Source organism: Semicossyphus pulcher, unplaced genomic scaffold (assembly GCF_022749685.1).
Source record: "Semicossyphus pulcher isolate SPU_LCO1_2020_fin unplaced genomic scaffold, fSemPul1.0.p SCAF_2, whole genome shotgun sequence".
Lineage (NCBI taxonomy): Eukaryota > Metazoa > Chordata > Actinopteri > Labriformes > Labridae > Semicossyphus > Semicossyphus pulcher.
This window is the reverse complement of record NW_027211693.1, coordinates 9,808,141-9,880,229: the sequence shown is the minus strand read 5'-3', so window position 1 is coordinate 9,880,229 and position 72,089 is coordinate 9,808,141. Positions and strand designations below refer to the sequence as shown.

Sequence of the window (72,089 nt, the reverse complement as noted above, 5' to 3'; positions counted from 1 at the left end):
TGTCATTAAAGTTGATTTACGTCCAAGTGTTCATTTTTCGGACGAGTTTACTTTTAATACGTTATCTGATGCTGTAAAAAGGATGACTGACAGCTCTGTTGACAAATACGGCTCCTGCAGCCGATCTGTTGCAGGTTAGCAGGGACAAACGGCGAGAGGAGACGTAACTAAAACTTACACTACAGTTTCTCTGTGAACGTCTGCTTCAAACCAACATAAAGATCTGTATCCTTGGGGTCTGTGCTGTGTTTTGTTCGGTAAGTTAAGTGTGTGTTTTGGTTAGTGGAAGTGGCTACGATGACTCTACTGCGCAGCATAGCTCCAAATAACGTCACCAGCGTAAGATGGCACCGCCCACCTCAGGGGTATTTTGGCTTCACTTTTGTACAATAAGAACAAATGGAGACACGTCATCCATCTTTATATACAGTATGACAGTGGTGAAACTTTTTAAACTTTAAACACAGTTCATTCATCTAGTTTAACCTACAGCCAACAGGCTCAGTTATTTCCCCTAGTAAAGCTATGTCTTCATAATAATCATCCATTAGCAAAATATGGTGTTTAACATTCTTGTTAGCAAGGCCAACATAAATTACATGTTTTAAACAGGTTGTTTTATAGAGATGTCCAATGAGAGCTCCATGAACCTATGCAGCCTACACAATGGCAAGTTCAGGGTCAGTTTTGAAACTATTCATAGACTGCATTTATCCCATCTGTTGAGCGGCCAGCCAAGGTTGACTGTGCAACACTCCATTTTAAATTCTCGGCTGAACCGGCCCTGCACGTGTGTGTAGTTCTCTGCGAAGAAAAATCTCCTCCTGTAACCTTTGAGCTGGCACTAATCATCGTCTAACCAAGGACAGTTTAAACGAAGGCTCTTCCAGTCTTGTGCAGCAAGTTGCTTCGTCTGAATCCGACCTGGAGAGGGTGGAGATAGATATTAAAAATAACGAAAAAGAAACTGGGTGATGTTCTTGCTGATTCCGTTTTGCTTGTGTAGCTCATATAGAGGCATCAGCATTGAATTGAGAGTTACAATTCCTCACAGTAGGTTTAAATAAGAATAGAATACTGCACAACCATAACACAACCATACAGTCTGTACTAAATTAAAGGAGAAGTTCGGTATTTTTTTTGTCCGCATGGCTGCAACATAATCCCCAGGGGCAACTGCGCCTGATGAAACTGCGTCCACTAAAAGTGCTTGTTTTTGCCACAGACAGGCTCACATTGTTACTCCAGGTGTCCAACAACATTACAGAAATGATCCCTACAAAGATCGTCCTTTTTTTAAAGAGTAAGATCCTTTTTGTGTAACCAGAAACAGAAGTTTCGCTCAAGGAGAAGTCTCGCTCTGATATCTCGTGGCTGGTGAACGTGAGTTAGAGTTGGAGAGAGGATTTGTTTATGTAGAGGACTGCCAGCAAGAATATATTTCAAAAGCCGTGGCTGAATATTTACCTGACTTCGACGATAAAGATGAGGTGTTTGAATTCGATGGCCGTCCCTATTTATTTGAGCCTGAGTATATGGACAAAGAGCTCAGAGAACTTGAAGAGAGAACGAGGACAGAGAGAGAGGCAACAGGCAGAGGAGGATAAAACAAACACACTAACCTACGCTTTCTGGACACCCACACAACAATCTCTACCAAAATCTCACCAGCCGCGGGATTTCAGAGCGAGACTTCTCCTTGAGCGAGACTTCTGTTTTTGGTTACACAAAAAGGATCTTACGCTTTTAAAAAAAAGGACGGTCTTTGTAGGGATCATTTCCGTAATGTTGTCGGACACCTGGAGTAACAGTCTGAGCCTGTCAGTGGCAAAAACAAGCACTTTTAATGGACGTACTTTGATCGGGCGCAGGGGATTATGTTGTCACGGCGGAGGCGGAGGCCATCTCCTGGACTGATTCCAAACGTTTTTGTTCCTATGAGTCATTTCAACACCCAAATTTGTAAAAATAGGTCCCAGGTTTAAAAATACAGATCTTCTCGAAGTGAAAACAGACTAGAATTATTCCTATTAACATATTTCTTTTTACAATAGATGGACTGAAAATGTAAAATATGTGTTTAGGCTTGGTTTTCCACTTTCCATCACTGCACATCCTGTTGGATACGTTTCATTTTCTCTGGCTGTTGATCCTCATAGAGACCGTCTCTGTCTCTCAGTGTATTAGAGAAGCAGATCATGACTCAGGTCACTGATGTCAAGATGTAATCACCAGGCCAACTCTTACATGTAAATGTAGTCTTTAGCTCGCCGTTTGATGGAAAGGTTAGCCAGTATAATATGTGTATTAACCCCTGTCCCGGTGGTGTCAAAGGCGCCTTCAAGCTGCTCCAAGGCGATTTTTTTCGCTTTAAATAACTGGTTTTCACACTGTTTTTGATTTTTTAAACTTGTGAAACCGCACTCTTAAAAAAGAAAAGGTGTGATTTTGTCATAATAATCGGATAAATGTGTTTAATTCTATCTTAGCAGGAATCCTGCAAAATAAAGTTTGAATACAATTAACAGTGAATTATTTTTCATTTATTTAGTAGCAGTTCATGGCGTGAAAGCCTTTAAATTCATCACACTTCATTAGAAATTTTAAGTACAGCAATTTATGACCTCATTGACATCCATTAAAATATACATGTTGCCCCTCAAACAATACAAATCTAACAAAAGACAAAACCACAGCAGACTGGCTGCCGGGCTAAACGCCAACCCCAGGAAACCTGAAGGCGGCTTTTTTTATTCTCATTTAATCCAAACATACTCTCAAGCCGTCCAAACAGAGCAGGAATGGGCCGAAGGGAATTCACATTTTAAAACAGGTTCTGGGGTGTTTTTAGTTTAACTGAGGCGCTGATTTTATGTCAGGGTACAATTGTGCAGGGAGGAACTTTCTGCTCTTGTAGAAGTAAGAAAGGCTTAATGAAGTTTACTTAACTCCTCGGGCTCATGGAGATAAAAACAGTCACCAGCTGCTCCCCGCGAGGCTACATTTGGAATTTCACAGATCATAAGCTTTGCTCGCAGTTATACAGCTATTCAATATGTTTCCCTGCTTTGCAAAGCATGGGTATAATTGTAAGTGATGCCATCAGCAGCCTTTAGGTCCATCTAGAGGATGAATCTTTGTATGTAACATCTCAAGTTCATGTAATTACCATGTGAATTAATGGTTCTCACTCCTGCCGTCAGCTCTAGCCGTTATTAATAACCGTCATTGGGCTCCCCGGGGTGTCAAAATGAAACATTTTGCACTCTAGCAGCGAGGGCAGATGTATGGCCCGACATGATGTCTCGCTCCCACGCAACTACTGCTGATCTCGTCCCTGATCGTTCAGCGAGGCAAGTGTTTACATGCGTTAGCCAAACTTTCATTCTCAGAGACGTTGCGAGATCTCATTAGCGTCGACATCAGTAAAAGTAGCTCAGCGTCATATGCATCTATATCAATTTACTTTACCTTTATGAGGAGTTCAGTCACATACGCTTTGCTTCGCACATCAGTTGCTTTGCTTTAATATTAGAAATTCTTTGAAGTACATATTGTTTACAAGTCGACTGAAAGCGGACATGATTTTTCTTTTTTTTCTTTATGAGATCTACCTATGGCGGTGGGATTGGTTCTCTTGAATCTTAGTCGCTCTCTAATTAGCGGCTGTGAGCATCTGACAAGAACAACAACATCTTTGTTGCTCTGCGGGGGGTAGCTGGGGGTCGGACAGCGCCGAGCGGGAAGCAGCACAACAGAAACACATTCCAGATTAACACCAGCATCCGTTTTTTTTTTCTGCAAAATTCATGCAAATCTGGAGGACTCCGGTTGTAAAGTGACATATGTTTGTAATAATCTAGAAGTGAGCATGTTTCTCCTTGTTAGGAACCCCATAAGGAGCCTCCTGTTGCCGTGTCAGACATGCACCTTTGCTAGCGCGGACGTGTTTTGAATAATGAACAGTTGGAGACAATTTTGGATATGGAACACTGCGGTGCGTACGGCGCATTAGCCTTTGCTTTTGATTCCCTGTCCTGCTTTAGGGAGAGATGTTCAAAGCTCTTCCACGGCAAAATGCCGCCCGCTTTCAAAGACCCCCTGCTGCTCGTGTCAGAGTAGCAGCTCTCTCTGTACTCCATAAATTAAAGTTATCCCAAATGTCTTGTGGCACAAATGGAAGCCTCAATCCTCCGCACGCATTAATTAGGTCTGTAACACAAGCTGGCTGTATACTCCTAAACAGCAAGGGGGTTTTCTAACAACTCCAATGTCCTTTAACAAAAAATGCGTTGACCTCAGTTGATCTATTTTACAGTGTGTGGAGCAGCAGAACGTCTGCTGGTTATGAGCCTGTTGTTAACACCAGTATAATAAGTTTAGTTTGATAAGTGAGTTTTGATCTGAGAAGTGTGCTGCCGCAATTACCGTTTATCGCCATAGGTGCCGCCAAAGAGAGTGAAAATGAGATCTTCCAGATTACAAGTTTAAATTCAACATAAAACATAAAACCATGTGAATAAATACTCTATGGCTTGTATGCAAACCACAGTCATTAGACATAAAAGGAAACCAAAACACAGAAAAACCTTCTCCACCTAATGTCAGCGTTCAAAAACTTGAGAAACTGGAGGAAGCAGGAGTTGTGGATGATCTCATGGGACGACAAAGAAACGTCGTTCTGTCTAAAACATTTAATTAAAACTATAAAAACAATTCTCTTTTTTGTACTTGACAACGACACAGAGGAATCAGCATCTTTATTACACAAAGTGATGATATTTAGTTCCAATGTTATCATTTCTCCTCAGTAATTGGGTGTAATCTAAGTTAGCTTTGAAGAGATTTTTCACAAAACTAAGAATAAAATTTCAGTTTTCTTCATCCGTAAATTTGTTAAGAGCGACGATTACTAAAAAGGCTTAAATAGAATATTGATGAAAACGCCGTCCCGCGGGGATATACATTATTGCATATTCCCACTACACCAACCCCAGCGGTGAGAGGATTGATTACATTTTCCTGTCTTCTCTTGCCCTAATTAAAGATCTAAGGGATAGCCCCTCCTGGGAGGACTAACTCAACCGTTTCATCCGTGCGCCACACCGTCCTGGCTCGTTCAACAATGGCACACCTCCTCTTTTACCTCCACACTTAAGCTTCATTTGTGGAGCCGAGTTCACTGTGATTTGACCACGGAGAGATTCTGGCACTCCCCCAGTGTGTGTGTGTGCGGGAGAATAAAGCACAGAGGGAGAATCAAACGTCCACGTGGTTTTCTCTCCACAACGTGACATTATGAATCATCTCAAACTGGGAATGACACCGCCCTGCAAAGCAAAGTATGCTCATTTATACTCCTGAAACTGTCAGGAAAAAATGACAGGAAGTGGAATTATCATATCTGCTTCCCACTCATTCATACCGCTCCACAATGAATGAACAGATGGCGAGGCACAAATGTAAGTCGACTCCATTGATTTGACGACAGGTGCCAATCAAAGTGCTGCGGCGGACGACTTTGATGATGACGGAAAGAAGAGTTAACATGCTTCATTATGCGTCCTCATTATTCGGAGTGACGCACGCCAGCGAGTTTCGACAAATGGACCTCTCGCTTCGACAACAGCTTCATTTGAATCCCGAATCGATAATTCTCTCTCCAACCTGAAAGAAAACAATGATCAAAACAAGGACTCTCAGCACTCCAGAGGACCTTTTCTTTCGCTCGGAAAGAAATTGGCCCTAAATTAGATTTGGAAAACGGCGTGGCTGAAAAAAAGGGAAAAATCTTTACTAAGCAAATGGGCGAACATTGTCTTCTGGTATCTGAAGTCAGCAGGGAGAGGAGAGGTGTCCAACCCTGATTGGAAGCTCTATTGCCAACAAAACAATTCAATTGCGGCGCACAGATTGGTTATTTGTCTCAATCGTCCAAATAATTCCTCCTTCATTCATTCTAATTAACTTCAATTGAACTGGTTGTGTTGCAGGAAGCAGTGGGAACAGTGGGAACAGCGGTCAGCGCTCAGAGGATACCGACGCTGATTTGATTACTTTGCCACAAATTCTAATTCAATTTTCCGTCCCGAGTGTTTTTAAAAACATCCTGAGGGGTGAAAAATGACTTTAAGATACGACATTTAAGCCAATGTGTTATCTGTGAAGATAAGACGGGACGAAATGTCCCATAAAAGCTGCATTCAAGATGTTTCTGCTCAGCACAACAGATGACATTTTTCCGTCTCTTACAACTCAGGAGGGTGTCATGGTCAAACGGCATTTCACCGACACCGACAAGATCAAGCGTGAAACATTCCCGTCTCTGACTTTCTAAAGGAAACTAACTGTGGTGGATGATGAACAATTGAATGAAAAGCCATTAAAGCAGTTTTCTGAGAAGAGGAGAATGCCGTGCGGTAATACTGACCTTGAGGTGCAACCTGCACATGAATGCACACATTGTGTACATACTGTACATACTGCTGATCACTGTTTTTTTCACTGTCTATTTAATGAATTGTTTGTTTGTAATGTCAAAAAATGTCAAGTTTGCAGATAATTGGACTTTTCTACATTTCAGTATTTGTTTGGATTAATAAGATGAGATACAACCTGTTAATTAGAGCGGTATCCCAGTGGAGGGATATGAGCAGCGGAGTGACGTGCGCTGCTTTGGGTTGGTTTAAGACCAGTCGAGCTGCTGCATCCTGGATCATCTGCAGAGGTTTGAATGTGCATGCAGGGAGGCCTGCCAGTAGGGAGTAGCGGTAGTCAATGCGTGAGAGCCTGTACCAGATACCACGCAAGAGCAAATTGGTGACTAATTTCAATTGAAGATTGGATTCTTAATGAAATAAAACAATGATCTGGAACAATAATATAGAAACAGGAAAGTCATCTTATTTATGAAGCGAGACCAACGAAGGGTTTGGCATTTTTTTACCAACTAGAGATGTAGAAATACAATTTTTCCCCTTCCCAGTACTGATTCCAATACCTACACTTGAGTACTGGCTGACACCAACTAGGACTGTGATGTAATTTTCTAACTAATAACCAATACTAAGTTTGTTTCCTTATTTGTTGAAATTAAATCCTTGGTGACCGACTAGTTGTTGTTGTAGCAGCTAAAGCATGTCACGAGACTGCACACGGGTTCGTCTGCGCTGATTAGACGGCAGAGGGTTGAAACAGCGGTGCTCTGATTGAAGGTTTCTTTTGTGGATTACTGTGACTTTGTTTTTCTCAATGGCCTAATCTCAATCTCCTCACTCACCGACTTTGAGGCGCGTTCCCGGTGAGTGTGTGAGTGCTTAGTGCTGTCCAACTGTCAGATCACCTGTAGGACTTACCCATAGTTCATTACAAATTTGGTGACTTATAAGAACGTGATTCCAGCCCCCCACTAAATGTAAACATGTTTGTATATTGAAGTAGTATTCAAAATAGTTTGAACAAATGTCAACGATGTGAGCGTGGACGGTGATGGGAACCGCAAATATGTTTATGCAAAAATCTGTAAGTGACAATTACATATTTGCAAATGATTAACATTAAGGCCTTTCTGACTTTTGATTTTGATTGAGTTTGTTAAATTAAGCTCATCTTATCTTATCTCAAAAGATGTAAACACTGTGAGACACACAAATACATGCTGGAGCTCGGCTTTTTTTCTTATTAGATTTAATGTTTAATCTGGTTTCCAGGCAACGTGTGATGCCGTGATAGTGAGTCCCATTCCTCATTTTTATGCAGTTCTCAAACCCTCACACACTCACGCACTGCACGCCTGACGCCATTAAAGTCTGTGAGCGTTCAGTGCTTAGGCTTTAGGGTGGAGATTGGGAGTGGGCCAATGTATTGTTCTGTATGGGAAAGATGAGGTGCCTCCCTGGGACGCATGGATAGTGAGTTTACTGCGTCCCTTTAGATTTGAATGCATCAGAGACAGAGAAAAAAAATAGTGGTGATGATAGTGACTGGGTCCACCCTGCATGTGGTTACTGTCAAAGCCCTACCACATACCCCTACAATACCAGGGGGATAAAATAATATATTATGAGTGAAAAAGCACTGGTTGCTGACGCTTAAACTGACATGACAATCTCTGCGGGCACTGCACTGTTGTAGTTTATCATACTCACACTGTAATTTACCTGAACCAGTCTAATTTCCTGCATTAAAACAATAGTTTTATAAGCAGCCATAATGTGAATTATTGCTGGGAAGTTTTTTTTTATTGAGCAGAAAAAAGAAGTCAATTTTTAGGGGGCTTATAAATGATGGTTTTTTTAGTGCATTGATTAATGTACTCACCGAAACCCATTATCCCATTTTGAGTGGTATCGGATGAACAACTCTACTTAAAACAACTTCAATGATTAATTGAATATCAAAACAGTTGATTTTTTATTAACCAAATATTTGATTAAGAGACTGTTTCAGTTGTAGTAGATACTTAAACTGTATCTGCCATCGAAGCGATTCCTCTTCCTAAAAAGAAATCTCCCCTCTTGTCCATCACTCGAGCTTTCACTTAGACCAAAACAATTTCTCATCCTCAGGACCGGTCCTTCAGGACGGGTCAGGAGCTCAGTCAGTCTTTAGCAGCGCATCTTGACTCATCGCTGCCTGTCGACTCCAGCGTGGACTGACACTTACATTCCTCTGCTGCAGGATTTTCCAGTCGGAGTTGTCAGGAGTCCTGACAAATTGCTTCATAAGCAGCCAGTCAAAAAGCAGCTGTTGTCATGGCTGGTAGGCATCAGCATGAATAGCAGCAAAAGCGCATTTTCTAGAGTTCAGAACTGTCCAACAGAAACACTGCAGCCTTCCTGTTGCATTATGATCACCACATGTACACTGTCATATGTTGACAGGGTTCAGACTACGCAACTCCTCGAGAAGCCCTCTGTCAGGGCTCATACACATTCTACATTTGTTATTCTTCCTGATTTAAATCACTGGGATGAATGTGTAATGTGTGGTCACAGTTCAATATGATACCAGGGCCTGTCAGGGAAAATACATCCTATTAGTGTAAAGCTGAAAATGACTTGTCAGGAAAGCAAATCATGCAGGAACGTCAATAAAGTTTTAAAATACAGAGCGGTAATCTTCCTTCTCAGTTTTTGTTAGCCATTTTGTTCATTCATCAAACCTCCAAAATATTCAAATGAATGTTTCATACATTTCAAAAGATTCCTGCACTGCGAGGCGGCATGTTTTCCCTTTTCTCATAATTTAAACATTACATTCAGAGCGAACAAAGGTGAGCAGATGCACTTGCTGTAACACTTTCCGCTGATGCGTGCCGTGAACTACAATCAGTTTTTTGTTTGCTTTGTATATTTAATATTGGACACTTCTGGGCCGTGCAGCGTGAACATATAGAGTTTTGGTATCGGTAGTCAGGCACAAACTGAGCTACAGAAATGATTCCCTAACCCTCGCTGTGTAACAGAACGGACCTCGAAGTGTTACAGATGAGCATTAAGCTTTAAAGGACAGGGATTAGATGGTTTTACACTGGCAGCACATGCATTGTTCTTGCTAATTAGCACATTTTCTTGCGTAATTTCCTCTAAGTAGGTTATTTACAAACCCATTGACATTCATTACTTTACCAGCTAAATGAAGTGCAGACTTTATAAGGCGAGAAGGGGATGGAAAAAGATGCACTTCCAATACTTTCAGGTCGTTTACGCTTTTTCTATTTAGAGAAAGGAGGTCATATTGCCTGATCAGTAGAGTAGAAACTTGGTAACAAAATGCCAGTTTATAAACAAATAGAAATAAATGTTTCAAGTTTACCGATTTCCCTGAAAGCATCTATTATTAAATTGTATTTCCACCAAAATATTACTAATTTGACCAACGGCTATCAAGTCTTATTATATTCCAAAAAAACTAAACCTCCCTAATCTCTATTTACAGATTCTGGATCTTTGTGGATTTTGGTAGCGGAAGTGGGCTGCAGGGTGGTGCAGTGGTTAGTGCTGAAGCCTCACAGCTAGAAGGTTTCTGGTTCAAACGCCCATTTTGCATGTCTTCCCCGTGCATGCGTGGGTTCCCTCCGGCTTCCTCCCACAGTTTCAACACATGACAGCTGGGGTCGGCTCAAGCCCCCTGCAACCCTGAACAGGATAAGCAGTATAGATAATGGATGGATGGATGGTATAACTGGGCTGCACGGTGTTGCAGTAGTTAGTGCTGTTGCCTCACAGCTAGAAGGTTCACGGTTAGAATCCTGGTTTGGACGAAGAGGGCCTTTCTGTGTGGCGTTTGCATGTTCTCCCCGTGCATGCGTGGGTTCCCTCCAGGTACTCCGGCTTCCTCCCACAGTCCAAAGACATGCTCTGTAGGTTCATTGGTGACTCTAAATTGTCCATATGTGTGAGTGTGAGCGTGAAAGGTTGTCAGCCCTGTGATTGACTGGCCACCAGTACAGGGTGGACCCGCCTCTCGCCCAATGACAACTGGGACAGGCTCCGGCCACCCCTGAACAGGATAAGCGGTATAGATATAGATATGGACGGATGGTATCGGAAGTGTTCTGGTTTCAATTTGAAGTCTGCTCGTAGTCCAAGTATATTGACCAATCACGTATCAGCATGCTTTGATATTATGCAGGATAAACAGTCCATTTGGAGAGCAAAAGGACCAGAATGCAATCCCTCGTAATGCCATCCTGCCTCCTATCTGAAGTTGTTAATCTCTATGAACAGATATATGAAAGTTCAACTAACAATCGTCGTATCTCAACTCCATTCTTGCTTCTCTCGTCGGACTCTAAACGATGCAGTGCATGGAAAGGGAAATCTTGGCCTCAAGTTCTTTATCTCTAACTGCTGGCTACATGGGTCGCCCCAAAAAGTAAGACTTCAATCCCAGAGACTAGATCATCTTCAGAATGATGGGTTATGGGAGTAAAACTTACCACACCCTCCCTGCCTTGAATATTTCTCACCACAGCCCCTTATACCCGATCTTCTTCCAGAGGAACTACACAATAAATCTACTTTAAAGACAAACACTGCACATCAGTTTCATGACATGACAAACACAGGACCATAACTCAAAACTGACAATCAGAGCAGAGCATCAAAGATATCACTTCCATAAGAAACACCTTATTGATTTGTAATTCATCAATCACAAGTCGGCTATAGACCAAGAAAGACAAGGTATTGATGAGGCTTTCACTCGGTTTGCAAAGAGCCACTCAGGCCTCAGAGAGTTGTTGTAAGATAAGTGAACATGTAAAATAATACGAGTTATAGAATTACCTGCTTCTCTCTGCTGCTGCTGATAGTTTAACCCTGGGGACTGATAAAGGATCTACTTATCCTTGGGCATGTTGCTTTTTGTCAGCATGGTAAGTATAATTTATGTGAAAAGAAATATTAAATTAAAGTTTTCAGTTAAATTAATGAACGATTAGGCGCAGCGGTGTGGAGGTGTGACTGTGAAAATAAGGTAAAAGGAATTACAGTGAACGAGTGACAAGCAGCAAAACGCTTCATTTATCTGTTTGTACAACTTCTAGAAAGATATTTAAATTGGATGTACTTTTCCAATTATTTGATAACAATCCCTTGTCAAAAAGTCTTTCGACAATTCCTAAAATCCTTAAGGAATCAAACCGCCATTTATCTTATTTTGGAACCAATCCTCAAAGATTTATGGCCTGAAGACGGATCTCGGGGCCAAATTCTCCCCTGCTCCAAATTCGTTTTGGCACTCGGAGGGTTCAAGAGTAATTTTGAGATAACTTTCCATATTAATAAAAGACATGATGACATAAGACCTAAGAAGCAATTATTTACTCATTAAATGGGTTAGCAGGTTGGCCTAAAGCTGCAGAGGCTAATTAATAAGGTGGTTGGCTCAATCCCTGCTGGGAGGCTGTATTCCCTCTGTGCGCCGGCGACTGAGGGCTTCACCGCGTTACCTCGGAGAAAAACACAGATACAAAGTCTTTGACAAAGGCCCTTGACCCCAAACTCATCAAGACTGTGTCTTTAAATGCAAATAATGGAAACGGTGCGCTGATTGTTTCCCTGCTACAAAAAGATGACATGGAAGACAAGGAAAAGGTAAAAGTTTGATACCTGAAAAAGGGATGGGAAGGAAAACGATCAACGGATTTTCCTTCAACTTTTCAGCATTCGATTAGGAAAGAATTCTTAGATGTTGTCGTCCGTGGAAAAGCTTTACAATTCCGGCCTCCTGTCCTTTTCAGGATTGATTTTAAATGGTATGGCGGCACCTTCTTATCTCGTTGATCTCCTGCAATACTATATTCCAATTAGAGCTCTTGGGTCGACCAACTACTTGCTCCTTGAAGTCCCAAGATCTAGATCTAAACAGGGATCGAGCCTTTGTGGTGGCTGCTCCTGAGTTATGGAACAGCCTACCTGTCCATGCAAGAACCACTCAGTCGCAGTTGCTGCTAAAGACCCATCGCTTTTCGACGGCTTTGAATGTAAGTTAAGCTTGATTCTTCCTGTTCATATATTTATATATAACATATATAGATATATGTATAGAATAACATATTTTTCATTTATACTGTCCAGCAATTCTTTTATCAATAGTCTGGTCATGGTATATTATGATATTTATATTTTGTACTTATTATTATAATAATAATAAAGTGTATTTGTATAGCACTTATCATAACTAAGGTTACAAAGTGCTTGACAAAAAATAAGTACACAACAGTGAAGGGATAAAACAGGAAGTCACACCGAATAAAAGAGGATCAACTTAAAACAATGGTTGAATAAAAGAAGCAGTAAATTAATAAATAAAACTCCAAGAATAAAACCTTCAAAAAACAAAAAAACAAGAAGGCCATTCGATAAAAATATGTCTTGTGATTTAAAAGAAGATTCTGATGTAGTGATTCAGAGTTAATCAGGCAGGTCATTCCACAGCCGAGGAGCCCGAACGGCAAATGCTCGGTCTCCTTTAGTTTTGAAGTGTGAGGTGGGAAAGTTACGGAGGTTCCTGCCTCAGGATCTCAGGCTGCACACTGGTTGGTAAGGGGCCAGCTGGTCAGATATATATTGTGGGACCAGGCCATGCACAGCTTTAAAAGTAATAAGTAAAACCTTAAAATCAGTCCTAAAAGAAATGGCCAACCAGTGTAAGGTCATTAATTTTGAAAGGTGGAATGTGATCCTTTTTCTTAGTGTTTGTCTGCTGAAGTCTTGCCATTTATATTTTAGTATTTGTGCATTATTGTGTGTGTGGGTGCTCTTGGCTGTACAGCACTTTGGTCAACACGAGTTGTTTTTAAATGTGCTTATAATAAATTTGACTCGACTTAAGACTTAAATTACGTTCCAATATTGAGAAAGCATGAAAAACAAAGTGCAGAGTGGTGCAGGGCTCAGTGATTTAATTAAAGTCCATCAGAATTAAACAAGTTACACCCCCAGTACGGCATGTATTATTCAACCGCCTTCTTCAGGATGACTATTAAAAGGTAGTGGGATAAACCAGGGTATTTCGGAGAGCTGTATGAGTGTATGCGTTTTTACAGAGTGATGATATTCTGTATTATCCTTATTGTCAAAAAAATCTATTATAAGAAGACCAAAACCAATAACGGATTGAGTAGTAGAATCAGTAAAATCCTATGAAACTTATCTCTCTTTGCCTCAAACTGCTACAACTTCTTAGAAACGAGCAAGCTCCCCCTGACGAGCCAGGAGATAGGACACATGTTCCTGAACAATGTCAGTCAATGTCAGTGTATGCAGAGTTGACTAAAAATAAACTATAAGGTCTCGAGGCCTTGAATACTCACCAAATGTCCCCAATAAATTAACTCACAGAGCTGTAAGGTTCGCTTAAATTACATGCCAGTGTTTTAGGAACTATTGAGCCTAAAATCGTATTCATTTAGAGCATCTCATATGACGGGTGTAGTATCTCTGCACAATGTTTATTTTACTGTGAATACTGAAAAAAACATCTACCTCATGTTAAATCCATCTGTTACATAATTACATTTTATATTATTTCAGCATCTGTTACATTCCTCACCATTGCATTATTGTCTCACGTAAGCTTGTACATATTAGGTTAATATTTAATGCTTAATGCTTGTACATACAGAGCAAGTTAAACCAGAGTCAAATCCCTTGAATGTGTGTACCAGGCCAATAAAGCCGATTTAATACGCTTCAAATCAAAAAGGAGACAAAGATCATACATGACAGAAAAATACAACATTATAACAGACAATATACTGTAAGTTAAGGAGGTATAAGTAAAAAGAAAGCAAGATAAGAAGGTATAGGTAAGATTGACTTATTATCCACACAAATAAATAAATGCTTGCAAAGACATTGTTAAAGAAGACCTTAGTTCATGTTGCAGAGAATACCAGAGACAGGACTATTATGACTAAAGGCTGCATGAGCTGATTTAGAATTAATTCTAGGTAAAGAGAGGAGACCTTTACTTCATGACCTACGGGCATGTCAACAAGGAAGCAGCCAAGACAATCATAGATTTAAAAAGAATAAGAAGTATTTTCCATATCAATTCCGTGTTTTACTCAGAATCGATTCTCTGTTTTGCTGGGAGTCGGTGAAGAGAAGTTAGATGTGTTTTACTGCCTGCAGCACTCCGAATAAGCTGTTTTTTATTCAACACCTGCTTTGTCAGTCCATCAAAAAGTGCATTACAGTAATCTAGTCTAGTGGAAATAAATGCCACCAGAAACAGCTCTTTCAGAGTGTGACTGTGACAGGAAGCATCTAACTTTAGATGTATGCCTAAGATGATAAAAGGCAGTCTTAGAGATATAAGATGTGTGCTTCTGGAAGTAAAGAGAAGACTTAAAGACTTACATCTTCACCAGGAACCAATGGGCTTCAGGCTGAGTGCCACTGACAGGGAGAAGTCAGAAAGCATTAAGAGGCGGATATAAATATTTCTAGTTTTTGAAGAAAATAAGGAAAAATAAAGAATATCAACAGCCTTTATTTTCATTCAGACCACAAATGTCCTGCTTTACCACGGCTTAAACCTTCAGCTAGAACAAAGCTTGAATAATCATGCTATGTATGTATGTTCAATAGCGAAAGAATGCAGCTTTTATGTCATTCAATAGCACATTATATACTATTATTACACGGCTTTGTTAAATTCTTGATTCTGATTGGTTATTTACAGCATTCAGAGGTCTGTTATATCTCTATACTAGGCCGTTGCTATGAAAAGCATACCGTTGCTAGGGATACGGCTCTAATCACAGAATCTGTAGGACAAACTGTAATCATATCAATCCACCAAAAGTCTGTTAAATTTGACGTTGGTCTGTTTACAAAGTGAAAAAAGAAAAGACACAAAAACAGCGGAGAGAAAGCAATAAAGGTTAAATGATGCAGCAACTGAAGGCTACGACAGAGAGATCTACAAAACTGAAGACTGCACATGAAGTAAACATTAAATGGAACACAGTACGGGAGACGGCGGTGTTTAAAGACGGTGAATGGAAAAGAAAATGTCAACAGACTGACAGTGACGAGACAGGAAACCTCCATCAGGTGCTGAGCTGATTTACACAGTCCCGTTCAACTTGTATTACTTCACCATCAGAAGAAATGTTTCCATTTAATGTGAGTAAAAACAGGTCGGTTAGCTCATTTTAAGAAGGCTACAGAGTTAGCCGTTGCTATGGACGCAGCTCTAACTGTGGTTGTACCAGACCATTTTTAAATGGAAAACGGAAGTATAATCATTTTTAAATTTAAAAAATAATTTGTAAATTAATATTTGTTGTCACATATTTGATTTCGTAAGAAACAAGCTGTGTAATATGTGGGATAATCTATAGTGAGCAGGTTGTTATTGCGGATGAACCCCTTCACGGTGAGACAAAACTGGGGGTTTCCATTCTGCAATAACAACCTGCTCACTATACATTATCCCTTATTTATTGCACCGCTGTGTTAAATACTTAATTCTGAGTGGTTAATTAAGGCATTGAGAGGTTTGCTATTTCTCTATAGCAGACTGTTGCCAGGGATGTGGCGCTAATCACAGAATCTGGAGGACTAACTGTAATCATATCAATCCACCGAAAGAAGTCCGGTAAATTTGACGTTGCTCTGTTTGCAGAGGGGAAAAGGAAAGAGACAAAAAAGTGGAGAGAAAGCAAGAGAGGTTAAAAGACATACAATCCTTAGGCTACGACAGAGAGATCCACAGAGCTGAAGACGGATCATGAAGTAAACATTAAAAGAACAGGAGTCAAGCGCCCTGTGCACCCTGTCAGGGTTCTATTCCACTATAACAACCCGCTCACTATACATTACACCTTACTTAAAAAGATTTAAAGAAATAGTTTAGTTTAGTCAGTGGCACACCGTCCACCACTAAAGTGTGATTTTGTGAAGTTATGAGTTTTTTTTGTCAGTATTTTAACTCCTGTCTGACATGAAAAAGTTCCAACAATGCACAGTGTCATTTTGACCGTATCATTTTCTAATAAAAACATTCCCATTTCCTACATTTTTTCGAGTCTTTATTATCTGTATAATAGGTTTGTTGTACTTTGAAAAAGGTTGAATCCAGTTCATATATGGAGTTCTTTGCATATAGAAATCAAATAGCTCCCTTGAGTACATTAGCAAAAGGAAAAAAGAGCCTATTGTAGTCTTCAGTGCTGTTTGACTGTTTTCTGCATTGTATTCCAGATGGCAGTTTTCACATAGATTTAAAAAGAACAAATGCTCAGATTTTCTGCAACTAAAATCATTTCTCAGTGCAGCTCTGCCACCACAGCCTCGAGAACAGCCCTCCAGTCTCTGTGTGCTTACGAGCAAAATTACGCGTCTGCCAGTAATACAATGGCAAAAATAATTTAATCCCTACCGTCATACACGGTTGCTTGGCAGAATAACTGGAATGGCACCGTCACAACTTCAAAGGCAAACGTCCCCTGGCAACACTGGAGTAAAATAAAAAATATATATAATAAACAGGTAATCAGCCACTCCATCTAACAATTTGAATCCCACCTCGGCACGCTGGGGTTACTCCTCCCCAGATTCTTGGGTGTCTTATCAGGACTTCTCAGGCAGCGGGGAATAGAGTGAGAAAAAGAAAAGACAGACGTGCCCCTGCCAATGCTGGGAAAAAGTGCCTCTTCTTGCTCTCTTATGCGTGAAGAGGAATTTAAATCTCCAGAGTAATACCTGTGGTTTTGTGATACACTTACCAAGAAATTTCCCCTTCCAAAAGACATCTCAAGCCCCCCTTAAAACATCTTTGAGGACGTTCAGGGATCAGGTTCTGGCAGGATTTGGATCCAGTGCAGTGGAAGAATTCTCCATGTGGCAAGGCTGTATTTTCAGGACAATAGTCCAACAGTTACCTTATTTTAGTTTTATATTAGGCTTTTATGGTCGCCTCAATATTACTCAGACACATCAGTAGGCCGACAACTAGACCTTAGCCACTTTGAAACCTGATATAAAGCATCTCCTGGTCCTGATGCGAGCTGCAATTCAATTTACAATCAGCCTTGTCATGCGAGCACAAGTCTGCAGCTCTATCATTACACACACAGTCATAAACAGCAGAAGAGCTCTGTGTGGTTAATGCTTCAGCCCCATCCTCTGGATCACAGGCACAATTACATTGTGATTGACTTAGCTGGATCACTAAAGCTACTGATGAGCACCGCTCTGTCGCTTCCCTCCGTCTAAACAGCAGTTTCCCCTCCCAGCAGAGCGACTTTAATAGACCCGCAGGATGTGGAGTGCATCTAAAATCCTTTACCGGGATGTTTAAGTTTATCGGTTGTGACAACAGGAAGAGCAGGGAGGAGTGATTCGGATAAATGGGGGGAGCAGCACAGAAAAGTATGTAATAGAATAAAGGAGGCTTGTCGCAGGTCGAACTTTGCAGCCGACTTTTAATGTTTTTTCTTCTAAGTTAATCCCGAAGTTCAATTTTTTTCATTGATGTGCTCGAGGGCCTTCTTTGTTCGACTGTATTCAAATTGATTCCAGAGAGATGAATCTACTTTACAGTAAGAGGAAGAAGAATAAATAAGAGTAATTTCCTTTTGCCATTTTTCATAGACTCAGCAAAGTGGCTACAACGTACTGCATCATTTTTTCAGACTGCAGCATATAAAAGAGAATATATTATCCCTTATATAAGAGTACGGTTCAAAAAGGCACATACATGAGGAGGTGAAGATACTGCATTTCCTTAAGACAGATGTTGCGGTAATTACTGAAAATAAATTGTCAGCTGACACTTTTTGTACACAAACGCATGTCAGAGAAATGTGTCCTTCCTGCACGCCATTGAGGGAGTGTTACTGAAATAGAACCAATTATCGAGGACATGATGCTAACAAGAACAGATCTTGTGAAAGATGTGCTGTACAATATTAAAAAAAGAAAAGGCCGAAGGTTTGCAGCTAGTGTTGGAATGAAGCCAAAGAAAGTTCAACGATTCTATGTTAGAATTACCTTGAATCAAACTTTAAAGCAGAGTACACTTTGCCCGCTGTACGCAAGAAACAGGTTCTTTATTCTCCGAGTATTGAATTTTTCTAAAAGAAGAAAGATTGTGCGGTGGGTTCTAAGTTTCTCCCGAGCATTCATCCTCCCACAGACAGGACCGGATCATGACAACAAACCAGCATATGTTCCGCACTATTCTTTGCTATGAAACCTTGCCTGTTATCCCCCTGGAGCCGCAGCAGCACGGTGCACATGACATCTAGCTGGGCACTGCCTCCCTGCTTGTTAGAAGTCTGACTGTTAGTTCCAAAGTGCATGCATGGATTTGCTTTTAATCCGGCATGTCTGACAGTCTGTTCGGCAAGCTTCAGCTAAATGAAAAAGCAAACACTGAATGGCCTCAAATCCTAGTTTGCAGGAGCCTCAAACATTCAATCACAAATAATACAGCTGGATCTAAGCTCCTGAAGCCTCCTCGATGGCTGACTGACTATGCAGATTTGCTAACATGATCTCAAGAGCCGACATGACAGGATGTTTAAAAAAACTAAAATGGTTTATACAATGGTTCGGTTTAAATGAGGTCTTGTTATTGAATTGGAGACATTTTTAACATATGTGCATGGTAGGTGAAACTCTATATAGGACAGTTTCACATTCAGTAAAACGTAATGTAGGCGTTTGTGGGATTTCAAAGCTGCCTGCAAACAGAAGCATAATAAAAGGCAGCCCCTGCTTTATAGAAAAAGATCCAGGGGTGCTTTATTGTTACCATCAACACAAATAGCAAATAAACTGTTCACTTCCTTTTGAGACTTTTTTTACTTATAGTTTCTTACTTCATTACTGTACCATGTCCAGTATCAAATACTTTGCTTATGTACGAAGTCCAGGTTAAGTCTCTGTTTACCTCCAACATTGAACTCAAGTATCTGCACTTTATATTTCTAACATTTGCAAAGCAGGCTGGATACTTTACCTCTAATGCATTTGAAACAAATTACATTATTTCAGGTGGACCAAGAGGATCAGAAACTTCAGGCTAGAGACAAGAAATTGGAGACTGACTGGCTTTTATGTGTTTTTATGTATTTTACAGTGTTTTTATTTCTGCTTTTTTGTTCACCGTGCAGCACTTTGGTAAACTTTGTTGTTTTCTAAAATGTGCTTTATAAGTAAAGTGGATTGGATTGGATATTTTTATGTTGCATTATTGCGTTATTGTGTGCGGGCTGCACGGTGGTGCAGTGGTTAGTGCTGTAGCCTCACAGCTAGAAGGTTCAGCTGTAGGGGGCTGATCTTTTTGCCGATGTTAATGTGAGCGTGAATTGTTGTCTGTCTCTATGTGTCAGCCCTGTGATTGCCCAGTGACAGCTGAGATTGGCTCCAGCCCCGGCGACCCTAAACAGCATAAGCGGTAGAGATAATGGATGGATTATTGTGTGCTGTTTCAGCAGAGACAGATTTGAAATGGATTGGACAGTAGCACACGGAAAGACGACTCGGTGATACTGGTGTATCAGTCAGTTCATGTCATGCTAAACATGACTTAACATGAAGGAAACATACATAAAAGAAATATCAATACAAAACAGACAGCTGAAACTTGACTGCAAAGAAGAGGCACTGAGTGAGTCATGATGTTCATTACTTTCAGTATGAGGTTTTTCAGTTTCATTTGAGGTTGGAATGATTCTGTTAGCTGTGCAAAGAAACAGTCGGTACAAATGTCCTTCAGGGCTACTTTTTACTTTTACACCGAGTACATTTCATAGCATACAATTGCACTTTTGAAAGAAGTTTACTCAGTACTTCTACTTAAGTATCTGTACATCCACTCAACTAAAGAATTTGTGAACTTTTGCTACTTCCGATTACCGCTGCAATGCTGCATATAAGTCCCTACAATGTTTCCACTATATAAACAAGGTTTTCTCAATGACAGAAACGTGAAAGCTTATTAAACAGTCATCCCAACAGCTGTTTTTGCAGGAGTACACAACAGAACAGTTGGTCTTTAAACATGACAGAGAAGGTGTGTATAAATTAGCAATTAGCTAGGTAACAGGGATTCCTTGGCTATGCTTTAAAGAGAAAAAATTGGATAATTCCTCCAGTTTTTGTGACTTAATGAAAAAAAAACTTTTCTGCAGGGAGCACTTTATAAACTGATGTTTGATAGACATAGGTTATTTTCTCTCTGAAGACAGATCTGATCGGCTGCTTTATTCTTTCTATGCCAGCCGTTAAATGAGTTGTTCTTGTTCTCGTGGATGACAGCTGGTATCGCAGCTTACCTAGCTGGCGTTTTACCCTTTTTATTGCCTTTGAAAGTCAACTCGTCTTACAACCATCTGAACTTTCACGTTTGCAACTGTGTTACAAAGTCAAGTCGTTGGACAGACCTTCGTGCCATCTGTTTTGGACACCATAAGAAGGTGCAAAAAGAACTAATTGACATTGCTGGCATTCAAGATAATAAAAGAAGTGTTTACCTCTGTGTTCAAAGGATGGACTGAAAACTGCTGACTTGTAAAAAAAATCTGAGAAAAAATAGTTTAACAGATTGTTTTCCCACAAGTCAACGCTGTCACGAACTGTTTGTTCTGAGCGTGTGCAACAGGCCCATAAAGAAGTTTAAGTTTGCTATCAAAGTGAATCACAAATTACTGCATTTCGCTGTTTGAAGTGAAATCATGCCCAGATTCTTTTCACACACTGTGTCCAATTTGTTCCTAATGAAACAGCAAGAATTGGAATCTCAATTTAAAGAGGCGAGGAATGCTTTAATTCTACTCGTACTCAAAGCCGATTTCCATCATTAACATTCAGAGAAAACAAACACCTCGAGCAGCTTTTTATTTTGAGAAATTGAACAGATCATACATCTCTTGGGCTAAAAGGGTCCCTTTCGTTTCTTCTGCCACAACATTGCTCACTATCAGGTCCGCTTTACTGCATCTCCCTCGGCTACAGAAGATGCAAATGAATGCTGGAACCCATCATCTGACATATAGTGCTTTTTAAAATCTCTGTAAGCAGATATCTGCATATGACGGCAGTTTTCAATCTGCTCATAGATGTTGTCTCGCAACACCTGCTCCATTCGCAGATTACAAGTTGATAAATACTTAAACAGTGACCAGCGCACAGAAAAAGAAGTCTTGGCTCTGATATGTTATCAGTCATCTTCATATAAGCTGGTTACACAGGAGACAAATAAAAGACTGGCCTTCGCCCAGATGTCAGACGATTGCTGATTGTTAGGAGATTGCAAAACCATTACCAACATGATCCTAAATCCTAAGTTTTACAGTGGGGTTGTATGAGGAACTGAAAGATATAATCTTGAAGATCTCAGTTTTGTTCTCTTTGGCGGCACCTTCTGGTGATAAACGGTAATTACGGGAGTATGCTTCCAACATATCCAGACGTCCATGGTTAGCTCCCTTTGTAACGGCTGCAAATCTCGATTTCCCTTGCTGACCATTGCTTTCCCTTTTAGACTGTTTGCCTTCATCTGAGCGTCGAATTTGTTTCTTTTTCTTTGGATTTTCATCGATCTTTTCTTTGTTTGTTCAGCCATAGTAGATTACTGTTTACTCGCAACTTTTGCAGAGACCGGAATAGCAGCTGCTTAGCACCGCCTACCCTCTCTGGCAGACCAACCACTGCTGGGTGATGGAAAACGCGTCACTAACTGGGCGCCGCTTGTGATTTTTTCCGAGCAAGAAACCCGGTCTGTAATACTGCAAATGCAAAGGCTTTCATCAGTGGGCCGTAGGCTCAATCACCATTGTAACTTAACATTTATTTAAATGAAAATCTTGAGATTATCACTTTAAAGTCTTTTATTGATTTAGTTGGAACTCCTTAAGTGGCCAATTATCTTTGCTCCAAGACACTTCCCAACTTAGTTTCCAAACAGCTTCTCCAAACAGAAGCCGTGCTGACTGCCATCAGCTGCAGGTAATATAGTCACTATTTATGAGTACATACAAGACGACTTCAAACAATCTGAACTATCTCTTTAATCTGCATCATCACTTGGCAATATGTCTGTGTCAGAAGATATAGTTGGCTGCAGAATTGGTGATCTAAAAAGTGTGTCCTTTACGTAATTTTCCAGTATAAAGCATTGAGTATTCAAATCACCTGCTCAGTACATCTTGCGGTTACAACTCTGTTTATATTATGTATATGCGGAGTAAAAAAAACATTAAAACTTGATAAATCATTGTGTTTTTAATCTACATGTATTGATATTGCCCTGGCTCTGGCTATGATTTAAATCACCTATTGTAAATATAGTTTTTCTGCAGCTGTCAATCTGTAAGCAGACATTGTAAATGCAAGATTGTACTGTCTATATCCATGCATGCATTTTCTAAGATGCCATTGCATTCATCCATACTGACATCGTGCAGGACCTCTGTGACTGTCATAAAGGACATTATGATACAACCTGAGAGCATCAGTGATTGATGAAGTTATTATTAGAGCTTTTCTTTTAGCTGCTGTTCTTTAACTTTGATCAATAACACAGGTGAAAGTAATAATACTCCATTTCTTTGTCATCCATTTTCCCTCCGTCAGACACCCATGTCAAAATCACACTAGGACTTCCCATTGTTTAAGGAAAAAGCAATGAATAAAATATAAGTGAAAATTGTATTTTTCATATGAATAATGTAAAAGAGGGCACGCTGTTGGCGTCCACGTCTCAAGGTTAGACTATATTGTTAGTTTCCCTGCCCGGCCCCTGCTTTGTTCTTGTTTGGTATGAAATGAGAGGATCCAACTCTATTAAGTTGTCTGTTCTGAGGGACACTTTGCCTCCTCTGCAGGGATGTGTTATTCCAGGAAGTTGAAAGACAAATTCCAGACCCAGCAGGAGGTGTGTCGTGTCAAGGCAGCGCCATATGGTACGACTTGGAGAAGATGCCAGAACTTTTTACCCCGGCCTGTTTTCTTCACTCTGTCACAATCAGCCGCTTCCTACCGGGAGGTAAATCGAAGGAGACGAGGAAAGGATTGATGGAACATTTGGATCGATTTATGTTGCTGACATGATCGAGGATGAAAACTAACTAATTACTTCATGCCAAAAGTGTTCGAAGGGAATTGAACTTGTAATAAAAATATAAACAACTTTCTCTAAAAGGTTTAAATTCATCATACGTTCATTTTTAGAAAGACTAATAATTCCTCCATTGTGTATCCATGAGGGTAAACATGGAGTGGAGCACAGTTCTCTACATGACGAAAACTGATCTGCCACAGGATGATTCAAAGACAGCAAAAAAAAGGTAATGCCGCTTGACTTATCTGGGCCTCCGTATTGATTGTCTGCCCCTTATTTATAGAATACAGACAAATAAGATAATCAATCATGAAACATTTGGGCTACAGTGTATTTCAATACAAATGGGCCATCCTCTATGTCCTGCATTCCTTTAAAGAAAAAAAAAAAAAACCCGTCAGCATGTGTTGCTTTTAGAAGTGACATTTATTTGCTCTTAGTGAGGTCAAGAATCTCTATTCCGTGACCATTCTCTGGCTAAGATGTTTTGATGATTGATTTGACCTCTATGGACCGGATACTTTGATACTTACTTTCACCTCAGGATCATAAGAGTGTGATGAATAACAGCTTTCCTGAGGGGACAGTAACCACGACAACAGCCCTCTAAATAGTCCATCCCATTTGTTTAAACCTTGGAGTATTGTATCATTTTAAAGTAAAGATCATGATCTACCAGAATAAATGATCAAATTTAAACAGTGTAATATACTTTAGAACCATAGTTCTCAACTGGTGGGTCGGGACCCAAAAGTGGGTCGCGGAGCTCTTTTCGGTGGGTGTGCTTGTGCTTGCTTGTGCGCTTGGGCAAAAAGTCTATGCTGCGCTTTTATTTTGAAGGACATAGTTTCCTATGACTTGCGAATAGTAGGGCAGTTTATTCACACTCCATGTATCTACCAGCTACAGTTACGTTTACGTTCTTGAAACTGGAGGTGGTGGTGGTGGGTCCTGAGGCTGGACCAGTTGAGAACCACTGCTTTAGAAGGTGTCTTGATGAAAAATAAGTTGCCCTGTTCAAGAATAGCTACAGTTTTCACTCAACTGGGTGGCAGCCAACTTGGATTTATGTGTTAAAATGGTGTCATAATGTCAAACTGATGTCAGAATTGAAATCCTCTTGGTCAACTTATATGAAAAAGTGTCTTCATACCTGATTCCAAAAGTACATTTTTCCAGATATCGCCGGCAGCCGTCTTGGATTTGGCCCTCAGGCAAAAAATCTCGGGATTTTTGTGAGGCACCTGGGGGCAACATCTTTTAATAAAAAAGGTTCATAGAAGACAAATCAATCATCAAAACATCTTAGCCAGGGAATGGTCACAGAATTGAGATTCTTGATCTCACTATCCGGTCACTATTCGGAGACGACATCATAAACTTTGAATTGTTGTAAAAGATGTGTTTTGGAATAACATTTAGATATTCCCTGCTCCTGCAAGTATTTTTATCTCATCCACCTAATCTGTTTTGTGTTATTTCTATCATTTGCATCAGCTTGTTGCAGTATTTGCTGTTTGTCCTTTATGTTTTATTTTGAAATGTCAACATTTGTACTGATAAATGATGTGTCTGTCTGAGAGAAACTGCCTGATAATGGGCTTGATTTCTTTTTAATCTTTATGAGTTGGCGAGGGCGGCTTTCTGAACGTACAATTACTTTTGGTCTCTGGCTACACCATCTCATTTTGGGAAGAGGTGCCTGCTCAGCTTCAGATCCTCTGAGGGAACAACCTTTGTGAAGCTCATCCTTTGGAGGATTCAGCCTCTAAATTGGGACATAACTATTTGGACTTTGGGCTTTCATCACTCTTTGATGTACTTTTTTTAACGTCAGTTCAGTGAAACACGTCTGGCAATTGCCTGAATTTCTGTGGTTGTAATGTTCAGCTCTGCTCTTTATGGTGACTTCACACAATCCAAGCAACAAAGCCTCTTATTTGGGAGCCCAGTTAGTATACAAACTGCTCTTAGATTAAAATGCAAGATACTGATAGTGTCTCCACACAAGGAAAACATGCCACAAAACTAAGCAAGTTAGCAATTAGTGAAGCACAAAAACTAATAGTTTGAGTAAACAGATTTTCTGGTGCTTAGTTGAATTTAATTTACCTACAAGTTATCCAAATCATCATCAATAGCATGATGATAAAAGCATCTGCTAAACAGAAACCAAATAAAATGCACTAACTGGTTAAAGCAGGAGACAGAAGGGCTCTGTGACATCAGCTACAAGCAAATCTGCAGGACAGACACAAAGTCCCAGCAACAAATTCATGCCTTTAACAAACTGAATCTCTATCAAGCACACAGCAGAAAAAGCTGAAGCCGGACTGATAGACAGCCAGCAATAAGGGCAGCTTAGTCAGCTTGCTAACATTTGCCAAGCACAAACAAAATGCCCTGAGCCAAGACATCTACTAAAAGCACAAGCAGCAAATACCTACTGTGGTTTCCCAGCATCTCCGCAGTGAATGAACCCCTGGAGAAAAGTCACCGTGGTCCCAAGCTGCCAACAGCACAGACAGGCTTCAGCGTCTGCCCTGAAGTGGTCAAGTCTGAGCACTCTGCTGAGAATAATGAGGGCAACCAGAGAAAACTGCCAGGTTACAAAGGCCACTCTGCACACCTGTATGAGTGATTCCATGTCCTATAAGTGCTGTCCAGTCTACCCACTCATTTTAGGTAAGTGCTCATCCAGTTCTTTAATGGAAAAATGTTGAAAATACAAACTCACCGGAGGGGAAGGTGAACTTCTCAGCAATCTAACTGGAGAAAAAAAACCTAAATGTCAGTCACGTAGAGCAGAACTTCCTCTGATAAGGTAAAGGTGATTTCAATTAAAGTCAATTGCCCTGTCTGACAGCAGCTCGTCACAGCAGGAAAAGCACAGGTGACATTAATTTTGTTAATGATGGCTCTGTTCCTTTAAGTGTCACCTATAAAGACTCACCAATGAGCTAGCATTCACAATAGCAGTGCCCTGCGACCGGCTCATCTAAATTAGATGCAGTTCTTTATGATATTAATTAAATCCCTGAAACCATCCCTGATGTGAATATCAAAATAGCTGCTTTAAACTGAGAAGATAGTACATACTTCTTCCTAACTAATTTATAGCTCAGTGCTGCCACTGAAGGATGGAAACCAAAATGCAACAGTTTATGGTTCTCCATAATGATGCTAAAGATGCTAACACTGACATTTAGCATGCTTCATTAAGCATAATGGCCTTTTTTCACAGCAGACATTTTGACTTCTAACAGGTGGTAAAGCATAGGTGTTAATAATAAGGTGTCTGAGAAAGCCATGACAGGCAGTCAGCATGCACACAACCATTCAATTGAAACAGCTAAATGGAATACAGCCATCATTAATGCTACTATTAACACCTGCGCCTTTCCTACTGTGATATGCTAAAAAGGCAAATAATGGGCACTTGCATGGCTACAAAGCTTAAAGTAACAGATGCTAACATGTTGCTAACTCTTAATTGGTGAGTACAATTAAATCCCAGAAATTGACCATAATGTTGCTTATGATCATTGGCCAGTAATGTGGTTCATCCGCGTTTCTATCGTTTGTAATCAAGTGGAAACTGTCAAGTTATTAAAAAAAAAATCTAATTTACACATTTTCTGTTGAATTAGAAAGTATTCATTGGTCAGTTGTGTCATTAAACCACCTAAAACAAACATGAAACTCACCTACCACGAGACACATTACAGATCCTGCTGCTCTGCTGCATTTGTACTGTCCCTTTAAGGTAGAGCCCGCCCACTGAGCATGTGACACAACAAGGAAGTTTGAAAACGAAATATTAAATCAACGTGTAGCTTTTTTTCTGCCGCGATTTCTGTTCTATATAATATAACATTCGTAACAACCTGCTCTGTTTTTAAATCTGCTGATGTTTGAGCGTTTATGTTCAAGGTGGCGTTAAAAACAGAAATGAATAGGAAGTAATGTTAACAATCCTCTGTGTGTTGTAATGTCCATCCACCGTTCTGTCTGGACAAAATGTTAGTCCTGTCGCTCCTGATTTCTACTTTCACCTTACTTTTTCCTTTTGGACATGCATCAGTACCTCTCGTTATCAATACGTGGCCATTTAAGAATGCAACGGCCGCAGGTAAGCCATACTGCATACAAGACTAGCCTCTTTTATACGACATTGTTGCAAAAGTTTACTCAGTCCAGGGTTCAGTCATGTGACTTTGTTGCCGAAATCTGCAAACAAACAGAATTAGATTTATAATGTATTCAATGTATTCAAAAATCACATATCCGCTCAAAAAAGGCATTTGTTTTCGAACGCACGTTAATTAATTTAGTGGGCAGATAAGTTGCAACCTGTCCTGCAATATGCTGCTCTTTTTTACTGTTTTACTGTACTTTCCGTTTCAAATAAATATTAGTTAGGTCATCAGATAAACTGCTTACTATCTGTATTTTAGTGCCACTTAAAGACAGTATTGCGTTTATGTGTTGTATAATGTCAAGTGATTTGTATGCTGGGAAAATTGTCACAAAGCTCCTTACTGAGACTCACAGTCTTACAATAAGTGTTTAAAATAGGGATGCACGATATTATCAGCACGTTATCGGTATCTGCAGATACGTGCACCACTGAATGTGTACATTTTAAAAAGCACTGTAAGCTATTATGTTATTTCTGCATCTGCCAGTGGACCACTATAATAAGAGTAGGCCTGATATCAACTCTACTACAGGGGAGACTTAATGTTCTCTGCAATTAGGTGTAAAAAAAACATGTGCCTAATATATTGGTATCGAAATCAGCAATCGGCAAACAGGGTTGGAAGTATCGGGCAATCCCTAATTTAAAACATTATATCAAAGTACATTCATTTAAGTTTGCAGAGAAAGCATTGCTGTTGAGTCATGACAGTTCAAAAAGAGGCAGAGGTTCCCTCCTGCTGCTTATTTCTGACATGTTCTCTGCTTTATGTTCTGTGAGATACGTCTACTTTAAACCCCACAATTATAACTGCAGAGAAAGTGCTGTAGTATTAAATATATTTTGTTTGTTAGCTCATCACACTGTGCCATTAAATGACTCAACTAGCCAATTAGATGACTCATCATGCAGCTAACAAGGGCACCATGTTATCCCGGCAGTGACTTATTGCAAAGGGAGAACAAAAAAACAATTAGTTGAATAGCAGCGTTATGGAAGCAGTATGAACGACATGTTATTCACTAAATGGCCCTTTCTTTTGTTCAGTATTACTGTTTTTCCGCTCTTATAAGGAATCTGTCGGAACATTTAGAGCTGCAACAATTAGCCTAGCTGATTGACAGAACGTTAATTGGCAATTACAGTATTTTGGTAATCTATTAATTGTAGCCGTCGTTAATCAAAAAGATATGCCAACCATTCTTTAGTTCCAGCTTTTTTTAATGTGCTTGTATCTGTTGTATGTGATAGTTTAATGAATGTCACAGTTTTAAACAAAAAACATATGAACAAAAACAGATATTTCACCATTTTCTGTCCTTTTATGGGCAAAACTATGAACAAGTTAGAAAAAATGATAAGAGGATTAATTGATAATAAAACAAAAAAAGTTAGTCGCAGCTCTAAAAATGTTTATTTTTGTGTCTTTTTAAAGTTAGCTTATGCCTTCAAAATCAAACCATATCAAAAATCCACCATTCAGGAAGGATACAGAGAGCAGGAGGAGTGTGTGTGTTGTTTGTGTGGTGGATTGCAATCCCTGACAGGCCCCATAACTAGTACTTTCAGGATTTCCCCCTCACGCTATTACAAAATCCTTTTTTAGCAGTGTAACTCTAAACCACAGCTGTGTAAGACCATTAGAGTCATAGATGGGGATAGGCTTCATAGCTGCCTATGCCAGGTCTGCCTCCACTCTATTTGATTTCCTTCAGGATGATACATTGGACGTGTTCAAATTGAAACTGAAAATATTTCAGCGTTGCTTGTGACTAATCTGTCAAGTGGATCCCAGCAGGTGCAAACTTCAACAGAGAGAAGAAAAAAAAGACAGAAATGATGCTCAAAACATCTCAAGCAACACTTCAAACCTGAAGTTCACTTAAAAATGTCTCCAATTGATGGATGGATACCCTTTAATTTATCACATGTACATCACCTCTTTTCCCTGAGGTGGATATGAAAATGAAAAATGTACCCAGCTATCTGTTCTGCGGGCAGATATTTAAAAGTATAGCCCCCGCTATTGATCCGCCCATGCAGATCTCTTCTCCTTTGGGGGCTTACAGAAGCAGCTGACAATAGCAGGCTAATCTCCTCTCCCATTCTGCTGCATTTGCTAAGTAAAAGAAAAATGTAATGCTGACTTTGATATTTAAAAAAAAAACGAATTATACCCCGAGACAAGAGCCCTTACCAACAATGGTAGACGGACAGAGTTAATAGATGCATAAATGAAAAATAATAAGAGGAGGAATTAGTGGTGCTATCCGGATGAACACAGTGCAATGGTCTGAGAATTTAGTGGCAAGCTGGTGACAGAGCTAGCAGTTGGTATTTTGATCCCCCATGGGCGCTTGAGGGATCAGTGACCAAATGCTTGTCGGCTCACAGTCCCTGTGTGTTAGGAATTTATTGTACTGGACATCTAGTGCATGATTTTAACCTTTAACTCATCTGCCCAGTTATGCAAATTAGGACTGAATAATTCATTCAACACAATCACCAGCTCCAAGAACACAAGGAGTAGTTGGGAGATGGTTCTTTAGTGTTAATAGAATAAGTTAAGATGACAAGATGACACTCAACCAAAGCTACATGTAGAAATTGTGTCACAGTCAAGTTTCCAAATCGATTTAGTTAAATCTAGCTTTGCTGCACAAAGTAACCTTGCCCTCCCACTCCAGTAAGAGGTCATAGGCCAAAGCAACAATGCATCAGTGTGGCCAAAATCCATTCTAACATTACAGTTACAAACACTGAATGTTTAACTGTCTTTTACGCTGCAGCATGGAGTGTCCTGCAGTCGGGCGGCTCCGTGTTGGATGCAGTGGAGAGGGGCTGTGCTCGCTGTGAGATGGAGCAGTGTGATGGAAGTGTAGGCTACGGGGGGAGTCCAGATGAGACTGGAGAGACCACGCTGGATGCCATGATCATGAACGGGTAAACCATTGACAAAAAGCGTTTTGTTATTAGAAGTAAAAATATTACTTTAAATGAGCTAACTAAGCTAATATTACTCACATTAAAATGAGCTAAGCTAGCTGTAACATTAAATGGAAACATTTCCACTGATGGAGTAAGAAACGATAAATAGAACCTGTTTTGTCTCTTTTCTTTTTCCCCTCTGTAAACAAGCCGACGTCAAATTTACGTTGGCCGGTTGATATGATTACAGTTAGTCTTCCGGATTGTGGGACTAGAGCCGCATCCCTAGCAACGGCCTGTTCTTCATAGCAACCGTCTGCTAGCGAGAAATAACAGACCTCGGAATGCCGTAATTAACCAATCAGAATCAAGTAATAAAATATATATGTAATGCAGCATAAGGAAGCTCACATTTGTGTAGGCTGTTCTTTCTAGCTTCCAGTATAAGCCCCATTTTATTTAAGTTTAATTCTCTCGCAGTACTATCAAACTTTATTCCCAAGGTTTTTTTAAATATAAGCAAGAAATGGCCATAGGTTAACAGCCAACTGATTTTGACAACTTTATTTATCATAAACAACCTATATTTGACTGAAAGTGACCTATTGTTGACCGTTCTCATTAGGCAGCTGAAGCTGTCAACGTATTGTGTAACCGTCTTAATATGTGCTGCTGTTGTCTTTGCATTTGCAACATTTGCAGCTATAACTGGTTGACCTTTTCCAGCCAGCCTGCCTCTAATGAAGAACTAATTAAGATTCTCATTAGAATCAGAAAGGCAACAAGTTATTAATACCGCAAGTACAAACATTTACGCAGCGAGAAGTCGTTATGAGAGCCAAATGTCAGCTCATAATGACAAAAGGCAATAAACAAGCTGTTTGTTATTCCCCTATGGAATATTCCCTTTTCCATTTTGCAGGTCTGTTTTTGGTTACATAGTCATGAATACATTGTAGGGAGAGAATAGTCTCCCACACACAATCCAATATCGCTGCATAAGTAATACAGTAGCTATCACTGGCACACTTTGAATGAGCACGAGAATCCTAACACCTGCACAGTTAAATAAAACCCAGTCAAATAGCCCCACAGTGAATAGTAGTTCTGTAAAAATGTGTGTAATGTTCAATTTTGTGTGGGAGTTTCTGACTCCAAGGCAATTCTAGAGACGCAAGTTTGTTGAGATGGATAAGTGTTAGAAATGTGCCTCTATAATGCAATTCATCACATCACATCCACAAACTACAGCCTCAAAACACATCAGAGTTAGCTTCACTCTGACAGAACATTATGCTATAGGTTCAACAGATTATAATACATTGCATTTCACTGTATAGGATGTTTCTATTTTACAGAATAATTAGGAAATTCATCTCTATCAGACACTGAGGACTGTAGTTTTAGCCTCAGTACACTTTTAAGGGCTGAACTTCTTCTGCTATTTGGCTAATGTCAAGCAGTATATGTAAGAGACACACAAACCAACCAGGTCAATATTTTACAATATTCTCAGCACAGTCTGCAGCACATGTAGCAGAGAATCACACTTAAGCACACTTGATAATGTAGAACAATGTTAAATATTCTTGAATAAAGTTATTTGTTTAAGAAAGCAGCTTTCTGAGTAGATTTACATATCCAATCCAATCCAAATTTATTGATGAAGCACATTTAAAAACAACAAAAGTTGACAAAAATGCTGGACAATCAAACATTCAAAACCATTAAAAAACTACAATAAATCACTAAGACCAATTTAAAGACAACAGGACAATAAAACAGTAAAATGTGTTAAGACCAGTAGCCAAATAGCCAATAGGAATAAAAGTGTGTTTTGAGGTTTTATTTAAAAACAGGCACTATGGGGGACAGCCGAACATGTGGAGGCAGAGCGTTCCACAGGTTTGGAGCTTCTGAGATTCAACTTGACCTTGTGGCAGCCTGACGCATCTGGTCTGTTGATCTGAGTGTCCTTGATAAAAGATGTGATTATAAAAGATCTGAGAGAAAGGTTGGAGCAAGCCCCTTTAACCAATTATAATATAATAATAAAAGCATGCATAACCTTTTCAAAATCATTAAAAGATAAAAAGGGCTTGACCCTGGATAAAAGCCGCAGTTACATAGTCATATCTGTACGCAATCAACAAGGTTTACTTTTATTTCAGTTCAAATGTAGCTTTATCGGCCACAATATCTGTAACCAGTGTCCACTGTTAGTCTGGCTCTAGTGAAAGAAACGTTTTGCAAACTACAGATGCTAAATACTAGCCAGATATTTATCAACAAGACAAGGCAATTTCAGAGACATGCAGCTGTTGTTCCAGTTTGTCCAAGTCATCAATAGTAGGAGATGGATCACCTGCTGCCTCTTTAAAGGCATCCAGAGTTTTCTCATAATCAAACAAAACTTATGTTTAGTTTTAGTCTGCTCTTAAGGTGTGATAAATGCATTTCCTGCCTCATTAAACATTTTAAAGGAGCAATCCGCGCCTGGAAAAAGCCACTCTCAGTCACAGCTGGTGTTCTCTGTAATCAATAGAAGCAATAATATTTTAAATTGGTGCCATAGCTGTGGAGAAAGTTGTACAAACAGCTCGTGGTTTCTCCCATTCTACATTCCTACAACACCCAGCATGCATTGCGCTCAGCGAGAGACACTGGAGCAAAGAACTACCGTTTTCACTGCAGGTAATGGCTCAGAGCGGTACAGAATCCGAAATACGATGAGAATATACCGGTTGATAGTCTATTAAATCTTCAAGTCTGCAGTCTACATTTCAAACCTGACGATTTTGAACGAGTCACGACATCTCCGCCTCCGCCAGATGACGCGTTTTACTTAGTCTGGCGGAGGTTTTCCAGGGCCCATTGGAGAAGCGGACAGCGTCCTCCAAAGGCACTGAGTGAAATTGCATTTTTTTGTCTACCATAATGGCATTAGCTCCCCATAATAGCATGACAGGACTGAGGTTGAAAATCGGCGAACTGGCCCTTTAAACGTTTGACACATGCTTTTTCTACATTCCTGTCTGAAATCAAGTCTTTGCTGGCACAGCGCTCACTGCCACCTGTAGATGAGTGGAATACACCATTTGCATGCTTATTCTTTGCATGTATTCTCTGTTGCAGGGATACAATGGAGGTGGGATCAGTTGCAGACCTGAGAAGAATCAAGAATGCCATTGGAGTAGCGCGAGCTGTGATGGAGCACACTGAACACACACTTCTAGTAGGAGAGTCAGGTTTGTATTGATTAATGTCCACTAAAGTTAAAGTAAAAACAATCATGATGAAAGCATTCATCTTCGAAATCCAGCTACATACTCAACAGACATCTAGCACTGTCTCCAAGATCTTTTAAGTTGTGTTAAGTTTGATAGAAAAGGAATGAATAATGTCTAACAGAGACCTCTTGATACTTGAATTTGCGTTAGTCATCATCTTCGTCAGGCACTTTTCACATTCGGGCCAAAGCGTTTGAAGCACTTACCTTAATGTGTATATTTTTGCAACACTTGAATAGGCTTTAATGACTATATCACTAACATCAGAGGTTAGTGACGATTACATGGGTCAGAGCTACATAAACAGAATGATTGTTAAACAGACAAGCGCCCCAAAAAGGAAACGCATATGAGACTGTTTTTTTACTTTGTTAATAAGAGTAGGAAATGAGCTGAGACGGAGGAGAAGCACACCTCTCTGCGAAGGCCAATATTAAAACATTTTATTCCACTGAGCGTCTTCTAAAGCAAATGATTTTCTCAGACAAATGTCTCTTTTTTTCAAGTGAAATACAATTTATTAAATGAAATACTTATCCGAACAGAGACGTCAGTCTTAGAGGAACGATAAGGTCACTGCTGTTACTGATGTAAAACTTGTCCTCCCTCATAAGCCCGAGCTGCAAGCCTAGACGAGATGAGATTGCCTCCAGTCCTTCCTTTGTTTATGACCCTTTGTTTTCTTATAACCCAAGGTCAGCGTGGCCCAGAATGTCTAACTTGACCTGAAAGTATTACTTCTCTCTTTATAGCGTCTGTGTTTGCTGAAAACATGGGCTTCGTCGCAGAAGACCTGACTACCAACAAATCTATGAATATTTTCACACAGTGGCTGAAGGGCAACTGCCAACCTAATTATCGAAAGGTGTGTATGTGTGTGTATAAGAGTGTGTGTTTTTCTCACTTGTGTTGGCTACGGGCGTGCTGCTTCTCAAAGATTGATATTAAGCAGGGAAATTGACAGGCATACTAAAGTAGTTCAGCTCTTGCTGCAGAGGTGGTGCCCTACAGCGGCGTTCTTACTATTCTTCTAAAATAACACATTCACTTCCCCAATAATGCCCCAAAATCTACAGACTAAGATTTCTTCTTCTTTTTAAGTCAGCTGTTATCCTTCCCGAGAGAGTATTACTATTGATTGAATTCACACCATTTTATACTTGGGGCTGTCCAGTGCTAAGAAAGTCCTCTACTATTGGCCACTGAGCAACTTCACCACAAAACTTAGCACTTGCACCTCTTTGACATTTTGTCAGCCAGAAGTTACTAGATTTGCACAACTCTTTCGTTGTTGTCAGGTCGCTCTGGTTGTCACTTGTCAATCACAGGTAGACATCACACATTGGCTTTTTCAACTACCTTTTTTAAAGTAATAATCTTGAAGATTTTCTTTTAAATAAATGTCTGTTAAGTCACTATCTATCGCAGAATGAGGTAACACAATGGTGATTGAGCCTTTGGCCCACTGATGAAAGCCTTTGCATTTGCAGTATTACAGACCGGGTGTCTGTGGAGACAAAAAAAATCACAAGCGGCGCCCAGTTAGTGACACGTTTTCCATCACCCAGCAGTGGTTGGTCTGCCAGAGAAGGTAGGCGGAGCTAAGCGGCTGCTTTTCCGGAAAGTGTTGTAAGTAAACAGTAATCTACTACGGCTGAACAAACAAAAAAAAACATGGATGACTACAGATACAACTTCAAAAATAAGTGAAAATCCAAAGAAACAGAAGCAAACTCGACGCTCAGATGAAGGCAAACAGTCTAAAAAGGAAAGCGACCGTCAGCGAGGAAAATCAAGAGTTCCAACCGGAGCCAACTGCGGACGTCACACATGCAACACTGTCTGGATATCTGGAAGTGTGCTCCCCCAATTACCGTTCATCACAATAGGTGCCGCCAAAGAGAACGAAACGGAGCTCTTCGAGATTACCACTTTAAGCCTCAGGTTTACCATTTTAGCCGCCGTCTTCGTCTTTTTGGAGCCAGAAGTTAATATATTTGTACTACAGGGTGAATCACATTGCTACACCTCCTGGTTGTCAGGTGATTGTGATCCTGACTTGTCAATCACAGGTAGCCCCACCCTAAAGTATACCCTGCTTTATGGTTTATTTTACTTTTACAAAATGAACATCATATTTTATTGAGTCCTGAAAGTAGCGATCGAGACCGTTAGGAAAGTCTGAACTGATATAATAAATCAACTATGACGAAGGGGCCTTTACTCCCCCCTGCAGGCCATTAGAAAGAATGCAGGTGTAGGGCTTCTCTGCATTGGTTTTGAAACCAAGATGCTACTTTCACATATATTCAGTCTATGGTTCAATGTTATTTCGTTAATAGTTGTGGAAGAGAAACACCTATTCAAAGCTTTCTTGGAACTGTTCATGCCAATACATCATTATGTACAATTAATATACCATAAACTGACAAAGGGTACAAAACACAAGAGTAGAGGTTAAACTAAATATAATATAATGCTTAATAGAATGAGACATTCAATACGTCCATGAATTGTATGATCCATTTGTCAGTCTAGTTTCAGTGTAGTTCTTTTTGTTAAATTTAAAATAGTTGCTAAGGTCACAGGAGAACAACTGCACCTGAATCTTTTATAACTAAAGAGAATGTTTTCAAGGGTTTTACCTTCACCTTCATGAAAGAGTCTGAGGAATGGAGTTTGCTTCTTGAATAATGCACAGGCACTTTCATGAAGCAGACTGCTTGATTCAAACTTTGGTTTATGGATGGCATGAGGGAAGCTCTATAATGTAATCATGAAAGACATACACATTTTATATGAAATAGGCTTTTGTTTAAACATTAAAGATTGGCCTCTGTCTGTGTTTTGTGACTGTTCACTTACACTTCAAGAAAGATTTTTTTCTTCACTGTTATAATAAAACTCGCTTTCGGTCAAGCTGGTACACTCAGTCACTCACAAGTGCAGAGATGGCGCCTGAAGGGAGAGATGCAGACATCTTTTTTGTCAAACTAAACTAGACTCAGGTGCTGTAGGTTGTCAGTCTCAATAAAATATGGTACGTGACTGCTGAAGGACACATTCTGTCTGCAGCAGGAGAGCCACACAGAACAAGGCTTCCTGCGGTTTATTATCTGGTGCCAAATCACTTTGTGTCAAAAGTGCTTATAGTTTTGTTTCTTGACATCGCAGCAAATAAAAGCAATTTACCATATGCTTGTGTTTGATTACAATAATTAAGTTCAAGGATAATAGATTCATCCCAGCAGGAAACTGCACTGTTATTGCAAACAACACAAAACACAGACATAAGGACAAAACCTATAAATCTAAACTTTTACAGCACATATTAACAATAACCTTTACTGTACATATATGGATCTGTGGACCTATGCATAAGTCGGCAAGTTACACAAACTGGTGGGATGAGCATAGTGCAAAAAGTGCACTATGGAATGCAAGTATTCTGCAAAGTTTAAAGAGCAGTTGCAGATCATGTAACTGAACTGTGCTGGAAAGTTACCGAAGTCCAGGGTGAGAGTGTTTGTATTAGTCTACTTGTATCACACACACAGTTATATTCTTTTTCCTTTTTGTCTAAAGAATGTGGTTCCAGATCCTTCCACGTCCTGTGGACCCTACAAGCCCAAGGCGATGCTATACCAGAACAAGAGGCCACAGCATGCCAATTCGCGCTCCCATGACACCATCGGTAGGTTTCAGTATTTGTTAATGCTGAATGTACAGTCATCCTTCCCCAGGCATTTTATAGAGTTTAGTATTTTAACACTTTATTGAGACTAGACAGAGATGAGAAAAGGTTTAGCAGCATGATGTTCCAAAAAGGAACCGAGGCAGAACTGGAGCATGGGAACAACTCAGTTTTCACTCGATTTCTAATCTCACCTGTCCCCCTTTATAATGCGGTCTGAGTTAGATTTATGTACTACTGACTGGAGTTGCTTTATAATTAAGTGTTCTGCTAACAAACAACTTATTAGCACAACCCCTAATGAGGGATTTAAATGTTTAAGTATAGCTTTCTTTAGCTGCTAGGATACCCGGTGATTAATGACTTAATTCAGTTTGTTTTTGCACCAGGGATGATCGCTCTCGATCAAGATGGTCACGTGGCCGTGGGAACATCAACCAATGGAATGACTCACAAAGTTCCAGGGTGCGTAAATAATGTGTGTATAAGTGTACAAGCAACAAAATGTGTAAGTAATTTTGAGCAAGGAAGTTCATTCTTTGTCTTTGGAAACTTTTGAGTAACAAAATAACATATGCTTAAAGTCCACTGTTAAGTTTTTCTAAACTTTCAGCTGCCTCGTGATTTTTTTCAAGCACTTTTTATGCTTTTATTTTTATAAGTGAACATATGGGAGCTTCTGAGAGAGCCACTAAATAGAGAACTGTCTGTGTTTTATGTTCTTTGGGTTGAGGGATTATTTTTGTCCATTTTCAAGAAAGAAAAAGAAGCATTTAACTATATCATAAACAATTATTTTAAAGTAATAAAAACAAAGATTTCCACTTATCACCGAATGAGGTAACACAGTGGTGATTGAGTCTATGGCCCACTGATGAAAGCCTTTGCATTTGCAATATTACAGACTGGGTGTCTGGTGTGACTTTTGTCGAAAAAATCACAAGCGGCGCCCAGTTAGTGGCGTGTTTTCAATCAGCCAGCAGTGGTCGGTCTGCCAGAGAGGGTAGGCGGAGCTAAGCGGCTGCTTTTCCCGTCTCTGCAAGTGTTGCGAATAAACAGTAATCTACTATGGCTGAGCAAACAAAGAAAAGATGGATGACTACAGATACAACTTCAGAAATAAGTGAAAATCCAAAGACAAAGAAACAAACTCGACGCTCAGATGAAGCAAACAGTCTAAAAAGGAAAGCGATCGTCAGTGAGGAAAATCAAGAGTTACAACCGGAGCCAACCGTGGACGTCACACATGCAACACTGTCTGGATATCTGGGAAGTGTGCTCCTGCAATTACAGTTTTACACCATAGATGCCGCCAAAGAGAACCAAACTGAGCTCTTCGGGATCACTACTTTAAGATTTGGGTTCAGGGATTATTTTTGTCCAGTTTAACAAGTTTCAGTTTAATAGAACAGGTACCATTATGAATTGAAACGAGATGATGCTGCAAATCTGAGTGTCGCAGCTCCAAGATATCCTTAGCATTTTCAAAAGAGAAATAGAGGCATTTAACTTTTTCATAACCAATTATTATTTTAAAAAAAAAGTTAAACTGCTTTTTTAATTTTGGGGACCTTGTATGTGGAATTGGTTCATGTCTTAACCCTGGTTATATCCCTGTCCTGCAGTCGTGTTGGTGACTCTCCTATCGTTGGATCGGGGGGCTATGCTGATAGCTCAGTTGGTGGTGCTGCAGCTACCGGAGATGGAGACGTCATGATGCGCTTTCTGCCAAGGTAACTCACCCATTATCCTTTCATATCCTTTCCTATGCTCTTACCTTGAGTCACTGCACTGTACCGCTGAATGAAAGGAAGCACGTCTCAAAACCATCAAAGGGGCCATTTAAAAAAGAATCTAAAAAACCTTCAGACCTACATATTTAGACTTCCTTTTTGTCTCAGGGAAAAAAAGGATCAATTAAAGCATGCCAGGGATGTGAAAGAGGTTTATTTTTCCCTAAACAAATGTGGTATATGGATATAATTTAATCATATGTCCTCTACCAGGACCTCTCAACCAGTGCTGCATTTACACAAGACATGTTGCATTACTACTCCTCCCTCCACCCTACCAAGGGATTATTCCTCAGACACATTTTCTGACTAATAGGACTGTTACATGGCTTTTTCCTTGACAGCAAAAAGCTGTTTCAGAGAATATTGACATCTGTGACACATGTAGTTTTTAAACAGCCAATTTTCTTGAGTGAACCTCTCACTGGAAGTGCAACAATGTTATTGTAAAGAGTGGAGGCGTGACTGCATTGCCCCAAAACTGTCATTTGTACATTTCACACAAGAGGCGAGATTTCACTTTAGCTGCTGTTTGTTTCCAGGCTGTGAGAATATGGCAGTCTCAGAAGGGTTATTTTTTCAGCTTTATTTTATCCAGGATTGTTCACTCAGTTTTACATTCACAGTCACACACTACCACTCCTCAGGGCTGTCTATTTCAATCATACTTTTCTGAGTCACTTCCTGGAACTGTTGGGGGTTGCATTTTTCAACAAGACCTTTATACTGATGGACTGTTTGTAATCCATTCTCCGTGTCCACATTTGTCCTAGCTGTCCAGGTATTTTTAACTGATAAGTGTGTTTTCTAGCCTCGCTGTCAAACTGTAGCAGAAACAAATCATCAGCAATGAGCCGTTCAAAAACCAAATCTGTCCTGTACGTCGGAAAGGTCACAGATCCTGAATCTTCCCTTTGACAAATGTTATAAGATACATTCACATGTTAAATACAACTTTAAAAAATGATATACTGATAAACTCTAAAGGCTTGCTTTTTTGCGTGCCAGTAAAAACCTAACAATGTAGATCTCCTGCCAGAAGTAAAGATACTTCACAGCCACTCCACTTTGCAAGATTGATGTCTGTAGTTCTGGATTTTAATGTGTGCAGTAGGGCTGAATGATTTTGATCTAATTACGATTATTTTGACTTATATTACAATTTCGATAAGATATGTGAAATTAAAGGGAATGATAATTTTTACATCATTATTCTCATTTTTGTTGAAAAACTCCAAGTGGCCCAACACTTTTAATTTATAGCAAAATATTGTGATTTAAAATGATTTTATTCAATCAATCAACCTTTATTTATCCTCGGGAGATCATTGAGAGACAACCTTCATTTACAATTATATTGAGTCCATTACAAAGCAATTAAAAGCCCGACAACAAAAAAGAACCAGATGAGAGATTGATAAAAGGCTATTTAAATTACTAAACGGGGCATTTTGAGACAAAGATAAGACAAATAAAAGGACGACTATATGAATATAATGTACTAAAATAATTCAGTTGATTTAGAATTTAAAAAATAAAATAAATAACATACACTTATGTAAAACAATGACTAATAGAGGTTGTGAGGTAAAAATGTGTTAACTTCAAGGAGTCGTTGTAGATTGTTCCAGGAGTCACACTGTAGCTTAAAGCAGTCTTTCCAAGTTCTGACCCAACTCGAGGAACATGAAGGAGTAACCGGTTAGAAAGGCGTGTCTGATGAAGCCCAACAGAGAAACGAATATCTTCTGTGAGGTCAGATGGTAATTGTCCAATTACAGCTTTAAAGACAACCATTACTAATAACTATTACATATTATTGTTACATAGCAATGATGTCAAAAGGTTGTTTGTTTCTTGTGTAAACATTTTAGATTAAGAGCTTGCCTGTGTTTAGCAGCCTAGATTATACATAAGAGCTAACATAGCATGAAAGTTAGCTCAACGCAATTGTGTTTTGTGATTAAAGCAAAATGAATGGAATCTAAAATAGCTATAAAACAAACACACTCACACGTGATCTCAAAGTGCATCCCTTTGAAAATATGTTATATAAATTATTATCTTTTATAGTGGTGTTATATGCTTGTTGGTATCTGCAGCGGTAACTTAGTTAAGGTACAATGCGGTACATGGTCTGAAAAGATCTGTGGTGTAGAGTTGTAGTAATTTGCTGCAAGGACATCACTAATTAGTTTGTACACGCGTGCGAACATCTAAAAAGCTGCTTCACTCCTCTTGTGTACCGCAGAGCGAGGCTGAAAGAACTGCTATTTTTAAGTCCTATTTAATCAACGTTTCTTGACATCAGATTTGTTTGCATCAGATTTATCCCACGCCATAACCGCGAGCACATCCCCATCATCCTCCTGGTTGGTGGCCCTGACAGCCCTCGTTAGTTTGCCTCATGTGTGCTGCATGTAATCCTGCCAACAGTTACTTGGCTGTGGAGCTGATGAGGGCCGGGGCAGATCCCTCGGCAGCCTGCAAGACGGCCATTTCCAGAATCAAGAGGCATTACTCGGAGTTCTTTGGAGCCATCATCTGTGCTAACACAACGGGCCATTATGGTGAGTGTGTGGGTTCGCAATGGCAGACTGTTCAGCTACTGCCAAAGGTATAAAGACACACACCTGACACACAAATACTCATATCTATTGGGATGTAGACAAGTTGATAAATACACAGACATACTGAGGTGTGCTAAAATTAAAAGCACATTAGACTTCCAGTGTAAAGAAAAACATGTATTCAAATTTGTTTAGAGGCAATCCAGAGTAAATAGCCCTGAAGATAGAACAGCTTCCTGCTTCTTATTAAACGGTCATTATCAGAATATTGCTGATCACTAAGTGTACACATGCTTAAAGAATATCACATTTGATAAGGCTTTAAAACATTGCTTGTAAAATCTGGAGCCAAAGTTATCTAAGCCACGGTCTCTCACATCCACGCATAAATTGTAGGCTACTCTAACCTAAAATTATTCAACAATTTATTCTCCACTATCCATTAACTAAACTGAAAACAACTGTGATTGACTTTAATTAGCGTGTCTTGCCTTCGCCAAAAATTTCAACACCATGATGCAGATTAGTAACAAGTAAAAATGAGGCTTTGTCAGGGCTGTCCTCAAGAGGAGAAAGAAACAACTTTGAAATGCTCGTTTGTTGAGCGGAGGTCGGATCGATCACTTCTGATGCATTCGAGGAAGTCGGGAAATCTTATCGCTGAATGGCTTTGGTGACACCGCGTCAAGGGAATTTGTCTCAAGTTGAATTTTTTATCGATTGTTAGCAGTTAGCATGCAGATGTCTGTTTATAGAGATTAATAAGAAGCTAAATCATCGCCAGCTGATGGGAGTCATGATATCATTACGATGCATTACATTCGCCTGCTTCTGCTCTCCACACGGACGGTTTTTCCTGCATATGCCGCAGCCTGCTGATACGTGATTGGTCAATACTACCCAGAATACAAGCTTAGTAAATACGGAAACCAAAACATTTGCCATCCCTAAAATCCACGTCCCTGCCTACAGATTCTACATTTCTATGGAGAATCTGTAAACAGAGATTATGCTCACCTCAACTTTGGTGGGAACAGTAGTATGACCTGTAGAAAGGAATAAATGCAGGTTGATCGATCAATTCTTCCTCACACGTCGCAGACTCCCCTGTAGCCCCAGGAGAGGCGTGCCTCACACTTTGAAAACTGCTGATCCAAGCTTTTAGTAGCAATCACATGTACACAATTAACCCTTTTAAAACCATGCCTAGTGTAATGTTAATGTATTTAAATGTGCACAACCTAAGGAGAGCAGTGTTGAACATGTACAGGCAGTTCAGCCTTTCAAAGCTCTGAAATGAGAAGATCAGAGATTTATGTAAAGAAGAATAAAGAAGAATACCCTTTTCATCTTTTTGTTACATTTTTTAACAAGACAGTTTAGACCCAAGTTTCCTTGAAGTCACATTAAACCGTCTTTGAGCCAAAGTTTGACATCCAGTCTCCACTGAAATTCGAGCACAATCTGTTCCACCTGGCGCGCGCTTTGTTCTCCTGACAACAGCTACAAAGTTTAAAATAAGTGTGGCAGCAAAAGTGGCATCCCATTTCCTCGGCTTCCTTCTGAAAACTTAGGAAAGTACCCTGCGGAGTTTTCTCATGAACAAACAAAAAATATGTTTACATTCGTCTTACTCAAAATGCATTGAGTGTATCCTTGAGGTCTAAGAAATTGAGCTGGATGCATTTCCTTCTTCAAAAAAACATATGCAAAGCTGAATTTTGAAAACCAATGACAGAAACATCGGGCAGCCACAAAACACCTCATGAAGCTACTTCAGGTCAAACTCCACACCTTACCACTTAAGATAAACCTTTTAACTTAAAATACAATTACAGGTTGATGAATTTTATATCTATTCATTATAAGACAGACGTGTTTTTGTTCCAATAATACTGCTTAATGTGGGCTGTTTGAAAGATTAGATCAGGAAGTTTAGATCATGTCGATAAAGTGGCCGTAATAAAGAGGATGTGATCAGCCTGCTAATGGTAGATCTAGATACAGATCACGTTTTAACACCTGTTTTAAATGAGGCCTTAAAGCTAAGGGAGAATGTGTTTCTCTTTGATCTTCTCAGGTGCGGCGTGTAACAAAGTTCCCGGCTTCTCCCAGTTCCACTTCATGGTGTCAAACTGCGAGTCGGACACACCGCTCCTCAAATCTGTCGACTGCTTTTAACCGTTGTATGATTGTGTTCATTTCTTTTCTATAATTAATGAATTAATTTCTTTTTATTTCAATTCAAAATAAAAATGTAATTAAAACCTTTTGTGTTTTTGAATCACGTTGGTAAAGTTTGTTTCATTGTAGAAAATTGTATACATTTTATTTTTATTTTTTTATTTAATTATTTTTCATAGCCTCTCCTTCCTCCTTAAACGAACAAGCCGTTTTGCCATTCAAAGGTCAGACCCTAGCCACGATTGGCTGACAGTATTTGGAGTGACCACGTAGCCCCTCCCCCACGTGGGGGAGGGGCCACACTGCACTGTCACTCCAAAGTTGTAGAAGTCATGGCTGCTCTAGGATCAGTTATCGGCCTTATATGTCCGAGCCAGAATCGCCACGAGGTATCGGAATGGTAAGTTGAAATCTTGACGACGACTTGACTACAAGCTCGTGCAAGAAGGCAGCCTGAGGTGAATGACGGTGAGTGACGATTGGTCGATTTCAGTGAAAGCAGGTTCTACATAGAAGCCTGCAGCTGTTCTGAACGGCCCATTTCAGAGGCGACCTTTTTAAAAATGTCATTCTGGAAAAACAATGCACAATATGAGAATATGCATTTAAAAGATTGTTGCTTCTACTCGTTTAAAATCTTTTTTTGTTTATTACACTTTTCTTGTTATACAGTTTTTAAAAGGTCGACATGATACAAATCAAATGCAGATCTACATCTGATTAGGAATGAGATATTCTCCGTTAGATAATAATGAGCTTTTGTGTCATTTTGTATTGAAATGAACTTGAAGGCTTCATTTGGAAGTAAAGCACCTCTGTAACAGATTAACAACCAGGGAGGATGGATATCCCCGGCCCATTCTCTGCCCACTGGAAAAAGTCACACTGTTTACCCTTTTGAAAGCTGCATGTGTAGAAATTCCGGCCATTGTTGGGTCCCAGTTTCAGCACAGTCCTCATTAAACAGCGTTTCCCATGGTGACAAAAAGGAAAGTGCATGTCAGCCCACTGCAACAGAGAAAATAGTTCCTTTAACTCAGCTGTCAACTTTTATTTCAACTTGATGCTAAAAGTTTGTCGACAGGTTAAAACTGGAGTTACTGAGAAAGATAATACAATAAAGTTCTGTGTTTTTCAGCCCACACAATGCCATAGAGATAAGTTTATATTTTCACCTCAAAGAAGTCGCACTTGGTCTCTCTGGGAAGCGAGCAGGAGTAGAATTGCCGTCCCTTATTCTCCCCGTCCTTGTGGACCGTCCTGAGGACAGCTGGACGACGGTGGGATGCACAACACGGGGCGCTGGGACTGGAAGAAACGGAGGAGCTGCGGCTTGTCGCTTCTGCTTTGCTCGTACTGACAGAAGTGAAGAAACAGTCTTATTAGTCTGAAATGCACTGAAAATAAAACACAAGCACACCTGTCACATCGGCCCTTATTAGCAAGCAAACAACCTTCTTTCAAATGTGTGTGATGATGTGTGCTGCTAACAATCGTATTCTGCTACGGCAATTCATCAACCTGAGCTTTTATTACAATGTTGCATTAAAAATTCCACAGTCATACGCTTTTTTATCCCACTTATCTCCCTGAAGTTGCAAGAAACTTCTCTTATTATTAACTTATTCATGAATAGCCAGGCGAGAGATTCACTCACCGTGAGTTGGGGGTTCCATTTTGAGCTTTGTTACTGGGAAAGGGGCTGTGATCAATTCTCATTTTCTTGGATGGGTGACTGTAGGAGGCCAGCGATTCCCTATTGGAGAGCTCGGCACTTTGCTTCTGCCAGCCACCAGAGGCATAATTGGGGCTTGTTGTCCCTTGGCAGACGTTGTATTTATATAAACCTCGCTCTGTCGCCAAGGAATTCAAATGACTGCCGGCTGGGGACAGAGGGGAGTTTACAGGCTTTGGCTTCTTGCTCAAGTCAGAGAAAACAAGGGTGGAAGTCCCGAACGCAGACCTCCAGTTGACTTTGAGCTCCTCTTGTGGCTTCGTGAAGGCGATGCAGGGGTATTTAATCAAATCAGCAGTGAAGGGTGATGCTTCAGCGCTAATGTCGTCTTTGCGGGCTGTGGAGACGGAGCCAGAGTGAGAAAATCATTTCATGTTCAGCAGCTGCAGCTTGTTGTCATCATGAAGAGGCTGCTCTCATAAAATGCAGCTTGTTGTTAGCTTTAAGTGGTTAGCTTGCCATGAAAATTCACCAGTAAGCAGCAGACTGCTGTGCTGCGTACTGAGATAAAATGTTACTATCTGCTGTGCTGAAAATGCTCTTATGCACAATTCTAAGAACAGAGCACCCTTATAATACAACTTTAATAAGTAAATGTCTCAGTTATGTTGAACTGCTGTGCTGTCATTAAGAGGGAGTTAAGAATAAGTATCACTCCTGCTTCCCTCAAAAAATACAGATAATGTGCCCTTGAGCAAGACACTTCGCCCCCAGCTGTTTTAACAGAGTAGCCCAGCAGTCAACTTAAGACAAATATTAAACCTACAAATGCAATCATCCTATTATAAGAAAAGAGCACATGCACTCGGGGAATTTCCCGTGATAAGAAATGTCAATTAGTCGTTTCCAGATGGTAAAGGAAAAGTCAATTCAAATTGCACATGTACACGATAGATGAAGTGAATTGTGACTCATAACAGTTTATGACAACATCTTTAACACTTGGGTGGTTATAACTGTATAGTTCCTTTAAAAGGTATTGAGTCCTGCATGGAAGTTTAACCGCAAAAGCCCTTTAAATTAAAGAGGATGATTAGCAGAAAAGTGCCGACTTTCACGAAAAAAAATCACAAGCGGTGCCCAGTTAGTGACGCGTTTTCCATCAGCCAGCAGTGGTTGGTCTGTCAGAGAGGGTAGGTGGAGCTAAGCGGCTGCTTTTCCCGTCTCTGCAAGTGTTGCGAGTAAACAGTAATCTACTATGGCTGAACAAACAAAGAAAAGATGGATGACTACAGAACTTCAAAAATAAGTGAAAATCCAAAGAAAAAGAAACAAACTCGACGCTCAGATGAAGATAAACAGTCTAAAAAGGAAAGCGACCGTCAGCCAGGAAAATCAAGAGTTACAACCGCAGCCAACCGTGGACGTCACACATGCAGCACTGTCTGGATATTTCGGAAGTGTGCTCTCGCAGTTACCGTTTATCGCCATCAGTGCCGCCAAAAAGAGCGAAACTGAAATCTTCGAGATTATTACTTAAAAGAAAATTTTTGGGGGGACTTTAGTGCCTTTATTGACACAGAGAGAGGACATAAGATAGTTTTAGAAACAGGGGAAGAGAGTAGGGATGACACGCGGAAAGGGGCCGCCACATCAAGGACTGTAGCCTCTGTAAATGGGACGTGCAATTTAACCACTGAGCTAAACCAGCTCCCCAAATCAGTGTTTTGTTTGACCTGTGAGAATGAGCCCTTCATATCTACAGATAGAGCAAGTCTCTTCTATGTGGTCACCACTTTTCTACCATTGCAACAGGAAAACTAAACGCTTGCACCTTTAATGGGCTTCAATCGGACAGATTAAGATGCCACTAAATCCTCCAAACGGGTTCTCTTATATCAAACTGAAAGAATATCTACAAAGTTAACTAAATTTCTTTCCATCAAAGCACATGAAGTACTTTTTATAGGCACTGTAACTGCAGCCACATGCCTGAAATTGCAGGTTCCTGTCCAGTCCTACGTGTGGTTTGTATGCATTGAAACATTATGGGAACCAACTGCAGGAATGGATACCACACTTTAAGACTGACATTTGATAGTCAGCAATTTACCCATGCTCAGAGAGCTCAGCATAACTATGGGCACACTGTTTTCTTGAGTAATTCTAGTACAGCTGTTCAATCACATAAAAAAGAAAAGTTGATTTATTTGGAATTTGGAAGCTTTATCCTAAAAGAATAAACAATAAAACAAATATGAAAGAAACTATTCAGCTGTGGTTTGGTGCCTGTGAAGGAGAGATAGCAAGGACATTTCTTTTACACACTTCCTCACTGCTGCCGTAATGTGTCTCAAAATTGTCAGAGGAAAAACTGACAGATTGGCTCATTACTTTCATAGCAATTATACACACACACACAAACACACACAACTCCTAAGCCAGGCAGCTTGAGTGAAGTGTAACTTAAACAGCTTGTTGTTTGGTGCCTTGCTCAGAAGTACTTACAAGTCGGTTGCAAACAGTACACGGGATCATTCAGCCAAACAGCAGCTCCTTTTATTTCATCTTTTGCTAACAAGGACATTCTGACGCCCCATTAAATTCAGCGACTGTAAAAAAAAAACTCACCCTCAGGTCTTGGAGTGAGGCAGGCATCACAGGCTTTAGCTGCCGGCTGGTTGACGAGCGTGCAGAGCTGACAGGCCCAGTCCTCTTCCTCCTTCTTAGCCACGCTGTCATTGGTTCTGTCACTGTAGGCCCAGCCAATCAGGCTGTTCCTGACTGGAAGCTTACTGGATAAAGGACACACAAGAGTGACAACGTTGATCCTAATGAACCTGTGTTGCTAAAATAAGCACGCTAATGAATAAAACATGTGTACTGAAGTGGAAATAATGTTGCAGTGTAGGAACAGGCACTCAGACATAAACATGCGTATATTTAGTACATAATTAGGAAAACTTGACTCATGCTTGAACCCTGTACCTCTAAGGATAGACAAAATGTTTGTCTCCACCTCATTTATATCAAAGATGGCAGACTGTATATTAGAGACAACTCCCTGAGTAACACAAATAAAGAGCAAAATGATTCCAACAAAAACTAAACATTATAACCTTTAGGAAGGAAGGCAGAGCTGTCTTTTTGCACTGCATTCATTTACCCAGGTGAACCCAATAAACTGTGCAATTTACTTTTTGGAAACGACTCCGCCATGCAGCCAAATGTGACATAAATTACTTTTTCATTTTATAACTTTCTTCTTCAGCCGAGGTATACCTCCGAAAATGTATCCGATGTGTGCGTAACATAAATTCTCTTGATTACTTTTATTACGAGCAATTAGTCCTTGGAACTGCAAGAGCAAAATGAGCTATAAATATAAATTATTCAGCAGCTGTAATTGTAACCAGATTATAGAAAATACAGGCAAAGAGAGAACTTATAGGGGACATATCTTAGCTATGCAGTCAGTATTCTGTTATTCTAATGTGTTTTTTACGGAAGCCCTTAGCGGACATGCATCCATGCATTTTATTTACTCCGTTTTCCCGTGATAACGAGTTATTTCTGGTCGTTTTCTCCAGATCTCGACTTATTTTTCTCGTTATCTAGGAAAAACAAAGCTGGTTTTCTAGTGATAACGGGATAATAGTCTGACGATATAGAAAACACAACAACAGGCGGATCACTGTGATATTACACACCTGGACATGCCATGCTGCCACTGCCCACACTAATGAGGTGAAACCTTATTTATACAGTCTATGAGTGAAAACGGTTTCTCTGTTCGTTTTGTGCTTTTACAAAGAAATGAGTCTTTATCACAGGAAAACGGAGTAAATATAATGTATGGATGCATGTCCGCTAAGGGCTTCCGTAGTTTTTTAAATCACGTTCAATCAAGATTGTTTTAAAAATTGTATACATATTTTGATGTACTTATTTTTTCGGAGCCTCTCCTTCCTCCTGAAACGAACAAGCCATTTTGCCATTCTAAGGTTAGACCTTAGCCACGGTTGGCTGACAGTATTTGGAGTGACTGCATAGCCCCGTGGGTTCGCACATGTTGGAGAGCGGCCACACTGCACTGTCAAGTTGTGGAAAACATGGCTGCTCTAGGATCGGTTATTCGGCCTTATACGTACGAGCCAGAATCGCCAGGAGGTATCGGAAAGGTAAGTTGAAATTTTGACTTGACTACAAGCTAGAGCAAGAAGGCAGCCTGAGGTGAACGATGGTGAATGATGATAGGTCGATATCAGCGAAAGCAAGGTGCTACGTAGAAACCTGCAGCTGTTTTAAAAAATGTAATTCTGGAAAAACACGGATAAAACACATTATGCAGTTTTCACTTTTTCACTGTGAACAATAAACACCCAAACATGTGAAACCCATGAAAATATGAGAATATCCATTTAAAAAATATGGCCCCTTTAAACCAAACAAACATTTGCAGTTCAAGCAGAGGATGAAGATGTGTTTCCTCTAATTGCTCATAGCATACATGTTACAGCTCTGACATGCAGCTAGACTATGTTTGACAAGAATGCAAATCTGCAATGCCAACAGTCACGGAGCAAGGAGAGTGGCGGAGGCTTACAGGAAACTTTCCCCGCAGATTGCTTTATCAGCTGTGTAATGCGTTGTAAGGGCTTTGGGCTCTAACCCCTCCCAAAGCTCTGCTCAAACACAACCCAGGAGGTGTTGAGCCTGTGCCCTGGCTGGCAAACACAGCCTTCTACGGCATTAATTTCCCCCCTCATAACACTTCCCACTCCCTGCCAAGCCCATCTGCCTGCAAAGATGGCCTCTCTACATTTGAAAGTATTATCGGAAAAGGATTTAGAACTTTGTGCAAAGACTACATGATGAAAAGTGACACCAAGCTTTACTGTGGCACTTTTCAGAGTTACATTTAAAACAGTAAAATGGATTAATTAGATCACAAGCAACAACATGGTTTTCTTGCATACTGGAATATTCTTATCGTAGAAAATTAGGAATAATGTGGTTAATTCTTCGTTATGTTAGCCTAACAATATTAAGAATGTAATATAGCGTATGCTTTACAACAAAGGGGCATGGTTAAAAATGTTTCATACTTTTTTCTTACTTCAGTTACAGTAAAATTATTTATATCAAATATTTATATATTGTGTCTTTGTGCAATGCCCGGACCAAACTTCTCTGCAACTGTCCTTAAAAGACCTTAAGACAACAGCCTCTCAGTCTAAGTGCCAAAAGCCTGTGAGGATGTCTACCTGATGTCAACCCCGCTGGGATCCGCTTTCTGACAGCGCTCGCAGAAGTAAGTCATCCTGCCGTTGTCTCCAAGACGACAGACTGAGATGCCATGAAAGCACTGGCCACACTGGGGACGCTTGTAGACTTTGTAATGTTTGTAGAGAGCAGAGCCAGATTTGCGACACTGATAGAGACGAGAGTGAATGAAAAAGACAGGGATAAAGAGAAGAAGAAAAAACAGTCACCTTTTCCTTTGCTTGTCTATTATGCATGAAAAATGTGAAAATTTGTGTATTCTCTAGGCACCGGGACTTTGGCTTTTTGCTTTCCGTCCTCTGCAAGACAGGAGTTTAAGTGAATCCATAGTAACGCTTCATATTAAGGTCCTCGTAATAAGCGTTGGTTAATCGGTAATAAGACCCTTATAAGTGTTATAAGATGCTTATTAACATTAAAGGGCCAATTTGCCGATTTTCAACCTCAGTCCTATCATGCTATTCATCATGCTATAATGCCATTATGGTGGGAAAAAATGCAGTTTCGTTCTGTGCCTTAGGAGGACGCTATCCGCTTCTCCAATAGCATTACAAACTCATTCATTGAGTCTTACTTACCTATTATGACATTGATAAGCCTCTACTAAGCTTGTCAAATGCTTTATTAAGATTAATACATACTTTATTATGCAGTTATTAGCAACTAACTATGTGCTTATTAACAGTTAATTAAGCTTTTTGGCAGCTACTGGATCTAAAGCGAGAGCAGTGCCTTATTTAGATTAATAAACCTTTTATTATGCACTTATATAGTCTTATTAACATATATTTAATGTTAATAAGCATCTTATACAGACTTATAAGGGTCTTATTACCTATTAACTAAAGCTTATTACAAGGACCTTAATATAAAGCATTACTAAATGCATTATTGCAAGTCAGTCTAAGGCCATGTCTATACGTACACGGGTATGAGTTTTTACCTCCTTCGTTTCCAAAAAAACCCTGTCCACACAAGCACGGTTATAAAAAAAATCCCTGTCCAAACAAAAGCTCAACAGAAACTCTGTCATGAGAATGACGCACCAACAGGCGGCGATATAACCCAGTCATGCAAAGAAGAAAAAGAAAATTGCGGCCAATCCAATGTCAGAAAAAATCTATTGCCGGAAGACTACCTGGCGGGCTGCAATGGCGCATCGAGGAAGGGGGGCGATATATCAATATAGTGGACGAGTAACTGTACATATATGTGTAAACGTGTAAAAAGACCTGTTAGCAAGGTTAGAAGCATCACTGTTTTTGTCACGTCTCACAAAGGAGATAACGGCACACAGCCTGGCCGAAACGCAGAGAAAACGTTTTTGAAAAATACCCATGTACGTGTGGACATGGCCTAAATGAGGTGTCTAAATACCTACAAGTCTGTACACCTAAAATGCACGTACAGATATCACAATAAAATACTTTAAATACAGGCTTTTGCTATTGATGTACAAACCTTGTAAAACAAAAGAGTAAAATCTCGCGTCATCTTCACTAAGTGGTGGATCTGCTCGTCTTTCAGCTGCTGAACCTGAAGAATAAAGCGCACAGTTAGAAACAGCTCACAGACAGGCAGTGAATAAACCTAATTTGTATAGCTTTTCATTTCAAAACAGAGACGGAGAGCGCTTCACAGCAAGCAAATCAATAATACAAGCATATCAACAATGAAAAAAAACAAACACCAGACAAGAATGAAAAACTAGATTTAAAATGATGCAACATAGAAGAAGAATTACACACAATGTATTCCCAAGACCTGAAGCCCAGGCGAAAGGATCTGACTCTACCTCAAAAGGCTCTTAAGCACACTAACACCTGTAGCTCTTTCAGGACACCTAGGGGCTCGATAATGGAGGAGAGGGTCATAAAGATTCAGTGGTCCCAGAAGAAGAGGAGGGCAAAAGTCTTAGATTAATGTTTTGGTAAGGTGTGCTATATTCCTGAACCCCATCCAATACTTTCTAAGAGGGGAAGAGCCGAGCCTCTGGTAATAGTTGAGTAATAGAAAAATTCATGCCGCAAATGTGTCTCACTGGCAGTCAATAGGTCAATCCAAAATCCCTCTTTTCTTCTACGGTTTGTTTCATGAAAATATTCCCGAAGAGCAATGTGAGGCATTGGATTTTACCCATTTCCCGTGATGTGATTTCCAGATCCGGAATAGGAACTACTTGTGTGATGTTTTTTATTAATATAAATCAGAGGAAAAACCTACTCCAGAAGTCAAAAACATTCATAAAAATGAATGGAAAACATTTCCAAACCTCACTGAGGGGAAGGCATATCTGTGCCGCAATGCGCTTGTTTGTCTTCTCCCCTGTTTCACCCTCCTCATTGCAATGCATCACTCAATAATACAAAGGGCTTAAACTTTTTCTGCGAGAGTTGTCTTGCATTTTCACCCACTTTTTTTCTTTGTTCCTCTGCTGAACACAATCCATCATCTTTTCCATACCTTCACGGCTGGGTGGAGGCCCGAGTCAAACAGGGCTTCGTTTTTAATGATGTTGCCGACTCCCGGCATGACGGCCTGATCTAGGAGAACGTCACAGAGCATCCTGCTCCTTTGGCTCCGCACTGCCTCCTCAGAGCGGGAGAAGCTGAACTTGGGGGAGCAAACATCCAGACACTCCATAGCCTTCACCCTTTGCTCAGAGTCTTCTGTTAGCCTGCAAGCACACACAGTTTTACAGTCCTGGAGGTGTTAAGAAAATATATGGCTGCTGTTACTGTGTGCCACAAGGTCAACTGGTGCATTCTTGGGATTTCAAAATTGTTTCTTTCATATATTCTGCTACAGTTTGTTTGTTATGAGACGGGCCACACAGGTGAAATTTTCAGACAGTGGAAATAAATGTCTGTCTGGCTACTGAAGAGCACACCAGGACCTTGCAGTCAATGAACAGGACAAATGTCGCGACAAAGCGACTGCGTTTTTCATGCAACAATAGTCACTGTGCTCAGACACAGCCTAATGTAGGACACACTCACTGAATGAGACTCATACCCCAAGGTGAACTTCTGTCACCTCAATCTATCTAGGCTACGCCGGTGTCCCCGTTACCTTATTTCCACAGTGCTGTCAAAGAAGCACACAGTGTCGTTAGTCAGGTGTATTTCCAGCACTGGTAAGGAGCCAGTCCTCTCCTTCTTCACAGCAGGGTTTATACGCATTGATCCGTTCATACCAAAGTGGACTCTAATAAAGAATGTGAGCATGAGAGACAGAAGCAAAGAAAAGACAAATTCCACAGAAAGATAGCATGCCGCAATTTGTGTAAGGCTTTACAACAAAAGGACAGTAGGTGGCCTTGAGGATGGCGGCTGTATGAGAAATGTCACAGGCCCCAATAGAAATCTCACAGGCTCCAATCTAACAATAGTTTGTGTATGTGTCTATCAACAGCTATGAAAACTGCTGACCTGCTTTAAAGCAAAGCAGTGACACACCAATACAGCTATATCTATATCTACAGTTAAGCAATCAGTAATTTACAGATGATGTATGACTGAAATTGCTCTTAATGCTTTTATTATCCTGTTATCAAAAATAGTCTCTCCACAGAAGTTTGACAAGGTCACAAATGTTGATACTTGTGCATGCCTATATTATATCCGTAGACACACTTTACCTATTAATGTCAATTCCGACTTTGTTAAGCAGCTAATTCATTCTCCTTATATCTGAAATGTTACAAATACTAATGGGTTCCACATTATTGTACACTGAAACCCTTCCTACTATCGAAATGTTTGACCCTATGTGGCTAAGAAATATCATAAAGGCGCTGTTTGGTAACGACTATTTTAGCGTAACCTCTAAACCTACAGTAGCATTGACTGAACTATACGTTGCTAGGAGACAACGTTAACGTGATGTATATGGTGGCTCTCTGTCTACTTACCTCAACGCTCTCAGACCAAAGTACATGAAGAGCTCCTTGCCCAGTGTTTCAACTCCGCTGAACTGACACCCAGACAAACACTGGAAGGCATTTCCCCCGGAGCTGTTCTTCTGTAAGTTTAACAGACGAAAACAAACTGAGTAACATTAAGAAGCAAAACGCAGATAGTGAATATCTCTCTTTCAAAAAATATAACATATAATGTCAGACAAAACATACCGCCGAAGTTACCAAACTGCCTCGGATCTCTTTCAGTTTCTGTCCCTTCTGGACTTTTGCACGGATTTTCTCGCCGTTTAATGTGCATCCTGGACCTTCAACCATCTTCAAATTCAGTATTTAATCGCTATTCCTCGGTAAACTGCACAGACCTCTCTGATATTTGTTGACGTCTTGATTCCCCGCCACAAAGTTTAATTATGCGCATGCGTGGTACGGGTTGTATCCGGAAATGGGCGTTGCACGAACAAGATACTGCAGGGACGCATTAACCAATTAATCTTTTGTCAAAAATGTGGCTTAATTTCCACAAACTAGCTTTACTGGGGAAAAAAAGCAACAAACAACATTGTTGTAAAATATATTTATATATATAATTATACCATGAGCCAGAATAGATCAAAATATACTATATAAATATAAATATTAATACCACATACAATACTGTAAACTGTGACCTTTTCTAAAGATGTTGCTCTCTAATTCAGCATTTTTGTAAAGCTCACTTCTAATATAAACAATATTGACTTTTTGGGAATTATTCTTTACATACAACTTTTTACTTGGATATTATTCATTTTAATGGATGTCTGAAATGAGATGTTATGTGTTGAGTACCATTTATTAAGTCAAGCTCTCGTCAAGAGATTTATTTATTATTATTTTTTATATGTTTATTGTTTTAAAGTCTGAATACCAAAATAATGATACCAGAGCTCTTCGTCTGCTTCACACAAATCACCTTTGTTGTTAATTTAAAATCTATGAAATAACTGATCAATATTACATAATAAATAAAAACTTACTGCTTTTGATGTGCTTTTGTTCAAATGATCTGTGGCATATTCATAGCTGTGAGTAATGTCTTGTAAATTCCACTTGAGGGCGCCAGAGCACCATTATTGTTCCTGAAGCCTGCACAAAGACACACCTGTGATGTAACCTGTAGGAGAAGATAGATAGCTAGATCGATCGATCGATCGATAGATAGATAGATTTTCATTTTCATTTAACATTAGATGGTGAGTTCAAGTTCCTTACACTGTCCTTGTAAAGCCTCCCTAACTCCCTAACTCCCTAACTTAACTCAGTATAACATGTTATCAGGTTGAATTTAACTGCCATTTGAGAGCCTTATGGCGGTCTCATACTAGTTTCTATACCTCTACCATGTTCAGTTAAAGTGCCCCATCTGGTGAAAAATATATAAGGAACTGTAATTTGCATTATTGTCAAAGATTTTCTGCATGGCTTGCTTGCGTAATTGCAGCAACTTGTTTGCTCTGCACTTTTACCGTCCAGGAAGCCTTCTGTTGGCCAAGATAAAAATAGATAGACTCCATGTTCTCCGGCCAAGTGTGCCCTGCCCTGCCTCCTTCAAAAAGGCAGCACTCAGCAATAATGCGTATTAAAATCTGAAGCTGCTCTCTCTCTCTCTCACATTGGTTCCAAGGGAAGTGGAGCACTTGAAGCTGGGTCTCACCCAAGGAATTATAGTGTAATTCAATCCAGGTTGCTGAAAAACAGATTGTGCCCTCTCACAGTCCTCCCGCCCTCCTGCCTCAGGACTTACAGTATCCCGGGATAGAAGAAAAACTTTCCCCTGAGATTAAAGGAAAAGCACCATGCCATGTACTTTGATCAATCTCAGATAGTTCAGAATTAGAAAATGTTTAGCTTTTTCAGTGCAGTACATGAAAACTCAGATTTATGACTTTATTGACAACTTCAAAATGAAAAAAATAAAAGCATTGTTTGTGCATTTAAGTCACTGAGTAGGGCAGCGGTTCCCAAACTTTTAATGCAACGTGCCCCCTTCCACATCCCGACCGGGTTGAGGTACCCCCAACCCAAAACACTTAAAAAAACCTGCAACATAGCCTATTTATAGGCGCATTAAAGGCATCAAGTATTCTGCACAAATAGTCAATATATATTATATATTATATATATTAGATATTCAAAATATTCAACAGATCACAACAATGCGCTCTTACATTTGAAACTGAAACTACACTGCAACAAACTTGCACAAAAGTCCTCACTTTCAAAGAGGTATTACCACTAAATTAAGTTGTAAGACAAGTTGTAAAAACACAGAAAAACAATGATACATAATTTCCATTTTTATATTCATGTAACTTTTTATAATCCCTGCCGTCTGTGAAGTTCAAAGAAAGGGGAAAAGAGTGGTTGGTCAAAGGTTAAAACTGGTTTAACATGTTTAAATGGAATCAGCCAATCCTTGTTACTTTCCTGATATTAAATTAAAGTCGTATCAACCGAGGACAAGCTGAGGTATCTAGTTTTAGACTCTTTTAATGTATTCTACTCTACAATGAAAAAGCAGGTCAGTGCATTGAACTGAACATATCCAATCTACACCTGCTATTTAACATAATGACACCAACACTGTTTGCCATGTTTTGCAATGTAAACAGCGCTTGGCAGCTAATTTGTTCTGTGATATTATTACGCTCCTGTCGAAAATCTGCCCTTCACTTTCCCTTTGCACCGACAGCCTGTTACTGTTGTCCCTGCTTTACTTTGTGCACCAGTTTGAACTTGAAGTTTCAGTTGTTGATGTGCCCCTGCATCAACTCTCACCGAGACATCCTCTTCTTTATTTTGTTTTTCTGCAAGATCAGACGGTGACATCTGCTTCAAGTAAGTACAAAGAAAGGGCATTCTGTATGCTCTTAAACATCCTTTAAGGGATTTTTTTGCTCAGTGAAAACCTCTGATACTAAACTGAGCGCTGACTCAATGGAGCGAGCAACACAGGGCCTGCAGTTTGTCAGCTGAAATATAAGAAGTGCAGGCGTACAGTATTCTAGGAAGTAGAGGATCATCCAGGCGTGCCTGTGAACTGATGAGCACTGGGGGGGAAGTGTCAAGGTGTGTCAGGATAAGTGCAAAGTTCTGTGGGGTGTGGCGCACAGATGGAAGCCAAGATGGACCACTTTACCTGGGTCATTTACAAACAGATGTGTGTATGCGAGTGTAAGTGCATGTGTGCAGTATTGTACACCTGGAATCACACCCTCATATTCTTCTGCATCAACTCATTTGGAAAAAACTTGGTCACAATAATGATTTCACCCTATCACTGCTGCATGAATATTGGAATTAAGCTTTGGCTCTTATAAACACCCATTATAACCTCACATTTTATGGGTGCAGTGATGAATGAAACACTATTATAAAAACTCTTTCACATTCTGCAGCTGTAGTTTGTCTCTCAGAAGATTTTAAATGTCCATTTTGACCAAAAATGTCAGGAGACACTTTTTCAAGTCCCTCAAAAAAATGTATGCGTCAGTTTGAGTGAAATTGTTTTGGTTACAGTTGGATGAAAGAAATTATATTTACATTATTGTTTGACTGAAATATTCTTTGTTATGCATGTGTCATAGAGAAGCATGGATACACCCAGATGTCAAGCTATTGTAAAAGCTTGCATAACGAGCCGTGATAGTGACTCCCATAATGAGACTCCCAAAGGATTTGAATGTCTTGAGACTTGCAGATATCTCCTAATTCTCTTAATAATGTCTTAATTATTAAAGACGGCGAGGGACGGCTGTTGCTGTGCAGCTGTTACTCTCTTTTAAATGGTATAAATACATATACACATTGTGTATACTTTATGTACATGTGCATGCTGTTAAAGGGCCAGTTCGCCGATTTTCAACCTCAGTCCTATCATGCCATTATGGGGAGCTAATGCCATTATGGTAAGAAAAAAAATGCAATTTGGCTCTGTGCCTTTGGAGGACGCTATCTGCTTGTCCAATGGGCCCTGGAAAACCTCCGTCAGATTACGTGTCATCTGGCGGAGGCCAGGGAGCACACTAAACTACACTTCCTCAATCTAGGACGCCTGCCTCCGATGTCATGTCTCGTTCAAAATCGTCAGGTTTGAAATGTAGACTGCAGACCTGAAGATTTTTTAGACAATCCACTGGTATATTCTTGTCGTATTTTGTATTCTGTACCGCTCTGCGCCATTGCCTGCAGCGAAAACGGTAGTATTTTACTCCAGCGTCTCTCACTGGGCCGTTTCTTTCAGAGGGAGGGGCGCCATGCTCACTGGGTGTTGTAGGAATGTAGAATGGGCGAAACCACGAGCTGTTTGTACAACCTTCTCTACAGCTATGGTGCCAATTTAAAATATTATTGCTTCTATCGATTACAGGGAACACCAGCTTTGACTGACAGTGGCTTTTTCCAGGGGGTGGATTGCTCCTTTAAGTGCATTGATCTGTGGAAACATACATGTGGACAAGTGCTTTCTCACAAATATGCATGCCTACTTAAATCATGTCTGAGTGTGTATTCTTGGGCTGTTTGTGCGTGTATGTGGGGAGTGTGGGAGGATATTAATACTCTCATAGTTCATAAACTGCACTTCTGTCTGTCAAGGTGGGAGTTTGATGAATACTTCATGAGGTCTGAAGTGAAATGAGATTTCATTCATTAAATGAGAACCAAAGAGCCCATTCAGCTGCAGAGAGGTGAAGCATAAAGCAATGAGCTGGCTATTGACTAACAGTGCATGGCTAATTAGTTTAACACTATGAGGAATGTTAAACGATGAGGTGAATATTGTACATTTTGGAGGGTTATGTAAGTAAGAGGACCGTTGGTAAATAACTGTACAGAAGCAGTGGTTGTTAATTGGTCATAACAATTATTGTGTTGGGAAAAAATGTGTTTTCATACAAGCTAAAGATGTGTGAAAAGACAATCATTTTTAGAGTGTAGGAAAATAGGTCCATACTCTTCAAACAGAATGCTGTTGCTATGTTTTTCTCTGGGAAAGTTTTATTGTATAAAAAACTGCCTGTAAAGCAAAAGTGACAGTTGTTTCTTTGGTGGAGAGAAGCTTAACTGCAGATGGAGATGCGTTGCTATGCAACTGGGATTTCAAAAGCACTTGCAGCGCCAGGGTCACATTTCAATGTCTGTCTCCATGAGCTTGGCAGGAACTGATGACTGCTAATAATGCTATTTTTAAAGCGTCTCATTTGCAACCCTCTAAATGTGAAGGTTCTATAGCATGTATACGACTGCATGTTGCTCAGGAAGCTCTTTCCTTCCTGGTTCTTTTTTTGCACTTTTCAATCACACTTTATTAATCCAGGGACATGCTGTTGCTTAGTGGCACTGTACACATTCATATAGCCGTTATTGAATGCAGCAATAATGTTGGAAATCAGGGAATTTAATGTTGTTCCTGCCAGTAGCAAGGGATAAGAGTTACACCTGAATGAACATGAGAAATGTGACGGAGGCTTACAAAGGCTTAAAGATCTGGGGCCGGTTTCACAATGATAGACTTGGCTTAGATATAACAAATAGTCAGACTTCAGATAGACGTCTAATTGTATCCGTCTCACAAAGCAGTTTAGTTCTTGACTATCTTAAAGCAGGACTATGATGCATTGAATTCTGGGTAAATTAAGACTTTTTTCAAAACAAACAAAAAGTCTGTCAAGTCTGTTTACCCCAGCAGAAAGAATGTTTGTCTATTGGAGGAATTCAACAGTTTGAAGGCATTTTACTTAAAAGGAGTTTAACAACAAAAAAAATTGCAGCAACAGTGTTCAAAATTTGGTGCTACTGGTCAGCAGGTGGCACTGATTGTTACCATGGTAACATGGGTCTTTGAGCTGAGTTAGCCTGGGGGTGAAGTGTCTAATTTTTTGGGCTTCAAATGAGTCAGTCTGTATTTTTGTGAAACAGTCTATGAGCAATATTAAGTCTGGCCTAACACTGTAGACCAGTCTAAAACATCTTTGTGAAACTGGCCCCTGTTATCTTTCAAAATATTTACATCTTAATCACACAAAGTACAGTCCATTTTTTTTCATAGACCCCCACATCCCAGCCTGTACTCCCAAATCTACAGGGGGATTAATGTGTTGTGACATCTTGCGGAAAGAATTTTTACTGGTGTGAATAGTAGCACACCCAGTGTCTGTCCACTCCTCCACTTCAGCCTTAATACACTCAGTCCCTCAGTATCCACATGAGAGAGTCCTTGTTTAGCTCTCTCACCTGGAAACATCCTGAAGTGCAGCTGTGTTTTATTTGTTTAAATCCATTTTTATTTAATTTTTATACATATTGTTGCGTTATCATTTTTCGGTAAGTTTTGTAAAAGTAAGTTTAAAAATAAAATGCCTGAACAAAAAATTTGAACTGATTTCCTTTAAAACTTGTTAAAGCAAACTTTACCCTACATTAAATAATGCAGAAAAAGTATTTTTTAGCTGTGATGTGTTTCAAGAAAATGCACAAAGAGTATCAAAAATCAAGATGAATCACCCCAAAGCACTAAATCATCTGACAGCTTTTTTTCTTGAAATCTTGCTGAGATGGACGTTTCTCGCAGCGAGCTGCTTCCTCAGGCCTCCACGGCCAACTTCACCACATCAAACCACATCCCTGCCCTCAACTCTCACACACACAGCACCTTTCAGACACGGAGGGCTCCTGGGAGACAGAGAGGTCAGCTGCACGGCGGGGGCTGCATGTGAAATCATGTACCGACTCCAGCCGTGACATGACCTGGAAAACAAGAAACAACTAACCCTTTTTCTTTCGGTTGCTGCAGCACAACAACAAAAACATCACAGCAACAATAAAACACACGTGCTGGAGGCCGTCAACAGGGCAAACTGTTGTCAAAAAAGCCGGAAAAATGGCAGATACACAGACACCCTGGAGCTCAGTCAATAGCAAGGAGGTTAAGTTAGTAGCTGGCTTTTGACTCTAGTTATGATTTCATTCAGAACAAAATGGCTGCAAGAAAAAGCTAAATTTCTCCTCTAGGTGGCAGTGTTCCCTTCCACATCAGTGATGCTCTCTTTTTGAGGGAGTCTCTTGCCCACCGCTCTCACCAGGCTGCACTTGTCGCTGGGAGAACTGGTGCAACATGGGGCGTTAAAATAAGCTGATTAGTTTAAAAAACGCGGCCGTCTGAGGGAACACTTAATAGTCCACTGACATCATCACTGTAATCTCTATTAACCCCATGCAGCGCACTGCCTACTGTTAAACTAATTTGATAATGGCACATCTAATTAGATGTAAGTGATGGCACTTGTAAAAGCTATTCCAATGAGCAGGCGTAATGTTGTCTAACCGGCCTATAGGATCAGGGTCACAGATCCATCTCTACCCTGATGAAGTGTCTCTAAAGAGTTATTTAACACCAGGCTGAACAGAAGTGTTTTGCTGCCCTCTATGGTTGAAAGCTCCCTGACCTCAGGCCAAACACAGCATCTCTGGTAGGTGTGGTTGGGTGTGGTCAGAAATTTGTTTTACCTCATCCAGTAGAGGTGTCATAAGGTCCTGGAGTCAACTTGTTACCTTGACCTCTGACCTGCCAAAATAAGAGCTGTTGTTTTTTGTTTTTCTCAGGTGTCACAGCCCGGCTCAGAGGCTGCGACAAAACGAATGTGAAAACTAGTTTTATTTACAAAAATATAAGGACATTATTTGCTATCAGTAATGTAAAGCGTGTGTGGATGAGTGTCAATGTAGATACGCATACGGAAGAAACAGAAGACGAAACCCGTTGTCATCCTGCCGGGCCCCATCACAGAGCCAGAGAGAGAGAGATAGAAACACATATGGGACGTATTTATAGGGCAGAGCGTACCGGGCCCAGGTGCAGCTCATGCAGCTGAAGAACCCTCCAACCAGGACACTCAAACCTCCCCTGACACACAACACAAAACAGCACCAGACAGAGACACGCAGTGGCCAGGTGGAGGGGTCGTCACTCGGGTCATTTGAAATGTAGATTGAATCACTCAAAGTATTTTTAAGACTTTTAATACCACGTTGGCACATAGAAAAGAGCTTTTATCTGCATCTCATTCAGTAAGAGGGGCTGGCTGAGGTGTCAGCTATGGAACTATAGTCATGTGGTAACAGGTGGTTGTGTATGAGGAAGAGTTTGAAGATTGCAGCAGTTCACTGATTAAATTTGTCCTGACCTCAAGTCCATTTAATGTTTCAGAATCAAACCATAAGGCAGACAACAGACTGCTGTCTCCTGTCTCCATTACTTTAGTCAAAAGGCAAGGTGGGAGCCATGGGCTGGATCAGAGGACTCTATAATGACCTGCTGGTAGAAAAGGGCTGCAGTATTTCTCGAGTGTAAGCAGCTGCCTTTTACACACAGAGATCTAACTGTATACGTGATCACAGAACCTGAAGATAAATACTGCATTTGATAAGGAGACATTAGCTGTCTGCTTCCTGTGTTCATTCAGTCTTTGCACTGGAGACACAACACCTGGACTTCCGGCGAGGTCATGATAGAAGCAGAAGCACCTGCTGCGGGAAAAAAGGCCTCAAAAACTATTCAAATCTTTGCTCAAGCCTCAAAGACCAAACTATTTAGACTGAAGGCCGCTATGTCTGCGTTAAAAAGGATGCAGAAAAAAGGAAGATAAACAGGACCAAACTGATGCGTCATCACACATGGCCAAAGCATACACCGATGACGTCATGACGACTGTACTCACAAAACCTCCATATCGAGGCCTCTAAGGATACAAAGACTACCTTATCTAGAGTAGAAGTAGAAGCGTACAATTAAACAGTCTGTGCACTGGCAATTTGCCGTTTCAATTATGTAATGTTCCTTCTTCCAACTCTGTATCCTGGGATTCATTTTGTACCCAGAGGTCAACAATTAACTTCCTAGCTCAAATATTAATAGTTATTTTCATGCATGCACTACACTGAGAAAAGTAGTCCCCCCCCCTGTTTTCCTGCTGACCTTGTGTGACACTGAGTGGTAGTAAGATTAGGACTATATATTTGTTTTAGCACTGTGTTCTGCCAAATTAAATTCCTGTGTATTTATGACTCTTGGCAAATTAAACATATTATAAACAGTAAATGTAGCCAAAGATTAGATTGCCTTTTATTAAATCTTTAAATTTCAATCCATCAGCAGACTCCATCTATCTAAACCTGTTAAAACTGTCAAAAAGGGAAAGGGAAGAAACAAAATCCTGAGCATCCCTCCTTCTTGATGTGAGGGGAAACACTCACCGTAATAAAATCTCGTCTTGAAGATCATTTTGCAGAGCTCCCTGTTTATTAATTCCAAACAAACCAGACTCTGCCAAATAACACTGAAAGATTAAAGGAACATTTTGTGTGAAGCTGTGGAGATGATTTGGGGATTTATCTTCTCCAGTCTCGACAGTTTTAAGACGTTTCTGTCGATTAAAGATTTAGACGGCTGTAAAAAAAAAAAGAAACGAAACGTGGTGCTTATCAACAGGTAACAACACAAGCCTTATCTATGCACTGTAAAACCACCAGTCTATCTTAATAAAAGAAGTAAGTTAACTAAAATTTTTGGAACAATAATAATTGATTACAGTTATTTAAGTGCGGTAGCAAGCGGTAGCAGCCTACGATAACGCTGATTGTTGTAAGGGTGGTGGCTGCAATGGTGATCATGGCGGTGCATGTCTGTTGAAAAAAATTGAAAAAAACATTATGTAAAATATTAACAGCAATTAAATCCAATGTAATGAGGTGTGTCTCATTTGTCCAAGTGAGTATTACCATCTGACATTGATTTGAGGACAGTGGGTCACATGACGTGGAAGCTATTGCAAAAAAAACTATAAATGTTTCTATAAATAGATGAAGAAAATGTAATGTAAGTGCGTTTTATACACTGAATTTTACAGTATTTGTTTTGTGTTAAAAGGTTTAAGGTAATTGGTTTCCTTAATTGAAATGAGTCGACACAGGAGAGTTTTAAGTTGAGATAAACTACTTCACTTCAAAATACTCTCTCATTTTAGGTTCAATACACTGAGTGGAATGGGTACTGTTTACTTTTAAATTTATTTAAGTTACTGTAACAATAGATAATAGAGTTTGGTTCCCTCAAAAGGTTTGAGTTGAACTAACTGATCAGGTTTTATAGTGTACTTGGAGACATTTAGTGCTCACATCTTTAAAAGTACAGCTTACTCAAATAACACATGTTCATTCTAAACATGACTCGACACAGTTAAGTTCTTTTACTTATTTTTCCCAAGGTAATTGGTTTCCTTATTTTTTAAAGTAAACTTCACTTGTTATAATTTACAGTGTGGCTCGCACATATTACATAAGCACATGGATCCAAGTCTATCAGCCTAGTTTCTATTGTTGAAAAGTGAGTTTCTTATTTTAATCTACAGGTTATTTATTCTCTATATTCTGGAACATTTTGCACAATGCATATGTTGGTAAACAATATCTCAATTGTTCTAAGCTTATTCCAAAAGACTCTGTTGAAGTTCTTGAAGATGTTTCTCATATATATATATATATATATACACATATTTAAATAAATAAAAATAAAACAGAACAAAAATAAGCAGCAGCAGCATTAGATTAGATTATAATAGAAAAATACAGAAGTTACGACTTAGTATAACACAGGTTACATTTTGTTGTAGGGGAAACCCTCAATCAAATCCTGTGTACTGCACTCATCAGCATTGGGATTCATTTATTTGAAGAGCTCAGACGTGCACATAAATCTGTCTGTAATAACTGAACAGGATCTTATTCACATCTTAGTTAATTAGAGTGCTGACATGCAGGAACAACAGAACAGAAGCGTTGGTCTCAATTAATAGTTTGAACGTCTCCTCATTTTTGATACATTACAACTCTTGTCTCGCAATTTCGCAGAAGATGAAGTCAGCGGTTTGGAGCATTTTGTAGAACGCCAAAGACTTCACTCGGAGAAACGAAGAGTCCTACTGAACATTCAATCGAACCAGTTCTTAAAAGACGACTGACGTAATGCTGCACTTGATATCGATTTGATCATACGTGCATATTTGATGTGGTGCGCTGAATCATCGTTTCGTGGAATTTGTGAGTCTTTGAAATATTTCTTTTGAAGCGGATACTACAAAAGGAATGTTCCAGAGGAATTGAGTGCATATTTCAAGACACTTTCTCTGAACTCCCACTCCACTTCACTTTGGCTGACATTCATTCTGAATTAGCATTTTGCTCTGCTTCATTATCCAGACTGAACTCGCCATAAACAGTGCCGATAATGATGGTGTTTCAATGCTGAGCCTTTGATAAGTCATAATTTGTAACAACAAAGTATATGACTCAGGCTGACTCCACATTTACAGCCAGTTTCCAGGCTTATTGTGATGACCATTTAATGACTTCACGTTCAGGTCCATCGACAAAAGAAGACTTCCATCTGTCTTTCACCACCACATGAGTCACCAGCTGTAAACCCACCCAGTTAAAGATATACATTTTTTATTTTGTCACATTTTTCTGTTCAGCACACGGATGACTCAGTGCAGCCTGTTCCTTGGCAAGCCCACCTCAGGCTTGTAAACCTGTAAGGTGGAAAAGACTCCCTCCCACTCAAGTGGAAACATAAATCCCTAAACTGCGTTATTGTGACAAAGTGGAAATGGTCGTGACGAACATTTTTATGGAATAAAAACTGTACTAAACACGTAAGAGCACAACTATATGACTTAAATTTAAAGATATAAAAGACTTAATATAATGGGGCTGTCGTTCGATCCTGGTGAAATATTAATAGTTTGAACCGTAATGATGTGATCGAATTCAAAATTGAAGCACAGCAGATAACGCTGCCCACGAACAAATTACTAATCTGCTGTCCAGAGTCCCAGAGCTCTCACGTTTAAAGTAGTGTGACTTGTATTCCAACAGATGACGATAATACGCCGCCTGCTACAAACCAGTGGAGGAAACTAACGATCCAAACCTTTCCTGCTTCAGCGTCCCAACCGTAGGCAGAAAGCACAGGGGAGACTTATTGTTGTCCTGCTCCAGGGCCGAAGCTGGAGCTAGCTTCGGGGCTAACTCCCGTCACTTTAATGCGCAGCAAGCAAGACACATTAGCGACGTGAGTCTTGAGGAGTCGTAGGCTTTATTACACACAAACCCAGCCTAAACTGTACATTAGTTCTGTTGTTTATAGCTATCGAACACTCTTTTCTCTGCTCTTCCAGTGCTCCGGTCCCCGACACTTCTCGTAACTCGTGCACACACACTTCCGTTCTCTCTCACTTACTCTACCACCTCACTCTCACACACTAAGCTCTTCCCAAAACAGAGCTACGCCTCTAGTATAAGACGATGCTACAGTACTGATCATCTCAACACAACTCAGAAGCGTTGCATGTATCACTACCTACCCGATATGTACTTGTTGTTTGTTGTTGGGAAAAGTGTCAGCCATATAATCTAATCAGACTTTTAATTAGTGAAATAATGTTCCAATGACGCGAGAGATGGCGACCTTTGACCCTGCTTGTGCAACAACATAAACATACAGTACCGTGTAATCTAGGAGCTACTATCCAATCATTTCGGTGTATACACAACACGTTGGTGCCAATCAGCTAATGTTAGCCCCTAAGCTCAAAGCATGGTCTTAAGTAATGTGCAGCCCCTTTGAGGCGCTACTATAGCTGTAGACTCATCTTTTTTTATAAAGGTGTGGTAAATGTTTTTGTATTACATGTAGCAAATGTAGCATTTGTAGTTTTTTAATGATAAGCAAGTTTTGAATAAAATATTTTTACAATGGGCTGCGAGGTGGTGCAGTGGTTAGCACCTCAGAGCTAGAAGGTTCCTAGTTCGAATCCCGGTTCGGATAAAGTGGGCCTTTCTGTGTGGAGTTTGTATGTTCTTCCCGTGCATGCATGGGTTCCCTCCATTTGCTCCGGCTTCCTCCCACAGTCCAAAGACATGCTCGTTAGGCTCATTGGTGACTCTAAATGTGTGAGTGCGCACGTGAAAGGTTGTCCGACTCTGTGTGTCAGCCCTGTGATTGACTGGCGATCAGTCGATGTAGGATATTCTAAAACAAAAGACCGTAAAAAAGAGGCTGGCTCAAGGTTTCCAGGATTGGGTTTCGAGTAAATAATCCCCCACCACTACCACCTTACACTGCACACACCAACAAACAAAAATTCCCCCCTCCTAGCCGATGATTGACAGTCTCACATCAATAGTCCCACCCTGTACATTTAAGTGTAGTATAATAAAAAGCTGAGAAACACGACACAATCAGTTGTGACTCAATTCATGCGACGACTACACCTACCATTTGCCATTTAAATGGTCTCTTTCTCTCTCTGTATCCATCTCTCACTTATACAGTTCTCAGATAAACACACACCCACTCATCCGCACAACCACCGAAGCACACGGTCATTATCTGCCCGGTGCATAGATTTCCACCGCTAATCCTTTGATCTGAGCCTTGATTTTAGGGGAGCTGCTGTGTTCTCGACCGCCTCGGGCTGCATTTGAGTTCTATTATTTATCGCTGAGTGTCACGGGGGCCCAGGCGGGAGGAGAAGGAAAGGCGAGGGGAAAACAAGTCTCATCTTCTATTATACTTTGATACACCTCCTCGCTCTGCAGACAGGCAAGCCCGCGTGCGCTCGGAGTCAGTGTGGTGGTTTTAATTGGTCTGTTTCAGTGGGCATCATTGCTTTGGCAGGATAACATCTCTCACTGTCCACTGGATGAAATGAGAACAATAAGTTTGAGCTGTGAAGTTTGTTTATCAGGGTTAACATGCGCTTTATCTTCAATCAGTCAGCGTCCAAGTTTAATTAAGGGTGCAGTGTATTACCTGGAATAACCCAGACCTTAATTAAAGAAGCATCAAATGAGTATGCAGTAACAACATGGAAAGATTCGGTGGTATGAACTTATTTTTAATCACCTGAATCAGCATCTTTAGACAAATTAACCAGGTATTATCAGTTTGACCTCTATCCTGCCTGAAAATGTGTCGGTGTAATTGATGTTATCAGCCCATAAAACTGCTGTTATCGGGGCTCATTGGGAGCACAGATAAGAGGTTATAGGGCAATATTGTACCTTGTAGCTGGTTGGCGCTCAGGTGGTTGGGGTGGAGGGCTGCACGGTGGTGCAGTGGTTAGCTCTGGCCTCCCAGCTAGAAGGTTCCTGGTTTGAATCCTGGTTCCGGACGCAGGGGGCCTTTCTGTGTGGAGTTTGCATGTTCTCCCCGTGCATGCGTGGGTTCCCTCCGGGCACTCCGGCTTCCCCCCACAGTCCCAAAGACATGCTCGTTAGGCTCATTGGTGACGCTAAATTGTCTGCATCTGTGAATGCGAGCTTGAATGGTTGTCATGACAACAAAGTTACTTGTCATGTTCTGCTTTTGGCTTACAGGTGGGTTCAGTTTGCCCCGTCTGAAGAATCGATGGTGATGAAAAACAAGTGATGACAAGTGATAAAGTCCTTTTGTAGTTCAGTCTCACTGGTCTCATAATTTTCATTTATATCAGGCAGCTTTTTTATGAAAAACTCTAAAAGCCTACTTTAATCTACCTGCTTGACGCCAAACTGCAGACAGACAATCTTATTAAAGACTAGCTGATGAACACCTCTAAAGAATAAGAGATTTCCCCCAGGAGTTAAAGGGGACTGAATGATGGATTTGCATTCATCAGGCGGCCTGATGCACACTGCCACTGAATGATAATGTCGCTCCTTACCTGCTTGATGAGTAAATAAGCCACTGTTGGGTGCAGGTGGAAAGTCAGTCTTTGGTTTACATCTTGTATCTCTTGCTCAGGTTTAAAAAATACTTTGTGAGATCATTATTTGGGGATTTCTTTTTCTTTCCTTTTTTTGGCTGACCGCCGGGGTCAGCCCTACACACGGGTCTGTATGTGACTGAGTGAGTAAGTGAGTGAGTGAGTGAGTGACGGTACTTTCACAGCCACAGGGAGAGAGAGTTGCGACATCGCAATGGCGGATCATCAAGCATATTGGACCTCTACTGACGCGACTCTCTGTCTTAACGGCTCTGGATACTTCGTTCGGGGAGTAGGCGGGGCTGCTCCTCCGCTGCTCCTCCGCTGTCCTCACCTACGTCTGCAGCGCACACCTGCTTTCAAACACGTTGTCATCGGCCTCATAAGGACAGTCCTTGTAACACATTGCCCAGAAAAGCCAGAGCCACAGTCAGCCACTTACTACGTTTTGACCTAGTCTTGTTTTTAAAGATTTTAAGGGAATGACACGCAACAGGGGGCCGAGTGTGGGAGGACTGCAGCCTCTGTACATGCGCCCATTTTTTCTTGCCTATCAGTGTTCCCGAAGAGGTGGACAGGAACCATAGGGAGGGAGAAGGGAATTCCATGCAACAAGTTTCTCGGGCCAGACTTAAGGAATCTTGCATCACTTTACATTTGCAACCAAGGCGGCCCTGACCCATCTGATGTCATTTAGTTTGTTGCAGTGTGGCTTTGACCCACTAAACCTTCTATTAGGGCTAATTAGTGCTACAGCCTGAATGGGAAGCTCCCCATGACTCTTCATGAGTGGATATAAGTATGGCTTTATGGGAAAATGCAAGCATATACTTTCACTTTAAAGAGAACGTTGACTTCATCTTGTAGAGATTAAGAACAAGAGGTCCCGGTGCTTCAGTCAAGTGCTCTCCAACCACCACAGCTGTACTTTCAAATATCAACAAAATTACACTAAATAAGAAGGAGGCTGTGCTTGAAATTAAGAGAAAAGTGTAATTAAGTTCCACAAATGGCCAGTTTTGAGTGCATGCTACATCCAGATGCACGCAGACATAATCATTCTCCTCTGTCTGCAGTAGTAATGACTTGGGTTAAGAGAGTAAACAAGTCCTGTGGTGCGCTGACAAAGACAAATGACACCGTCCCTCTCCCACCCTTAACCCTCGTTCTTCTCCCGAGCAACCAGCTGCTCCTACAACGGACGCAGGACACAGCTTTTCATGCTGGAGCTTCTGATTTCTGTTCTGGTCTGGTGATAGAGAAGGCAAAGCAGAGGGGAAGACATGGAGAAAAAGGATGCTCTAATTATCTAATTGGCCACTTGTGGTCTTCCCTCTGTGGAAATGGCCTTGTAACGGCTCTATAATGGGCTCTGTCTCACACAGGTGCTTTCCCAGCGCCACGCCAGACACCAACACAGATGGGGGAACTTCATCTTAGTCTTCCTTCAGCAGTTATTCTTTTTTCCTCACCTCCCTTTTTAATTAGCTGTTCAAATCCTTCATACAGCTACAGGTTCTAATTTTCTATGTAGTGAAACCAACGTGTTCTTTCAGTTTGATACAATCTTGTAATTATTTTTTTATGCCTTTATTGAGGGAGAGGACAGTGAATAGTGTCGGAAACAGGGGAAGAGAGCGTGGGGACGACACACGGCTAAGAGCCGAGGCCGGGAGTCGGACTCCGGGCCACCACATGGAGGACTGAGCCTCTGTACATGGGGCGCGCCAATTAACCGCTGAGCTAAACCGGCAGCCCCAGGTCATATTGATTTTAATTCAATTAATAACCTTGTACCTTACATTAAAAAGTTTCATTTAGCAATTGTGTTTAATGGGTTGCATGCTAGTGCCAGTATTTCTAAGAAACCAGCATGTATTTTAACAAAGATTGAGTCACCGTCTGCTACAAAAAAAAGGACAAAAGAACCAAAACAAAACGGGGACAGTTCAAAAATGTTTCTCAGAAATAAATATGTGAAGTCCTTCAATTATCTATACTGCTTATCCAGTTCAGGGTCGCTGGGGGCTGGAGCCTGTCCCAGCTGTCATTGGGCGAGAGGCGGGGTAAATCCTGGACTGATCACCAGTCAATCACAGGGCTGACACATA

The 72,089-nt window shown here is 40.3% G+C and overlaps 2 protein-coding genes across 2 annotated transcripts; one reads left to right on the top strand and one right to left on the bottom strand.

Moving 5' to 3' along the window:
- The first annotated feature begins 27,434 nt into the window (after window positions 1-27,434).
- Window positions 27,435-44,309, top strand: aga (aspartylglucosaminidase). Its single transcript, XM_069670405.1, has 9 exons — window positions 27,435-27,724; window positions 30,583-30,736; window positions 33,857-33,969; window positions 34,764-34,876; window positions 37,597-37,705; window positions 38,095-38,170; window positions 39,331-39,438; window positions 41,935-42,068; window positions 44,149-44,309. The coding sequence occupies exons 1-9, from the start codon at window positions 27,613-27,615 to the stop codon at window positions 44,247-44,249; spliced, it is 1,020 nt and encodes a 339-aa protein (XP_069526506.1). The 5' UTR covers window positions 27,435-27,612; the 3' UTR covers window positions 44,250-44,309.
- A 634-nt stretch (window positions 44,310-44,943) lies between these two features.
- neil3 (nei-like DNA glycosylase 3) lies at window positions 44,944-55,450 on the bottom strand. Its single transcript, XM_069670482.1, is given in 10 exon segments — window positions 44,944-45,260; window positions 45,428-45,608; window positions 45,910-46,315; window positions 48,559-48,722; window positions 51,195-51,361; window positions 52,675-52,749; window positions 53,677-53,890; window positions 54,286-54,420; window positions 55,127-55,305; window positions 55,349-55,450. Coding segments are annotated over 10 exon segments (1,806 nt in total). The 3' UTR covers window positions 44,944-45,077.
- Between the last annotated feature and the right edge of the window lie 16,639 nt (window positions 55,451-72,089).

Excerpts from the sequence above, each read along its gene's own strand:
- aga (XM_069670405.1), top strand. The coding sequence starts at position 27,613 with ATGTTAGTCCTGTCGCTCCTGATTTCTACTTTCACCTTACTTTTTCCT. Across the intron at positions 39,439-41,934 it reads ATGATGCGCTTTCTGCCAAG|TTACTTGGCTGTGGAGCTGA; the intron begins GTAACTCACCCA and ends TCCTGCCAACAG. Across the intron at positions 42,069-44,148 it reads TAACACAACGGGCCATTATG|GTGCGGCGTGTAACAAAGTT; the intron begins GTGAGTGTGTGG and ends TGATCTTCTCAG.